Genomic DNA, 72,089 nt, shown 5'->3' on the forward strand with positions numbered 1-72,089 from the left:
TGTTTTTGGGGTATTTGTTCCCAACTCCATCAACCTTCATTTTTTTGGTCATTAGAGCTTAGAAGACAACTTTTTTGGCTTGCTCATGGATGATCCGGAGTCGGGAGCTTATTGGATCGTGTTTGACACCGTGAGAAATTGGGTTTTCTTCGCCTCCTCTTCTCGTTGTAACCATTTATATCGGGGTTTTGTTGTAAGTATACTTTATTTATATGTATATTTATTGCTCATGGTGTTGTTTAATGCTTTCATTACAAATCTTCATTAGTGATTGCTTTCTCTATGTGGATTTGAATTGTTTCAGACATGGATGATTCGAATCCGGGTTTAGGAAGAACATTTATTGGGTTTTAATTCTAGATATAGATTAAGGCTTAGTATTTACTTGTGCATCAAAGTTTAATGCTTCCATGTTGTTCGTGTTGTGCTGAGAAATCATTGACGCGAGCAAAACGGTTGATTTCTCACTTTGCGTTAGACATAACCTCTGTGTGAGTGGTACGTGATGATGTTGATGAGTAGTTTATGTTGATTTCAATTGAGTAGTAAGTTTAAGTATTTAACAGGTATATGAGTTCTAAATCTCGAGAGTCTCTATTGTCCGAATAATGAAATTATTTTTATGTTCATAAGATAATTCCCCCATTTACTTTAAACCCATTTTAACTCGAGCTCGAAACCATAGAAACTGTTGAACGACAGTTCGGTAGCACTAATCTTTGTGGACACGATAATTTTCTGGATGAATATTTCCAAATCTTTTGTTTCTTGTCGCTTTACCGCTTCAACAAAATGGCGTGGTAGAGTTGCTTGCCGCTTTACCGCTTTTCCGCAATACTTTCCATTTCTGGTTCCGCAATGGAACATCATGTATGGTTTCTTTTCACGAAGTTTCACCCAAGCAAGACAAATATTTTTGGATGTTTGCAAGATCCTCATATAAAGTATAAATCATGTAGTTTGGACCTCCAGTCTTTAAAAACTCTTTCTCCCTTACCTCTAGGAGGATTTATTTAATCTATTTCAATATTTTTCACTTCTTTTGATGGCGAGGATGTGATTACTTGTGGGGGGAGCCTTATTTCCCAAATTGAAAGGGAACTTATTATCAAAAAAGTAAACATGATTTGATGATATGACTACTTTATCATATAGGCCATTGAACATATATGCTTTGTTGTAAATATCATATCCCGTGAATACATATTCACAACCTTAACTAATGAGTTTAACTCTCTTAAAATTTATTGTTTGGATTCTAGATAACCCAAAAGTTAGAAAATAAGACAAGTTAAATTGTCTTTACTTCAATATTTCATAAGAAAATATTGTATTCTTAGATATGAGAACTCTATTAAGCACATAACGAACAATCAATTAAGTTTCTCCCGCCATTGAGATGCAACACCAATATCAGGCACATTAGCAATGACTAATTAATTAAAGGTTATATTCTTTATTTCATCTTTACCATATTTTTTTGAAAAAAATGTACATTTGTTTCGTTAATGATTCCATGCTTTTTATAAAAATTATTAAATATGTGGGGATCTAAATTTGTGTCTCTTTTACTAAAAAATATCTTAATATTCATATTGAGTTGATTTTCATTTTCTGTTACAAGCATCTTCATTTCTTCGTAAGACAAACATGAGTATAATTATTATGATTCAATAAATAATAAATATATTGTCTAGTTCAGGGCCAGCCTTGGGTCCGGGCAACCAGGCCCACAGTTCATACCTTCAAAAAATAGGGATCTCAAAAATATATTTTATAAATTATAAACCAGAAATAAATATATAAATATTAACTGTTCAACTTAATATTCAATGTAAACTAGTTAGCTTAGTGGTAAAGGAGCTTATTTTAGACTCAAAGGTCAATGGCTCAATCCATTGTACATATACTTTTACTATTTAAATGTATTATTTTACAAACAAAAAAAAAAGTCAAAATATGATATTATTTCTCTACCTTCATTTTTAATGTGTCAATTTTTAAAATTGGAACAGGGCCTCCAATTTTTTGGGGACGACCCTGGTCTAGTTTTGGTCAAGGTGTCATCAAGTTTTCATAAATTAGAATGTATTAAATATAGAGCATCAAATTCATTAATTAAAATTTTACATGAAATTTTTGTTATGTTAATTTAACTTTGAAAATCATATTTTTCAAAATCATTTTAAAATAATAGTTAAATTAACCTAAACTACTCAAGTTTGAAGTCCCCTGCTTTTTTCATGATAAAATCTCGAACGCCAAATATTAAAATCACACAACAAATAAATTGAATGAGATATTCTATTCACTTTAGTGTTTATTTGAGCATGTCATATGTGGTGTACCATTTCCCAACAAAATTACCAATATTAGTAACAACGTACAATCTGCCACTATGGTGTGACTTCCTAATTTAATTTAGTATTTAATAAAGTTTATTTATTTTCCTAACATATTCCGATTAGAGGATAAGAGTAATTTGGACATTTCCCTTTGGTGTATGGCATATTAGTCATTTACGTATGAGTGTCAAAAGGCTAATGTCAAGGAAGAAATCAAAAATTTCTCCCTCGTTATTCATCCTTTCACACGTGAGTGGAGAGGAAAAAGAAGGGGTGGTATTCCGTTCGGGAACCATAAATGAATGCGGTTGGAAAACTGATGATCTTGAATGGTGTCTCTGATCTCCTTTACAATGGCGTGGGGTGGTCCTGCGTGGTTAGCACTCCAATGTCCAAGTTAGCTCAAGATTCAATATAAGAGTAATGAAAAGTGGAGATCAAAGATTGTACCTTACGCTTAGCGTGTGAACTGATTTTTATACCTTGGGTCAATTGGAATGGGTTTGAGGTGGATTGAACCTTGGTCATTTGGACCTTTGGTCGACCTAAAACAGATTGAACCTTGGTCATTTGGGCCTTTGGTAGAAGCTATAGGTTAGAGTTACAAGAAATTAGATGAAGGAAATCTACACCAAACCATCATCATTAAAGAGAATAAAGGAGCATTTATCACAATATTTCAAGAGTGGATCACCTCAAGTCTTGAAGAGGTGGGTTTTTTCTCAGTTCTCTATCTTTAGGTAGGTTTAGATATTTTATTAGCTTGCATGTATGGAATAAGAGAATATATTTAGATTATGTCTTGAAATGTCATGTTAGTGATAAATTGAAACTGTAAGTTTTATGATCATAACGATTCACTTTATTTCATCTTTTATTTTGTGCATCATAATAATTAGGTGATTGATATGGTTTATAATAAATCACATGTGTTAGATTTCCTAATTGGAATTTTTTAGAATGCTAAAAGTATAGAAAATTGGACATGTATGTGATATTTAGATCATAATGTTTCATCTATAACTCCTATTAAAATATTTATGTATTTTCTTAAAACAAGATTCGATTGCCTTCTATTTGAGTACATATTTCATAGGTTTTGGCTTAGAATTATTGTTTTAACACATGTTTAACGTTGGGACAAAAATGCAGAAATTTGTTCGATTGCAAAATTTTGAAAAAAATACATACATGATTCGATTCAAATATATTTTTGAATTAATTCTCTCAAGTTGTGTTTGAAAGTATACATGAAGAGATTAATTTCTTGCATGGTTTTTGAAAAAAGGAATCATAAGATGGCACCAATTAGACTAGAAGATATTATAAAATGATGCTAATTTGAATCTCCAGCCATCAATTTTGTAATAATTATCCCTTGACTACTAACTTTTTACATTAAATTTAAAATAACTAAAAAATCAAATTGTTGTTTCTTTCTATGAAAAAAATTTAAGTAAAATAAAATTTATCATACACCTTTTTGAAACAAATTTTTCTAATGTAAGATACAAATATAAATGTATTTTTTTCTTTGATTTTAAGTGCTACTAATTAATACTCTAGACACCTTTCTTTCAAAAAAAAGATTACGATCTTAAATAATTTATGGTGTATTAATTTTAACATTTTAGATACCATTATATTCAATTTTGAAATTGGATCTTTACATTTTACTCTATAATTTTTTTTTTAAATAAAAAATATCGAAGTTGAAAATAGGAGTTAAAAACTATGAATTCCAGTATGGTGATAAATGTTCATACCACTTTGTTGTGATACAAGTGTGAGTTAGAAGTCTTAACATTGCTTTAAAAGGTGAATGTTGATTACTTTATAAGTGAAATGACATATAAACACAATATCTTAAAATTTTGGATAAATATATAGTCTCTCTCATTTTTGTGGTTGATTTTCATATCTTACTTAAGATAAATGAATATGTTTCTTTTAAAAAAATTAAAAACTTAAAATTTGAAGAAAAACAGAATTTGACAAATCAAGAAGAAAAAATAGAAAAAATTATCATTTAAATTAATATTAGTTAAAAAATAGCATCTTGATAAAATGAATAAGTCTCATCAACTTAAACGTATGTCAAATCAAACTATCCTTAAAATTTATTGAAGGAGCGATTACTTTGCAAGAAGTTATAGTTCATTCAATCACAAGAAAATAAAATCTCATATATTAAACTTCCAATCTTTGAGGGATTTAATTTTTTAGTCTAACAATATACAAATGTTGAAAGACATAATATATATGCTTGCTATCTAATTACAACAACCAATAGCACGTACAGGCCATAAGACCCAATTCTCTGCTGTTGATTCAACATCTTCTAAAGTAGGCATTTGAATCTTACCATTCTTCATATTTGTTCCTCCATTGCCTTTAGTTTTTATACCACTATTTTTGGTTGCACACTCCAACTTGTTCATAATTTCTTCCATACGTTTCATTGAATTCTCCATTGCTACTAATCTTGCATCTATATTAGTTTGTTGTTCCTTTATTTGATCTTGTTGCTCCTTTTGATTATCTTGTTGCTCCTTGATCTCTTTGAGGTCATCTTTTAAATTCAATAACGATGTTTTTTCTTCTGTCATTGATGAAATAATCTAATTATTAATTGATAAGTTGAACTTAATTATCACAGGATTTCAAGGTTTCACCAAAGAAGAATTTATTATTTCTCTCTATTTTTTAAAATCTTTCCCTCTCAGGATACTTATCATAAAACTTAGGCAATTGTTCTTTCTATATTCCTTATTATATATTGTGAGTGTTTTGAACTACTTTTCCTTTTAGCCGACTATTGTGCTAATTCATAGTTATTTGTCGGTGTAACAACCTAAATTATTGTTCTGTAACTAATTCTATATACTTGTATTCCTTTTTTAGACAGCTCTCAATCGAATAAGTTTACATTTTTTTGATACAAGATATGTTATATAAAACAAAATGTTACTATGCAAGCTTACTATTTTTATGTTAGTTTTATGCATTCTCGTAAATTAACTTTTATAACAAACCAATTAAATCATATTTTAAATATTTTGGCATCAAAATAAATTAATTATTAATCATAAAAGTTATGCTTTCCATAAAACTTAAAACGTTAGTTATACTTTAATACATAAGACAAATAAATAAATGAGCATGCTAAATTAGTAACTACGCCATATTAATCTATAAGAACAATAAGAGTATGAATATGAATATTTGAATCTACTGCTAATAGACTTTCTCGACAACGTTCATGGTGATGGATTCACCTTGAATGAAAGCAAGGATAATAATATAGAGATGACTAACAAATGGTTTTTGAATTTCTGTTCATGGTGGTGGATTGATCTTGCATGCATGTAATGGTAACTTGTATACGAGACAATTTCAATCTTTCATCTTTATTCCAAGTATGAAATAAAGTACAATTGAAATTTAAAAAAATATGACTTTTCTAATTTTCCCACTTATAGACCACATTTCCTAAAAGACCAAAATACCCTTCATTAAAAATACAAAGTTACATAAACGTCCCAACATCTTTGTTCTAATAAGTGTATTACAATTACTCTTAATTATGGTTTTAGCAATTTATGACTCTCCTTAACTCCAACTAGCCTTAATTTGTCTTTAGATATCATATAATATTGTGAAATGACAAAATATCCTTTAGTAGATGTGCCAATTTTCAAAATTCCCCTTACTCGATGTTAAAGTTTTCAAGTGTCCTTACTAATATAATTATCTTTTTGCGACATAACTATCCCGACTTGGTGAGTCGACTCATGGACTTCTCTGAATCAATTGATTTATCTTAGCTTTTCCTAAAAAAAAAATTATTAGAAGTCCTAAATTTTGATGTTTTGATTTAGCGTAGGAGTATTCGATATTTATAATATATTGTGATTTAGCTTAGAAGTATTCGATATTTATAAATAGCTATATATATATATATATATATATATATATATATATATATATATATATATATATATATATATTGAAAAGTTGTAGGAAAATTGTAGAAAAATAATATTTTATGTATTTTGCTGCAGGTTCGGGTTTGGGTGAAAAAAACCCGAACCCAACGGGTGTGGGCGTGAGTGTTATTTTGCCACACGAATAGCCTTTGTGTTTGGATTCAGGTAATGATTTTGCGTGCGGGTTAGGGTAATGTGAAACCTGCACCCAACCCTACCCGTTGTCATCCCTAGTATTAATGACCTTCATCTTATCTAGTGCCAACAACCTTAGTAGTGTTAGAATCTACGAACAAAACTTTCTTTTCTTCAATCACTTTGCATATTTTTAACATAGCACGATCAAAGTGGTGTCAATCCAAAACCAATGTTGATATAAGTAATTGTAACAATGGATTACTTTTTAGTCATGCTAACTTATCCAATATAGTTTGGTATATTTCTACACTTTCATACCATATGAACTAGTTTATCATAATTGTAGCTAGTAAATTGTGACCTAGCGTAATTTCTTAGTGGTTGCTTCTGGTTCACATTTTAGGCCCTTGGGGAGTACCCGTTATTCTCGCAGTGTGAATTCTTATTCAAAGCGTGGTTTTGATTCTTTAAATATTTGTTGGTTGACTTTAAGCCATTGTTATGAATTTCGTTTTAATTAGTTTTGTTGTTCAAAATAACTAACACTTCATCTTTTTTTATCTTGGTTGTGATCTTCTTTTTCAATAAGCCAAAGGATCATCAAAATATCCAACTTTACTTGGTCTTGTATTTTTGAAGGTTTTTTTTAAAATTCCTTCCATTAAGTAGTCAATTTTCCTATATTAATAGCTACTTAAAACTTCTCTTTTAAAGTACTTTTGGTGATGATCTTGCGAAACAAAATTATAGATTTTATGGGATTTGGACTTCACCATTATGTCGTTAGTCATATAATATTTGGGGGAGCGACTCACATCATACTTTTTATCGCCGACTTCCTAATTGACATTGCACCGTCAGTATAAGTGAATTTCATTTGCTTTTTGATGTTATGTAATATTTTATTTAGTTGTAATTTGATATTTGATTCTACCAATTTATTTGTAATTTTGATTACTTGTAGTATTGAACATTAATTCACCCTTTACATTCAACTTTGAACTGAATCTATTACAATTTGTTTTTAGCTTGAGAAATTTGTTCAAAATCAAATATATGTGTTCCTTGGATCACAAGTTAGAAACTTAAAATAAGGATATTTTGAAGTTTTATTTGAATCAAAGATGTAGCTGATTCAAATCAGTAATTTAATTGGAAATGTGGAATTTGGCATTGTCACGGTGAATCGAATCAAGGATGTTACTACGTTGAATCAAAGATCACCTCGATATGAATCACAACATTGTATGACTCGAGTCATGATCAAACAAACTTTTGAAAATCAACTACGATTTGAATCGTGTAATTGAATGATTTGAATCACATGAATCAAATCATGTTCCAAATTAAACAAGTCATTTTTCATGGGTTAAATATGTTTTTCGTCCCTATAAATAACCCATACTTAAATTTTAGTCCATATGGAAATTTCCTTCAAAGAATGGTCCTCCTAAAGTTTTTATCCATAATTTTGGCCCCTGTCGTCTGTTTGGTCTAAAGGAAGCTGACGTGGCATGCCACGGTTGCATGCCACATCAGTAAAAGTCAACATTATAAAAAGTGTTAGATTGAGGGGGTTATAAACCTCCCTAAATAGAAAAATACAATTTAAATCAAAAGTTGTACTGGATCAAATTTTACAAAGAAGAAGAAGGGCACCGCACCATACCGAACCCTGCCGCTCTTTTGCATGCCCGCCGGAGTGTCCAAGCACATAGTTCATAATTACCCACCTGTCATACCCAAAGTTTTAACCCTAAGATCCCTCAGTCATCTTACATTCACGCAATACATCAAGATCACTATTTTAAGGATGCCTCTTGTCTTTTGCTAAGTTTGCCTTTGAGGAATCATTAAGCACCCATTTTGTGTATCTTGTACATATATGTTTTATGTCATACTAATATCTAACCAAAATACAAAAAATATGTTTTTGCTTCCCTTTATACTTTGTACATTGTAGGTGTTGAGGCAAGTACTACCAAATACTCTAAGTCTGTCAAGATTTGGTGGATTACCTGACCATACTTCTTTAGTTATCTTTATCCCTAAGGCAGTCAAGGGACACCTGTTTATCAGGTAGGCTGCAATCACAACAGCCTAAGCCCAAAACACATTTTTCAATCCAGCACTAACCAACATGCATCTCACCCTTTCTATGATTGTACGATTGAACCTCTCAGCCAAGCCATTTTGTTGGGGAGTACTTGTAGCAGTCTCGTGCCTTGCAATACCAGACATATGACAATAGCTATATGCTTTATTATTGTAGAACTCAAGGTCATTATATGTCCTTAATATTTTGACCTTCCCGCCCATCTGATTCTCCATCAGTGTTTTCCAAATATTGAATTTTTCAAAAGCGACATCCTTACTTTTCTGAATGAATATCCATATCTTTCTATAATAATCATTAACTATGGAAGGTCCTCAAATATCATCATGGATGTAATCAAGAGATCCATTTGTTCTTTGTTCACCTTCACTCTGCAGACTTTATTAGATACACATATTTCACAAAACTCCAACTTTTAGACCTTATCACCACCTACTAGATTTTGTTTTCCTAATTTGGTTAGGCTTTTTTCACTGACATGGCCAAGTCTCGTGTGCCATAACTCAATCTATGTCAAGGGTTTTGATGATGTAATGTCAGATGAACCAGTTACTACCCCAGCTTCAAGGGCATACAAGCCATGCTTCTTGATGCCTCTCAAGACTTCCTTCAATCCCTTCATGATTCTCAGGATACATTGATCTCATTTGAAGGCATATCCTTTCTTGTCAAATTCACCAAGAGAAATTAAATTTCTCTTCAGGTTAGGTACATACCTGAAACCTTACAATTTAGTTAACCCTATAAAAGAGGATTGAGGAGTTTTTAGAAAGGGTGACTTCACAGGAGGGAAGGACAAATTTCGAAAAGCTTGACATTTTACTTGATTTCACTCTTACAATTTAGTTGTCATTTTATCAATCAAAAACATGATTCTAATTTCCTCTATTTAAATTCATAATCGAGTAGCATTTAAGGCTTTCACTATTTCTCCCAGTATACAATATTTCTCAGGACGCTCACTCCATGGAAGACTCCTTTCATATTTGAGTAAGTAACTCTCTGGAAAAAAGAGAGAAATAGTCATTGAGATTGGTACTTTAAGTTTTCATAAAGGAGCCTCTAAGATATCTATAAATCCCAACAAAAAGTCAAGAGAACCTCTTCTCGTAGACGGAAATTAGGCTGAAGGCCGATCTGTTTTATGAGTCAAATTTCACTGGGAGAGAAATTGCTCGACGAGTGAATTATAGACAGTAGAAAAGTTTTTGGTTTGCATCATTATGTGTTTCAGAGTGTTTGAAAAACTAAAAACTAAATGAAAGCTAAAAACTAAAAATGCTTCAATCCTAACGAATATCTCCTATAATAGATTAATCAAAGAATTTTCTATATTAAAAAATTTACTAGAAAATCAAATAATGTTTAGAGCAAAATGTTTCAAGCAAGAACAACTTTATCGTTCATGAGAAGTGAAGAAAATAAAATAATTTTTACGAATATTAAAAGAATCAAGTGATCAAAAAGTTTATAAACTTTCTAATAAAAGTATAAAAATTTTATTGAGAAAAACATTGTTTATATTTTTTTATGGGAATTTAAATTGTAAACACAAATACTTTTCATTTCATTGATTGTATTTTCTCTAAAGGGGTATGTTGTAGTAGATTCTTTGAGAAGACAAAGAGACCAATTTGTTGCTATTTCTTTTTGCCGAGAAATTTAAGTCATAAATCAGTTAAACTAGAAGAAACCTTAGTGATTTTTTTAAAAAAATTGTTAATTTATAAATATAAATAAATATTGTCGTCAAGAATTAAACCATAAGCCAACATTTAACACTAATTTAATCACCTTACCCTCCCCACCTTTATGATTCCTAATCATTTATATTATAACAAAAATATCTTAAGTGTTAGAAAAATGTATGCAACTCTACATTTTGGGATGAAGGAGGATATACTTTATGTGTCTTCTTTCTTCCATATCTTTTTACATACATCAATTTAATTAAGCAATTTTATTTTTAATCCAAAAAAAAAATTCTCAAGACAATTATAACCCTAATTATTTTGTTTGTTTTTTACACCTTTGATATTTATTTAACCAAACTTAAAATATTTCTTCAAAAAAAATTCGATAAATATTGCCATTAGAGGATAAGAGTAATTTGGATATTTCCCCTTGGTGTATGGCATATTAGTCATTTACGTATGAGTTTCATAAGGCTAATGTCAAGGAAGAAATCAAAATTTCTCCCTCGTTATTCCTCCTTTCACACGTGAGTGGATAGGAAAAAGAAAGGGTGGTATTCCATTCGGGAACCATAAATGAATGCGGTTGGAAAACGAATGATCTTGAATGATGTCTCTGATCTCCTTTACAATGGCGTGGGGTGGTCCTGCATGGTTAGAACTCCAACGCCAGAATCAGCTCAAATTCAAGATAAGAGTAATGAAAAGTGGAAACCAGAGATCGTACCTTACGCTTAGCGTATGAACTGATTTTTATACCTTGGGTCAATTGGAGTGGGTTTGAGGTGGATTGAACTTTGGTCATTTGGGCCTTTGGTCGACCCCAAACAGATGGACTTGTCTTGCAGGTCCTCTTCACTTGCCTGCAATCTTACTCCTCTACCTCATTATTAGTTCAACTTTACTTCAAGAGAAATATTATAAGTTGAAAAAAATAAAAGAAAAGACTAAAGTAAAGGAGGAAGAAGCTAGAGGTTAGAGTTACAAGAAGTTAGATGAAGGAAATCTACACCAAACCATCATCATTAAAGAGAATAAAGGATCATAATATGGCACCAATTAGATTAGAAGCTATTATAAAGTGATACTGACTTGAATCTCCTGCCATCAATTTTGTAATAATTACCCCTTGACTACTAACTTTATATATTAAAATTTTTTAAAAAAACCAAACCAAACTATTGTTTCTTTCTACTAAAAAAATTTAAGTAAAATAAAATTTATCATACACCTTTTTCAAACAAAGTTCCCTAGTATAAGATACAAATATAAATGTATTTTTTCTTTGATTCTGAGTGCTATTAATTAATACTCTAGACACGGGATGTGTTGTTGTGCATAAGGTATATCCTTATGCACGGTACATAAATACTCAAATATTGTTTATATTACTCAAAGTATTATATTTATTACTCAAAATAATATACAGATTACTCAAAATAGTATAAATATTACTCAGAACAATGAATATATTACTCAAAATAGTTAAAATTCAATATTACTCAGAATGGTGTAAATATTACTCAGAATAGTGTAATCATTACTCATAATTAATAATTACTCATAATTAATAAATGTGTACAAATAATGCATATATTATTCATGGATTATGATATTATTACTCGTTTCTAACTAAAATGTTACTCGGAACAATTTAAATATTACTCGTACGAGACTTATGCACCGTGCATAAGGATATACCTTACGCACATCAACCTGACCCTCTAGACACCTTTCTTTCAAATAAAAATTTACGATCTTAAATAATTTATTGTGTATTAATTTTAACATTTTAAACACGATTACATTCAATTTTGAAATTGGATCTTAACTTTGTACTCCATAATTTTTTTTTAATAAAAAATATCAAAGTTGAAAATAGGAGTTAAAAACTATTAATTTCAGTATGGTGATAAATGTTCATACCATTTTGTTGTGATACAATTGTGAGTTAGAGGTCTTACATTGCTTTAAAAGGTGAATGTTGATTACTTTATAAGTGGAATGACATATAAACACAATATCTTAAGATTTTGGATAAATACACGGTCTCTCTCATTTCTGTGGTTGATCTTAATCTAATATGGATGCACCCTTGTGACTTATCTTACTTAAGATAAATGAATGTGTTTCTTAAAAAAAAATGTAATCTTAAAATTTGAAGAAAAAAAGAATTTGACAAATCAAGAAGGAAAAATGGAGAAATTTATCATTTAAATTAATATTAGTTAAAAAATAGCATCTTGATAAAATTAATAAGTCTCATCAACTTAAACGTATGTCAAATCAAACTATCCTTAAAATTTATTGAAGGAGCGATTACTTTGCAAGAAATTATAGTTCATTCAATCATAAGAAAATAAAATCTCATATAGTAAACATCAAATCTTTGAGGGATTTAATTTTTTTTAGTCTAACAATATACAAATATTGAAAGACATAATATATATGCTATCTATCTAATTACAACAACCAATAGCACGTACAGGCCATAAGATCCAATTCTCTGCTGTTGATTCAACATCTTCTAAAGTAGGCATTTGAATCTTACCATTATTCATATTTGTTCCTCCATTGCCTTTAGTTTTTATGCCACCATTTTTGGTTGCACGCTCCAACTTGTTCATAATTTCTTCCATACGTTTCATTGAATTCTCCATTGCTACTAATCTTGCTTCCATATTAGTTTGTTGTTCCTTTATTTGATCTTGTTGCTCCTTTTGATTATCTTGTTGCTCCTTGATCTCTTTAAGGTCATCTTTTAAATTCAATAAAGATGTTCTTTCTTCTGTCATTGATGAAATAATCTAATTATTAATTGATAAGTTGAACTTAATTATCACAAGATTTCACCAAAGAAGAATTTATTGTTTCTCTCTATTTTTTAAAATCTTTCCCTCTCAGGATACTTATCATAAAACTTAGCCAATTGTTCTTTCTAGATTCCTTATTATATAAGTGTTTTGAACTACTTTTCCTTTTAGCCGACTATTGTGCTAATTCATAGTTATTTGTCGGTGTAACAATCTAAATTATTGTTCTGTAACTAATTCTATATACTTGTATTCCTTTTTTAGACAACTCTTAATCGAATACGTTTACATTTTTTTGATACGAGATATGTTATATAAAACAAAATGTTACTATGCAAGCTTACTATTTTTATGTTAGTTTTAAGCATTCTCGTAAATTAAATTTTATAACAAACCAAATAAATCATATTTTGAATATTTTGGCAATGAAATAAATTAATTATTAATCATAGAAGTCATGCTTTTCATAAAAATTAAAACTTTAATTATTCTTTAGTACATAAGACAAATAAATAAATGAGCATGCTAAATTAGTAACTACGCCATATTAATCTATAAGAATAATAATAGTATGAATATGAATATTTGAATCTACTGCTAATAGACTTTCTCGACAACGTGTATGGTGATGGATTCACCTTGAATGAAAGCAAGAGCAATAAATATAGAGATGACTAACAGATGGTTCTTGAATTTGTGTTCATGGTGGTGGATTGATCTTGAATGCATGTAATAATAACTTGTATACGAGACAATTTCAATCTTTCCTCTTCATTCCAAGGATGGAATGAAGTACAAATGAAATTAAAAAAAAATGATGACTTCTCTAATTTTCCCACTTATATACCACATTTACTAAAAGACCAAAATACCCCGAATTAAAAATACAAAGTTATAGAAACATCCCTACATCTTTGTTCTAATAACTGTATTACAATTACTCTTAGTTATGGTTTTAGCAATTTATGACTCTCCTTAACTCCAACTAGCCTTAATTTGTCTTTAGATATCATATAATATTGTGAAATGATTAAAATATCCTTTAGTAGATGTGACAATTTTCAAAATTTCCCTTACTCGATGTTAAACTTTTCAAGTGTGCTTACTAATATAATTATCTTTTTGTGATATTACTATCCCGAATTGGTGAGTCGACTCATGGACTTCATTGAATCGATTGATTTATTTTAGCTTTTCCTTAAAAATTTTATTAGAAATCCTAAATTTTGATGTTTCGATTTAGCTTAGGAGTATTCGATATTCATAACATTTTGTGATTTAGCTAACGAGTATTCGATATATATTGGAAAGTTTTTGAAAAATTATAGGAAAAATATATTTTATGTATTTTGTTGCAGGTTCGGGTTTGGATGAAAAAACCCGAACTCAACGAATGTGGGCGTGGGTGTTATTTTACCACCCGAATAGCCTTTGGATTCGGGTGCTGATTTTAGGTGTGGGTTTGGGTAGTGTGAAACCCGCACCCGACCCTACCCATTGCCAACCCTAGTCTTAATGACTTTCATCTCATATAGTGCCAAGAACTTTAGTAGTGTTAGAATCTACCAACAACACTTTCTTATCTTCAGTCACTTTGCATATTTTTAACATAGCACGATCAAAGTGGTGTCAATCCATAACCAATATTGATATAAGTAATTGTAACAATGGATTACTTTTTAGTCACGCTAACTTATCAAATATAGTGTGGTATATTTCTACACTTTCATATCATATGAACTAATTTATCATAATTGTAGTTAGTAAATTGTGACCAAGAGTAATTTCTTAGTGGTTACTTTTGGTTCATATTTTAGGCCCTTGGGGAGTACCCGTTATTCTCGCGGTTTGAATTCTTATTCAAAGCGTGGTTTTGCTTCTTTAAATATTCGTTGGTTGACTTTAAGCCACTGTTAAGAATTTTATTTTAATTTTTTTTTGTTCAAAACAACTAACACTTCATCTTTTTTTATATCTTGGTTGTGATCTTCTTTTGCAATGCGCCAAAGGATCACCAAAATATCAAGTTTTATTTGGTCTTGTATTTTTGAAGGTTTTTTAAAATTCCTTCCATTCAATAGTCAATTTTTCTATATTAATAGCTACTTAAAACTACTCTTCTAAAGTACTTTTAATGATGATCCTGCGAAAAAAAATTATAGATTTTATGGGTTTGGACTTCACCATTATGTCGTCAGTCATATAATATTTGAGGGAACGACTCACATCATACTTTTTATCGTCGACTTCCTCTTTGACATTGCTCCGTCGGTAAAAGTGAATTTCATTTTCTTTTTGATGTTCTATAATATTTTATTTATTTGTAATTTGATATTTAATTCTATCAATTTATTTGTAATTCTGATTACTTGTTGCAGTATTGAACATTGATTCACCCCTTACATTCAACTTTGAACGGAATCTATTGTTATTTGTTCTTAGCTTGAGAAAGTTGTTCAAAATCAAATATGTGTTCCTTGGATCACAAGTTAGAAAACTTAAAATAAGGATATTTTGAAGTTTTATTTGAATCAAAGATGAAGCTGATTCAAATCAATAATTTAATTTGAAATGTGGAATTTGGCATTGTCATGGTGAATAGAGTCAATGATGTTACTACGTTGAATCAAAGGTCACCTCGATATGAATCACAACATTGTATGACTCTAGTCATGATCAAACAAACTTTTGAAAATTAACTATGATTTGAATCGTGTAATTTCATGATTTGAATCACATGAATCAAATCATGTTCCAAATTAAACAAGTCATTTTTCATGGGTTAAATATGTTTTTCGTCCCTATAAATAACCCATACTTCAATTTTAGTCCCTATAGAAATTTCCTTCAAAGAATGGTCCTCCTAAAATTTTCCGTCCATAATTTTGGTCCATGTCGTCTATTTGGTCTAAGAGAAGCTGACATGGCATGCCAAAGTTGCATGCCACATTACTAAAAGTCAACATTATAAAAAGTGTTAGATTAAGGGGGTTATAAACATCCCTAAATAGAAAAGTACAATTTAAATCAAAACTTGTACTAGATCAAATTTAACGAAGAAGAAGAAGAAGGGCATCGCACCAAACCGAACTTTATCGCTCCTTTGCGTGCTCGCTGGCGTGTCCAAGCACATAACTCATAATTAACCATTTGTCATACCTTAATTTTTAACCCTAAGGTCTCTCAGTCATCTTGCATTCATACAATACATCAAGATCACTATTTTAAGGATGCCTCTTGTCTTTTGCTAAGCTCGCGTTTGAGGGATCATTAATCTCTAACCGAAATACAAAAAAGATGTTTTGCTTCCCTTTATACTTTGTACATTGTAGGTGTTGAGCCAAATACATCCAAATACTCTAAGTTTGTCAAGATTTGGTGGATTACCTGACCATACTTCTTTAGGTGTCATCATCCCTAAGGCAGTCGAGGGACACCTATTTATCAGGTAGGCTACAATCACAACAGCCTCATCCCAAAATACCTTTCTCAATTCATCACTAACCAACATGCATCTCACCCTTTCCATGATTTTACAATTGAACCTCTCAACCAAGCCATTTCGTTAGGGAGTACCTTTAGTAGTCGTGTGCCTTGCAATACCAGACATTGGACAATAACTATAGAATTTATTATAGTAGAACTCAAGGCCATTATATGTCCTTATTCTTTTGACCTTCCTGCTCGTCTGGTTCTCCACCAGAGTTTTCCAATTTTTGAAGTTTTCAAAAGTGTCATCCTTAGTTTTTTGAATGAATATCCATATCTTTCTAGAGTAACAATTAATTATGGATAAAAATTATTTTGCACCTAAGTGTGAAGGATTCCTGGAAGGTCCCCAAAGATCATCATGGATGTCATCAAGCGATCCATTTGTTCTTTGTTCGCTTTCATTCTGCAGACTTTATTAGATACACATGTTTCACAAAACTCCAGCTTTTTGACCTTATAACCACCTACCATATTTTGTTTTCATAATTCGGTTAGGCCCTTTTCACTTACATGGCCAAGTCTCATGTGCCATAACTCAATCTATGTCAAGATTTTTGATTATGCAATGTTAGTTGAACCAGTTATTACCCCAGCTTCAAGGGAATACAAGCCTTGCTTCTTGATGCATCTCAAGACTTCCTTTAATCCCTTCATGATTCTCAGGATACATTGCTCTCCTTTGAATACATATCATTTATTGTCAAATTCAGCAAGAGAAATTAAATTTCTCTTCAGGTCATGTACATACCTGAAACCTTACAATAGCTTTATGGTTTCATCATGAAACTTGAACCTCATAGATCCAATTCATGCAATCTTGCAGGATTTATTTTTTCCCATCAGCACTGATCCACCATCTTGATATCATAATTCCTCAAACACATCTTTGTTTTGAGTCATGTGTCAAGTGCAACCTGAAATTATAGTCCATTCCTTGTTAGAATTGTTGCTCGAAACCACCAAGACATCAGATGATTCATAATCATCTTGAACAATGGTTGCATTGCCATTGTCCTTGCTATCACCATAATTCTTCAACCTATCAGGACACATTTTTCTAGTATAACCTTCTTTTTTACAAAGGTAACACTTAATAGTAGGAGCATTACCATCATAAGACTTTTCTAGAACTTTACCCTTCTTCTTCTCAAACTTACCATCCTTCTTCAAGAATTTTCTTCTTTTTTTTTTGTGCCAAACCTTTACCAATAGATGGCGGCTTGTGCTCCTTCCTTTCGTTCAAGTTTTTAAAGTACAATGCATATTAAACTTCTTCAAAGGTCAGGGCCTCTTTTCCATACAAGCGAGTTTCTTTGAAATGAACATGAGATCTTGGTAAAGCATAAAGCAACAACAATGTTTGATCTTCATCGTCGATGCTAACATCAATATTTTCTAGATCAAGAATCCACTTATTGAACATATCCAGTTGCTCAATCAAGGATTTTTCTTTACTCATCTTGTATGAATACAACGCCTGTTTCAAATAGAGACGATTGACCAAGAAATTGTTCATGTATAAACCTTCAAGTTTGACCCACACACCTACTGTGGTCTTCTCTTTTGATACCTGCTTGAGAACTTTATCACCAAGGTTTAATATGATGGTATTGTGAACTTTCTCGATCATCCTCATCTTTTAGTTCATTGAGAAAGCAGTGCCACGAACAAAGTAATTTTATGAGAAAGAAATTTTTTTCTTGAAAACCAAGAAACGTTTCGATTCAAGAAGAGAGAAAGGAGAGAGAAGAGATAAGAAAGATTGGTAAAAAAACAAGTTTTTTATTCACTTTCACAAAAAACATTAATTGTTTACAAGTGAATCACGACCTCCTCTCTAATAAGTGAGAGAATAACATATTTATAGACTACTATCATATATGATGCTTAATCTATTACATGACATACATAACTACTACATAAAGACATACATTTTTGCATACTGTAACATACATGAACATACTTCGACTACTGCATATATGATCCGACTTCAACTGCAACATGGAAGTTCGACTCTGTCGAATCTTAAAGCTATCCCTTTGAGTTTTGAATTCGATCAAATACTAACTTATAACAACAAAGCTACAATTCCAAATAATTTTTTTGATGCTACAGAATTTAATTCAAGTAATATTCTTGTAATTTAAGGAGAATAATATTCAAAGGAATGGCAAACACAAACTTACAAAATAAACATACACATAGAATCCCTGCTTTACACTTTATGCTGCATAAAATTTTAATTTCTGAAATTAATTAATTGTATAACAAGCACATTAATTTATTCACAAAATTACAGTTTTTTTTCTCTAGGTAGGGCGGTGAACCAACTTACAACCTATAATTTGCATTAAAAATGGTTGCATGAACAAGTAGGAAAATGTGATTGTCACGCAAAATACCATAAACCATTAAAACTGAAAAGACACTGAAAGTGCTATCTTAACTTTAACACCGTTGCTGGTGTACAACTCGTTGATCATACAAGCGCCACCTTTAATTAGGCCAACAATTTTGGACTGAGAAAGATATTCTTAGACATCAAAAGTTTCATGTCAAAATAAGTATCTTTGTTTGTCTAAGAGTGATTTTGAATTGACCGTGAATAGAATTAATTCTAGTAGAATTGAGTTTGGTAGAATTGATTTAATATAATTGAATTTAGTATAGTTAATTTATATTTGAATACATTTATGTAAAAGTGAGTTGAAAATAAATTTTAGTATAAAAATCACCCAAAATAAATTCTGAAGGTAGAAGCTACAAATTCTAATTTCAAGTAGAATTAATTTTAGAGACAGAATCAATTCTACTTTTCATAAAACAAACATCTCAAAATCATCCAAAATTAATTCTACACCTTTAGAATTGATTCTAAGTTTTCTAAAAACCAATCCAAACATACCATAAATATTTTGGATAAAAGAGTTTATTTAGAATTTATACAATAAAGTGCTTATCGGAATGGATAATGTTAACTCGTATTCTAAGTACAAATTAAAAATTAGACTTAAATGTAATTTTTTTTATAGAAATAGTGTATTAATTTTATTGAAATTTTATAATTATTTTTTTAACACAAATTTTCTATTTGTGTGTTCTTAATATGTCCGTTTAAAGCATTAATTAATATAACCCTATTAAAATAAGTATTTATGAATAATATTTTTATGATAAAAAATCAATTTGAATTACTTTTATATGTGCTCTAAATTATTTCATGTTATTTTAAAGAATTTATAAAAATAAACTAAATTTTATTTTTAAAATATCATAAACTGTTTTAATAAGAATTACCAAATGGTGTCACATTACTAATACATTACTAATGTCAATGTCACTAGATAAACTCTAATAAATTAATTAACCCAAATCCTAAGTAGTGGAGAATTTTTTAAGGAATAAATATATTGTGAATTTTGTTTTTAGTTTCTGGGAAAAAAAAATTGTTTGCAGTCTTCTTCTTGTAATTTTCAGATTCTTTCAAATATCTCACTGACTGTCACATTGCAGTAAAAATTTCCTCTTACTGCCTACCTAGGTGGCAGTCCATGTGGACTTTTCTTTTAATTTTTAATTAATTTATAATTCCACGTCTCATAGCCAAGTCTCATGTACCATAACTCAATCTATCATAAGAATTTTGATGATACAATGTCAGCTGTCACATAAGCAGCAAGAGATAATCTTTGCTACAATGTGACTGTCAATGAGATCCTTGAAAAAATCTGAAAATTGTAAGGGAGAGATTGAAAAAAAAACTTTATCAAAGACTAAAAACAAAACTTGCTAACATTGCGGGGTTTTTATATATTTAACTTTTTTTATTAAAATGTGGTAAAGAAAAATACATACTACTATCATTTAAATTGTTAAATCAGTTTGAACACAAGTCTTCATGATGAGCAGTGGGGGAGCCAAATTTTTTTGATGATGGGACAAAAAGTAGTATAACTGTTTTGACTAAAAAATATTTACAAAATTTAAATAATTATAACAAATTTTTTATATAAAAATTTCATACGGCTTTCTGGATTCTAATATTAATTAATGATATTTTTATTACCAATGCTATCAAATATGACACTATAAATATATTCATAAATTTTAAAATCTATTATAACTTTGATGAATTCTCAAAGTCCAACTCACTTAAATATTTTATAATTAAAAAATAAAACATATTATACATTAAAATTATATAATTGTTCTATCGCTCATCCTTCACACTAATCTATTATCTTCAATATTTATGATAGAGAAAAACTTTATTTTGCTAACAAAATTAATTACATATATTTAACACATCCTTTTAATAAAATATCAAACTAAAGAAAAACTATTTCTTTAAATTCACAAATTTACAGTTTTAATTAAAGAGAGAGAATTTATAATAAGAATTTTAAAAAACAGAACAATTGATAAGTTTAAACTAGTGGGACTACTTAAATTTGATGATGGGAGCTATATAAAATATATATGGTAATAGTTATAGAACAAAAGTTGTGTTCTTGTGGGGGCTAAAGCTCCCAAAGCCATTGTCTTGCATCTGCCCTTACATGTGAGTCGATGTGCAAACTTTTCAAATTAAAATAAATCAGTCTGTTAATTATCCGAATTCATTTAGATATATTCAACTTAATTCACAAAATTATAATTTGAATATTGAATTTGAGTTTTTGAACTTATTGATGTGACAATAGTATATTTTAATTAAAAATTTATATTTTAATTATTATTATTATTATTATTATTATTATTATTATTTTAAATGAAAAATAAAAATTAAGATATGGTTACTTGCAACTTTTTTGTATTTATTTTTCATTCGCCACAATAGCACTACTAGATCATTAATGTAATTTTAAGATCAGATGTTATTGTTTATTTTTTTATTATCTCCATTATAGATTTATAAAAATGATATATTTTGTAAAATTTGCTACTATTATTACATGTTATGAAATATGGATGAATTATGCTTTAATATTTTACTAGTTGAAAAAATTATCAATAAATTATTATTTTTTATGCACAATCCACAAACTCAATTCAACTCAACATATAAATGACTCCGTTGGTTCGGCTCGATTCAATTTTGATAGTAAAATGATCTGTTAGACAAGAAATTTAACTCTTTAAAATTTAAACAAATTGAATAACAAATTTGATCCAATCAAACCTCATATTCATCTCTAACATTAATTTCATCTTAAAAATAATTAGTAAGAAAAATCATATGATTTTAACTCAAGATTTTCATTAAAATATAGAATAACCTTAAGTTGTATTAGCATAAAAAAAATATTATTGAATATTTTAATGAAAATAAATTCTCCTTTGTGCATATGGTTTAATATATAAACCTCCTAATGTTTGCAAGTTTTGCTTTTAACTTCTGCTAAATTTTTTTTGCAATCTCTCCCTTACAATTTTCAGTTTCTTTCAAGGATCTCCTGTCTAATACATTGCAGCAAAGATTTTCTTTCACGTGATTTTTTTTTAATTTTTAATTATTTTTATTAAAAAAACATTTTTACTCTTTGTTAAAAAAATTTATTTATTTCTTTTTGAAATTTTTTTTTAATAATTTTATTACTGCTTTTTATTATGAACATGACCCTCATGATAAAAGCAATATCAAAATTATTAATTTTTTAAAATTAATAAAAAAACATTTATTCCACGTAAAATTATAAAATAATTAAAAATTAAAAGAAAAATCCACGTGGACTATCACGTTGGCATAAAGAGAGAATCTTTGCTGCAATGTGACAATCAGGGAGTATTTGAAGGAATATGGAAATTGCAATGGAGGATTGCAAAAAAAAAACTTTACCAAAAGCTAAAAACAAAACTCGATAACATTACAGGGTGAGATATATCGATTTATTGAATAACCAATGTATTTGAACTATATAATAGATTAGATATATTGATTATACAATAAATCTAAAAAGTCAATTTTCTTATATAAATAGAATTAGAAGGAGTAGTTAATAGATTAAGCCTATGTTTGGTTTCACGTTTTACATAATCAATTCACTCAAAATCAATTTTTTTTTCACCGCAGAACCAAACACACGCTAAAATGAGGTAAAAAGTAACTCTCATATATATATATATATATATATATATATATATATATATATATATATATATATATATATATATATATATATATATATATATATATATATATATATATATATATATATATATATATTCACTGAATTAATTTTTTTTGGATGAAAAAATATGTATTAGCTTATTCAGTAATCTTAATTATTACTCAATGTTGCTCCATAGTCTCCACACCCCTCAAATCAGTATGAATAATATGTTAGAAACTTCATCACACAAACCAATTCTCTCATCTTGAAGGACAAAAGCCTCTCCCTCAAACACATAATGTACTAAATTTAACTTAAAGAACAAGTTTTCTGTATTCCAAATATTTAAATTAATGACTATTGCTTTGTCTTGCAGCATAGATATAATATATGGTAGTAAATCAATCCACACACAATCACTTTTTAGCCTCAAACTCATTTTATTTTTCCTTGATATTAACTATTTCCATTTTGACTTGAGGGCAAAAGTCACCATTTCACCAATCAAACACACTCACATGGAATGTTCTAACTTGTTATAATTTTCTATTACATTTTTTATATCTAATCTTTGATGTATAATAATAGTATAAGTTTATTGTCTACGGCAGCAGCATAGCTTCCAATGGTTCCACACTATAGTTGAGTTTTGAGTTGAGTCTTTAATAATGTGAAAGGTTCTTCTTTGATTTGATTCTTTCATTAGTCAAGAATATTATTGACTGTTCTACCTAATATGATCCTTTCCACTTTAACATTATTAATTTTTTTTATAAGACGTGTATTGATCCTCCTATGACCCACCATCATGATCAAGAAAGAAATGGCCCTTTTTTACTAAATCATTGAGTTCTTTTGATTTTTGTTATGTGCAAATGTTAGATCCATTTGATAGATCAGTTCAATCACTTGCATGTTTTTAGCACTAACAAATTAATTAAGCATAATTAATATATGTTGAAGGGAAAAACAACATTAAAAAAAATTAAGTAACAAAATCAACACAAAGATATAACGTACAAAACCCTTAAACCAGAAAAAAAAAAAAACATGTAAAAATCTAATGAATGAAAAACACAATTTTTAGAAAATAATATTATGTAAACATTGTTATCAGATATAAATTTCTCTCAACTATTTCACGATTATAAGAGATTAAGAGTCTTCAAAATAAATATTTAACCTATACATCACAATGAATGGTATATTTAGGAGCTTAATCTAAAGATGCAAACAAAATAAATTCGGGATGTCTTAGCTTAGTGGTGAGAAAAATATTTAAAATACAAAATATATAATGATATGTATGTATATTTTTTAAATTTTAAAAATTTAGTTGAACCAGTTTAAAAGGGTTTGTTTCAGCTCCCCATTATTCATAACACTTTAAAGTTAGAGTATAAGTACGGGTGAAAAACAGCATGCTCGACTTATTTATATTCCCTTTGCAAAAATTTGTCGAAACAGACAAACATAATAGAAGAGGTGGATCGAAAATTTTGACTCGTCCTGCCAAAGAATAGGGTGTGGCCGGTCTGACAGGTCCTACACCCTTAAAGTTTAAAAATGGCAATAAAAAATATATACCTCGCCTACTAAAAATGGGCGGAACTAGAATGATAGAGGGTGTCGATTAAAAACTTTGACTTAATCTGTCAAAATTTACGTGTTTGACTTAATCTGCCAAAATTTACGAGATAAACGGTAATGTTCGACGGATCAATCCGTTTTGTAAAACTATAGGAGAATAGAAAGAATCGGTTATATAAAACTCCATAACATATTGATAAAGCACGGTCATGGCCCAAAAGAAGCTTTTGAAATATACAACCGTTTACTAAGTCACAGATGTACTAGCATAATAACATAATTATAAACTTTTACCAAGTCACAGACCACAGATGTACTATAGTAAAACTTAATTATGAAGAACTTTCCATTCAACAATGAATTTGGTTGAATTCTCTCATAAGCTATCATTACCATTTTGTTTATTTTCCAAAATGGAAACATAAATAATGATTGTTTCTTACATAAAAACAAGCAAAAACAAATAAAGAGAAAACGTTAAAAGAAAACATAATGAAAGCAGCCTTTTGAGAACAAAATCAAAAACCACACCTAATTCTTTCTTTTTACTATCTACTAATCTACTATAGTACAAAATGTAGACCCTTTTCATACTATGAATCAAAAGCCAAAAAATAGTCCAAAGTCCAATTGATCAATGAAAATACTTATACCTAATTCCAACTAGTCTACTACTTTATACAAACAATCAATCACATTCACATGTTTTTTTTAATGACTTGAGAATCTATGACTAATGTGTTTTATTATTTTATCTCACTCATTTAATTAATTAACCTCTTTCAATTGTGCCAAATTAAGGTAACTTTGTCAAACAAATTACATAGAGAATGGTGCCAAAACAAGTTTACTTGAACCTTTGTTGTTTAATGTGTTTTTAATATTTTTGTTATTGGTCAAAAGACTGCACAAGTTTTAGATAATGTGTATGTTTGACTAGCACTATGTGTTTTTGTCATTTTCTCTTTGTTTGGTGGCTGACTTGATGCTTGTTCAATCAAAATGAAACCACTAAAAAAAGATGAAACAATAACTTAATTATAGAGTTTGTGTAGATTTATAAAATAGTTGTGGAAGAATAATGTAGTTGCTCAAAAGTATGTATGGGACTAAGGGATAGATAGACAAGTCAAAAGGTTTGAGTTTTTGGATTGTTTAAAATTTGTCAAAGATGTCAGGCTTTTCAGATAAATTGTTTAGGTCACAATTCAAACTCATTTACTCTGTCAACCTTTTGGTAATTAATATTGTTTGCAGTAGTCAATCTCATGCATTTTTACCCTTGTGTTGAGATAGAACAATTTTAATTTTAAATTTATTACTTAAAATTAAAAAATATTAAAATTAAAACAGTTTAACTTCAATCTAACATGATCACCCCTTATTTGTAAAGCAGTTAATTATTATTCATTCCCCTAAAGGCTGTATGTCAGGGAGGAATATGAAATGAATCTGTGTCTTCTATTTGTGCCCTACTCCTACCTAGCTTATTTCACGTGGAAAATCTCCCCTTGTCAGCCCAATAATGCATGTTGCCACGTTGTATAGAGTTGGACTGGATTATGGAGACTCACTTGTAAGAGAGATCGCTGAAGGCAAGTATGAGTGGTTAAATTTCCGATAACATAAATAATTGATATTAAAGTTATGGTTCACTTAAATTTTATTTTTTTTAATCACGGTTTGATTCATATATATATATATATATATATATATATATATATATATATATATATATATATATATATATTTTTTTGTAAAATTTATCCGAGTCGTGTTAGTGCTTCTTTTAATATTTTTTTCAAATCAATTTTTTTCCTACTTTTGAATTGTGATTGGTGTATTATTTTTACTTACGTGGACTTATTATTTTTGTACTACGCAAAAGTTGACCAAAGACTATAGTATCATTACATTGAAATTAGACAGCAGAAATTATACATTATCGTTATATACGTTATAGATGTACCATCAAATTCAAAATATTATAGTATCATCTATAACGTATATGATGATAATGTAGAATTTTTTATGCTTGGTTTCAAAATATTGAGTGTATGAGACTAACATGGCCGAAATAAATTTTGTAAGAGATAAAAATACATGGATATTGATATAGTTGTATAGCATATTGTTCATTTACTAGGGGGCTCTTGGTTCAGCCCTTGTTTAGTGTAAAATTTTAATTTTTTTCATCTTTCTTTAATAATTAAATAATAAGTCCACTACAGATAGACAGTCCAATCACGTTTTTTTCATAAATTTTAACATTTTCTTTAATAAATACTCTTTATTTTTTTTAGATTAATTTGGCCTTTTCAAATTTTGTGAGGGACTGAAATTGCTCCCCTAATAGAAAAGACGTTTATGTTTCCCAATTATCATATATTTTATGATTACTTAAAAAAATTATTTTATAACATTAGCTACAGTATTTGTTTATTTAATATTTCTTTTGAAAAAATAGAATATATTTACTACAATTATAAATATTATTATCTATTAAAATATAATTAACAATATTAAATTAAAGATTTATAATAAAACGTAACTAATTTTACACCATTTATACTATAAAGCTATAATTACAATTTTGTGTATTTGCTGTAAACACATACAAAAATAGGCAAAGACAAAACATTTCAGAAAATATGTAATGGAGAGGTTTTAATATTATAGCCCATTTATTTGGAAATTTCTTTAATACATCTCAAATATATATACTTTGTAAAATTTTGAAAATATCTCTAGATTTTAGAAATGTATTTTTAAAAATATATATCCCATATACATCTAATTCATTCGTTTTAGTGTTATGTTCCATTTCTACAACTAAATTTATTTAAAAATGTATTTTATTTTAAAATGTTTTCAAAAATATATTTTTGAAATGTCTAAAATCATCACCATACATGATTTCCTGATTAATTTTAGAACAAAAATATTATTTTTTTTAGTAGTTTTTTTTCTTTATTCTACTATTTATTTAAATTCACATGAATTTAAGCAGCTTAGTGCCACTCAAACACATCGGTACAAATTTTGCATGAATTTAAGCAAACCATCTGTAAAGTGAAAAGTAATTAGCATTACCCATTTAGCACCACCAGACTGAAAAATAAACAAAAGAAAAATTCTTCTTTTAATAAAAGACAAACATATAAACGCATTACTCATTTAGCTAATATCATTGAAATTTCAATAGATTTCAAAAAAATTATTTCTGGAGACATTTTAAAAATATATTTTTAAAATAAATTTAGTCGTAAAATTGGAGTGTAACTCAAAATTGGAGCGTAATTCAGAGATGCATTTTTAAAAATTGAAAGCCATTTTTGAAATTTTGTAGAATCTTTTCCAACTACATAAGGTGTATTAAGAAATTTTCTTTTGTTTATTTAGTACCTAATTTTGTTGGGGATTTCTTATATGTTGTTCATTGTTACTATTTCCTGATAAGGTGGACTTTTTTTTTTTTTTTAATTAAAATTTATATGCTGTGTTGTTACTCTTTTATTTTTATGTTATGGTTGTTTGTTGATTTTTCTTTTTTCTAATTTTTTTTTATCAAAATTTATATGTCGAAGTTGCTATTATTCAATTGAATTGTTGATTTTCTTTCTTTTGGTTTTTGTCCAAATTTATATGTTGTATGTTGTTACTGCTTCTTGTTAGGGTGAATTTTTTTTATTTATTTATGTGTTGTTATTCTTTTATGTTATGGTGATTTGTTGATTTTCCCTTTTCTTATATTTTTTTGGTCAAAGTGTATATGTCGAGATTGCTATTATTTAATTGGTAATATGTTGTATCATTTTGTATCAATTCTATACTAAAGGTTGATTGAGAATTTAATTGGTTAATCTTTTGTATCATTTTCATCCTATATTAAAGGTTGCACGCATATATGAGATTCTAATAACCGGTTCGGTTTAGACGACATTCGATCTAAACACGATACTTCCGACTACCATAATTTTTAAAGTTTTAAAACCTTTAAAAACTGAAATTTAATTTTGGGGATCTATTCACCCCCTAGATAAGTTGTCGTCGTCTCACAACTATTTCTGTTATGGTGAATTTTTTATTCGTGCCAGAATTTATATGTTGATGTTGTTATTATTCCGTTGGATTATTAATCTAAAATGTTTTTTATTGGGTTAGATGGATCAACAAGATCAAAAAATTGTTATTAATAGAAGGTTTGATTTGCATCGAAGAGCTATAATTTAATTGATATGTGCTATTGTTTACAGTTATGTCAGAATGTCTTGTAAGAGAAAATTGAGTTATAGAATGAGCACTGAGAAGAAAGGGTGTATGAAGAATTAATGTATCAAATTACTAATTATGAAACTAGTAGAAATATAGTAACAATGGATCTTCAAACTTTTTTGACCTTATGTGGTATGTTAGAAAGAGAGTAAGGATTGTTGGGGTTATCGATTCGGGAGATTCAACATGAGGGAGCATTTACCTTGGGGCTTGTTCTTTTATGAACAACATACCTTTGTGAGAGACAGACCTCATACTCACACAAAACCTTAAAGTAATAGGTGTGTGAGTTCTCTCTCTTACAAATGATTAAGTCTCTATTTTTTCTAATCAATGTGGGACTTCTCCACACTTTGTTTGTCAAAGTTATTGACTCACACTTGCTTTTTCTCAACACTCTCCCTCAAGTGTGAGTCTATTCACATTGCTCCCCCTCAAGAGGAAGCTATTTCATCACATACACTTGTATTGTCGTTGACACTCTTCAACATGACACTTTTACCCGCGACCGTATGGGGATACTTTCGATACAAGTGAGTTTGTCCTTTCACTCGAACCAAAGGCTCATGATACTACTGTTGGAGCTATCGATTCGGGGAGTTCAACGTGAAGGAGCATTTACGTTGTGGATTTTTCTTTTATGAGCAACACACCTTTGTGAGAGACACACCACATACTCAGTCAAAATCTTAAGGTAATTGGTATGTAGGTTCTCCCACTTATAAATGCTCAAGTCTCCACTTTTTTAATCAATGTGAAACTTCCTCACACTTTGTTTCTTAAAGTTCTTAACTCACACTTTCTTTTTCTCAACAGAAATTACAAGCAACTCGATGATCAAGTGTGGAAGAACAAGTTGAAAAATCAATTTATATTAACTCAAGTGTCGTTTACTTATGTGCTCGCGGGATAAGAAGGGTCTATCTCTGACTCGAGAATAATAAAAAAATGAATTAACACACGAAGATAATCTTAAAATTCCTCAAGGTAAGATAAGAATAACTGAAACTTATAATTACCAATTAATTGTGGTAATTTTGAAACTCTGAATTAGAGATGATGCACTTGTTAATGTTTTTATGCATGAATATGAAAATTGTAACAAAGTCAATGGTACATTTAGCAAAACAGCATATGAAAATATTGCAGGTAAATTTCGTGGGAGAAAAAACATGGAATTTAATAAAGGAGAGTGGATATGATGTAAAATTATTGCTTAGATATATTGCACTATACGTTGAGTAGGGATAATTTCAATAATCATTAGTTCATCTGATTGATCTTATAATAGTCTTATGATTTTCATGAATATTTTGTTTATATTTAAATATGTTCTTTAATATTTAGAATATTTTATATTTGAACAAATTTTTATTTTAAAAAATTTATGTAAAATTATTTTTACTAAATGCGAGTGATAATATTTGTAAGTATAGAAAGATAATTTAGTTTTAAAATTTCTCTACTCTCCTTTTGAATCAAACAGCAGTTAAAAATATATCCTTAAACCAAATATATATTTAGTTAAAGTACCTCTTAGACATATATGAATGCAAATATGAAGTATCTTTATTCAACTGAGTAGGACTGTGCAAGTACTCAACTACAACCTTGGCTAATAGAAGCATCTTGGCCAAAACAATACCAAGATGTTCCACATTAATTTACACGATTAAGAGAATCTAAGAACCAATACAATATTTATTCATTTTCAGAAAAGATTTTATATATAAATTAACTATTTAACCAGCCAAAATTGTCCCTTGCATCACCACCCGGAATTTCATCAAGATCAGTTGCAAAATGCCAGCAAATGAACCCAGAATTTCAAGTTGCCTCGTCGAGTTGTCTATCGTGACAGACAAAAGGGTATGAGAGGGAAATCACTTGTATGTAACATGATAATCTTATAATCCCAGCCCGAAAACGAAAAAAAGTTCCTGTGCAACTTGAGAATCTGGCACTCCCTTCTTTATGTGACAAAACTGGATAAAGAGTCCACCTTGATCATTAGAGGCAGCTCAGTTGGTGAATCGAGAGACACCGAACCGAAGAAGTACTAACCATGAGGTTCATGATTCAAACTCTAGAAACTAACATAACTCACTAGCATCTATCTATCCAAAAAAAAATCTTGATCATTGGATAGCCACGGTGATCGAGCTCATCCATTATGACCCTCCATGAGATCACCAAGTGTTATTTTTCCAATGTTGCCGGTGTCTAGTCTATCAAATTTCTGATTGATCTGCATGATGTCCTTCTCTGTCACTTTTCCCATCTCCTTCAGCTTGTATATAACATATTCTGATTTACTGCATACCCGAAATCTTAAGAAGTTCAGTGAAAGCACAAGATTTCAAGGATGAAAATTATAGAACATGATACAGACACCAGAAGAGAAACAATAATATTGTTGTTAAGGACATGAAACAAAGCAAAACACAAATTGGCAAAGCTGATATACAAACATTATCAAATGTAAAAGACAATCAGTAGGCATCATCAATGCCGTTTACTGCAAATCTAGAAATTACAGTCTTGTCTGAAAGTTGTTTAAAGGTTTCGAGACATGCATTTGTGACACAAATTTTTTTTGAATGAATTGATTCTGTTGATTCTGACTAAAAGTGAGTTGAAGATTGAGTGGTATGTTTGGATACATTCATGTAAAAGCAAGTTGAACATCGAGTGGTTTATATTCGGATACAATTCTCTAAAAGCCAGTTTTCATAAATTAGATACTATTGTATTTTATGTAGGCTATGCGGAATTATAAACGTTCTAATTAAATAGTCCAGAATTTTAGGAGAGGTAAAAAGCATGTGCAATGCAACAGCGAAACACTACATACATAATTTATTTATATGCAATTTACTATGCATAATATTAAATGCATTTCATGTTCTACTTTCACAGACAGAAACCTCTATTGATCCATACCTCACAAATCCATTGTTGTCTATGCCAGCAGCAAGAAACGCAGCAACAGTCATGTCCTGATCAAGAATCCTCTTTGCCTCCGCCAAATAAAGGAACGCCCGGGCCACCGCATACGTAGACACGAGCAACCAAATTGCAGCGAAGATACGACAGTGCATAGTCTTGAAAGCATGATCACCATAACCTACAGTTGTTACAGACATAACCGAAAGATAAAAGGAATCTACCCACCCTAGCCTTTCCACAAAATGCATAACCCCGACACCAACTCCAATACAAAGTACCACAACCCCAAATGCCAATGCCACATTCATCCAAATCCTCATCCTACCTTTCTTCACAGCCCTGAACAAATGATTTTCTAGCAACTCAAGAACATAACTAACCATTCCACTGAGTAATATGTCAACCAAACCATAACCAATCAACACATACAATATAGAGAAAATCTTGGTTGCAGTACTATTAGGAGTAATATCACCGTATCCAATTGTGCACATTGAGACTATACAAAAATACAATGCATCTACAATAGGATGAGTCTCAGTTGCTGTAAAACTATGACGATTGAGCCAATAGATAACAACCCCTAAAGCCAAATAAAGAACAAGAAAAATAAAAGCTTCGAGAATAATAAATTGGCTACCGAATTGAGTTCTTTTCACAGTTGTTTGACTGAAATCACTGATAACCGCCATAGGTGTTTGACTGAAATCACTGATAACCGCCATAGCAGGTGCAGATTTGGAGCGATAAAAATAGGTTTTTCGCCATGGATAATTAGGGTCAATGAGCCAAGAAGATTGTTGTTGTTGTTGAGAGTGTTGTGATGAATCACAAAGTGTGGATGTTGCTGATGCAAACTCGTGTGAAGAGGAGGAACAAGTCGAAGAAGATCTTGGAGAATTGCGTGAAAGTGTTGAGGCATCCAATAGAGGTGAAGGATCTTTTGGTGAAGCATATGAAGATCCAAAGATGAAACGATCTTTGAACTCAGAAGGGGTAACAGGAAGAACCATTTCATCACTCTATGGTAAGGGAAAAAGTTACGGAAGCAATGGCTCTTTATCCATGTGGGGTTGTAGAAAATCCATTGAATAAAAAGAAAAACTGTGACTTTTAAAGATCAAACAGTTTTTTCTGTTACAAACTATCATGGTAAACTTTAAAAAAGTTATTATCAAGCCCAAAAACCCAAAAGGAAAATCAAAGTTTCATCTTACTTGCTTTGTAAGGCATGTGCACTATCTAAAACATTCAGAAACAAATTACAACTGAAAGTGTTATTTTCATTGCTTAACTCTCAGAAATATATGAATGCAAGTATGAAGTATATCTTTATTCAACTCAGAATAGGACAATGCAAGTACTTAATTGAGAACTACAACCTTGGCTAATAGAAACATTGATTTGCACAATTAACCAAGAAATAATCTGAAGAAAAGAATCAATACATTATTTATTCATTTTCAAAATTGTCCCTTCCACCACCACAAGCCATGTCATCAACCTAACAATACAATTATTGGTAATACCCGGAATTTCTTCAAGATCAGTTGCAAAATGCCGGCAAAAGAACCCAGAATTTCGAGCCGCCCCATCAAGTTGTCCCATTCGTGACAGACAAAAGGGTATGAGGGAAAATCACTTGTATGTAACTTGATAATCTAATAATCTAATATCTCCTTCCCAGCCCGCAAACGGAAAAAAGTTCCCATGCAACTTGGGAATCTGGCACTCCCTTCTTTATGTGACAAAACTGGATATGGAATCACCTTGATCATCTGAGGCAGCTCAGTTGGTGAGTCGAGAGATACCGAACCGAAGGAGTACTAACCATGAGGTTCATGGTTCAAACTCTAGAAACTAACATAACTCACTAACATATCTGTCTATCCAAAAAACAAAAAACCTTGATCATTGGATAGCCACGGTGATCGAGCTCATCCATTATGACCCTCCATGAGATCACCGAGTGTTATTTTTCCAATGTTGCCAGTATCTAGTCTATCAAATTTCTGACTGATCTGCATGATGTCCTTCTCTGTCACTTTTCCCATCTCCTTCAGCTTGTATATAACATATTCTGATTTACTGCATACCCGAAATCTTAATATGTTCAGTGAAAGCACAAGATATATGTGTTGTGAATTTCAATCAAAATAAATCAACAAGTCTTTCAAGGATGAAAATTATAGAACATGATACAAACATCAGAAGAAACAGAATGATAATATTGTAGTTAAGAACATGAAACAAAGCAAAACAGAATTCGGCAAAGTACTAATTCGGCAAAGCACACATAATAAACCTAGATATCCAGGGAGTAACCTCTATTTTATTTTTTTTCTATGTAAAAGGTTTTACTGGATGATATGCATAGAAGAAAGCACCTAAACAACTAAATTCTTCGATACGACCTGATCATAAAATTCGACACCTTGAGCAATTTTAACCTTGAACTTAAACGGACCATGTTTTAATACCCTGCAGGCTTTTTTCTTCCTCTCTTACAATATGTAGTGATTCACACATAAACATTTGTTATTTTCAAGTCATACACGAAAGACTTAACTCCTGTTCCTTTGCTATCACACTATTTGCTTCTTACAATATGTAGTGATTGTCACATAAACATTTGTTCTTTTCAAGTCATACACGAAAGACTTAACTCCTGTTCCTTTGCCAGATCTTGGATCTGTAGCTCTTCCCAAAATGTCTGCATCTCTACTGTTTTGTAGATTTTGTTGTAGTGGATCCATATGGTTAAGAATCATTTTTGTTCTATTGTTTTTTCTCCTTATTTGACAAGCATGTGCAACTTAGCAAGAGGAAATTCTTGTTTATTCAAGGACATTATGAAGCTTTAATATTGACCATTGAAGAATCATCTTCCTCGTCTCTAATACTGTAGACGAATATGATTACAAACTAGAAATGCATTTTAGAATTTCAACTCTATCGGATTCATAAGAAATATTTATACTATTTTGGGCACTGCACCCTTTAACTTTTGAGTCTGGTCTCAGTGTATTTACCCATTTTGTCATGATGATTCGTTTATATTTACAATTTGCATGTAAGATAGTAACATTTATGAAAACTTATATAGAGCATTAGAGACAGAGAGATGCGTGATAAAAGATATAAAAATCGCCAAAGTTAAAGGGTTTCTATGTTTCAGATATATTTTTATATATTCTAACATTCCACCTTCAAGCTAAAGCTTATTAAATTTTAAACTTGTTACAATTAAATCCATGAAAATGAATATATTATTTGGGCTCCAAACATGGCTAGAAAAAGCAACTTAGGGACATTGGAGACGCTAGAGAGATCGATAAGGATTACTGGAAATAAAAAAACAACTTAGCAAGGTGATGGTTGGAGAGATCATCAACATCAAGAACTGGTTGGTATGAAGCCTAAGATGTAACCTTAATGATAAAACTTCTCTGCCTATCAAATTCCTCCTCTTCCCTCAACCCTTGTGGTGCCAAAACTTTGCCTAATCATCAGAACTAACTACTCCCTGGGTTGTTCTCCATGTGTCATTTCCGTTAGGCTCCTAGAGAATATTGTTAACCCCTCAACTTTACGGTTAATCATTTAGGAGCCAAATCAACCAAGAATAACATTTAAAAGCCTTACAGCATAAGAAAATTTAGTATACCGATAATAATAACAGAAATTGAGACCATGGCTCATCTGTATCACAGCCATGGATAATTCATCAGGGCATGCCATAGGAAAAATCACCATTGGTATAACTCACAATGAGACATCGATATGAACATAGCCAAGGCCATACTACGTGACTGTTTGGAACAGCGTTTAGAGTAAAAATATCGCGTCCCAAGGTTTTTTTAATGTGAAAATGTGAAAGCTGCATATTGGAGTGTCATGGTAAATGCACGTCTTTTGGATTGTAAACGTACAAGCAAACACACACTACATCTAAAATAATTCAGGCCAGACTCAATATGGAATAATTGGGACTTGATGTCAAACTTCCCTTAGGATAGTCAGGGACAGCCAGATTGTATTTGAGAGAGTCAGATTCACATTTTAACCAAGATAGTGGGAGGATGCCGAAAGAACATGACAGTGAGATTTTATCTAAGGGTTTATAGACATGCAGAAGCAGAAAGAAAAATAATAAGCTAACAAAAGAAGCACGACGACAACAACAACAACAACCAAGCTTTATCCCAATAAGTGGGGTCATCTACATGGATCAACTTCAACAATAATATTCTACCAAGGACCATGCTTCTATCCAAATCGTTAATCTCGAGATCTTTCTTAATAAGTTCTCTTGTTTTTCTAGGTCTTCCTCTACCTCTAGTTGTTTAACTCTTCTCCATCTAATCTACTCTCCTTGCCACCTTGCCACAAAATCTACAAGTTTTCTCTCTACATACCCAAACCACCTAAGTCGATTTTTCACCATCTTTTTAACTATAGGTGCTACCCCAACACTCTAATATTGTCATTTCTAATCTCATCATGTCTAGTCTTATCATGCATTCAGCGCATCATCGTCATCTCTGCTACACTTACTTTATTCTCGAGACAAAAGAAGAACTTGTGACAAAAATTGATTTAGAATGAATTAATTCTGGAAAATTGATTCGAACTAAAAGTGAGTTGAGGATCAAGTGGTTTATGTTTGGATACATTCATGTAAAAGTGAGTTGTACAATTAAATTGAGTGTGAAAATCAATTCTAGAATCAAAAGTTCAAATTCTAGCTTCAAGTTAGAGTCAATTATGAAGAAAAAATCTACAGTCGAGAGTAAATTGAGTGTGAAAATCAATTCTAGAATCAAAAGTTCAAATTCTAGCTTCAAGTTAGAGTCAATTATGAAGAAAAAATCTACAGTCGAGAGCAATCAAACATGTAAAAATCAAATAAACACCTCCAAAATCAATTTTGGCTCCTCTAAAAGTGGAACCAACATACACAATGTATGTACAAAATTTGGGCTCAACTAACAAGCAAAATTTGGGCTCAACTAACAAGAAAAACAAATAATGAAATATAAAGAAACATGGAAACTAATCCTAAGAGAAAACATAAAATATTCTAAAATACTCCACCCAATTTTTTCATTTTTACTTTTCTATCTACTCTAACAAACATATTGTTTTTCTCCTTCTCCAATGACCGTATAGTTTAACAGATTGAACCTTCTAACGTTGGACCTCCAAATGTGATAATCCTACCAACCAAAACCAAAAATATACAACCAACCACTAACTAGTAACCAAATCTACTACTCTTAGGAGGTAAAGTGAAAATAGAAAGTTTCATCAACCTCCAAGTACTACTACATACTAATTACTTGATGCCAACCTTAAAACATAGAAGTTGAACTAATCCCATCAATGACAAACTATGAACCAATTCCCTTTCTATTTTCCTGTCAAATTTTCAACTCCATCCTCAACATACTTTTTCTCTGTCAAAATACAAATCTCTAAAGCCAGTTTTCATAAACTATTGATACTATCACATTTTCCTTAGGCTATGCAAAAATTACAAACAATCTAGTTCTTAAGTCTAGAAGAGGTAGAAAGCGTGGGCAACAGAGAAACACTGCATAAGTTATTTCATATGTAAAGTTATTTCAAGTTCTACTTTCACAGACAGAAACTTCTATTGGTATAGAAAATAACCTAAATTTATGCAATGGAATAAACATACTGATCCATACCTCACAAATCCATTGTTGTCTATGTCAGCAGCAAGAAACTCAGCAACAGTCATGTCCTGACCAAGAATCCACTTTGCCATCCTCCTATGTCGCTTATCCACTCTCGCCTCAGCCAAATAAAGGAAAGCTCGAGCAACTGCAAGTGTTGACACGAGCAACCAAATTGCAGCAAAGATACGACCGTGCATAGTCTTGAAAGCATGATCGCCATACCCAACCGTCGTAACAGACATAACCGAAAGATAAAAGGAATCTACCCACCCAAGACTTTCCACAAAATGCATAACCACGACACCAACTCCAATACAAAGTACCACAACCCCCAATGCCAATGCCACCTTCATCCTAATCCTCATCCTACCTTTCTTCACATCAACTATGTACGACCTCCCATCCTTCGCAGTCGCACCCCTTCCCTTCACTGCCCTCAACAAATGATTCTCTTGCAAATCAAGAACATAACTAACCATTCCACTAAGCAATATATCAATAAAACCAAAACCGATTAACACAAACAATATAGAGAAAATCTTGGTTGCAGTACTATTAGGAGTAATGTCACCGTATCCAATTGTGCACATTGTGACTATACAAAAATACAATGCATCTACAATAGGATGAGTCTCGGTCGCTGTAAAACTATGACGATTGAACCAGTAAATAACAACCCCTAAAGCCAAATAAAGAACAAGAAGAATAAAAGCTTGATGAACAATAGATTGGCTACCAAATTGTGGTCTTTTCACAGTCGGATGATTGAAATCACTAATAACCGCCATAGCCGGTGCAGTTTTGGAGCGATGCAAATTGGTTTTCCGCCATGGATAATTAGGGTCAATGAGCCAAGAAGATAATTGCTGTTGTTGAGATGATGAATCACAAAGCGTGGATGTTGCTGATGCAAACTCGTGTGAAGAGGAACAAGTGGAAGGAGTTCTCGGAGAATTTCGTGAAAGTGTTAAGGCATCCGCCAAAGGTGAAGAGTCTCTTGGTGAAGCACATGAAGGTCCAAAGATGAGACGATCTTTGAACTCAGAAGGGGTAACAGGAAGAACAACTTCATCGTTCTCTGGTAAAGGGAAAAGATGAGGAGGCAATGGGGTGAGCCTTTTTCTGGGGCTGAAATATGGAAGAAGTGGCTCTTTCTCCATGTGGGGTTGTGGAAAATCGATTGAATAGAAAGAAAGTTTGTGACTTTTAAGGATCAAACAGTTTTTTCTGATGTGGGTCGGTTCCAGAACATACGGAGATTATTAGATTATTATACATAGGATTAGAAATCAAAAAGTTTTGATTTTTAACGATGATGAAGATGTAAAGTGGTAATGGAAGTTAGAATGATTTGATTTGATTGCAGAATGATGATTTCGTTTCCTAGGTAGAGAGAAAAAAAACAGGGACGGTGTTGTTGACGTTGTTGGGTTGAGGACGATAATGTTTTTGTTTAACTTATGTTTTTTTGGTGCCGTTCGTTTTATTGTTAAGGTCACGCGCTTATGAGTGGCGAGTGGGATAAAAGTGAACCGTTGATGAGGGTTTGGAGAGTGAGATTTGAAGAAATAGCGTTGGTTGTTGGTCGTGTGAATCGTGAATGGTGCAAAGAAAGTCTCAAATTATTGTAACACGAGGAGAAGAGAAGATGGATATGGATTATGAATTTGAATCAATTTGAGTTGATAAAAATAAAAGAGATGGTCATAACTCGTAGGCATGTTGTGACAGGATTAGTGGTGATGTCTACATGTAATTGGAGTATTAAATAGGGTGGAATATGACCTAGTCCAATCTAAAGAAAGATTGGGAACAAATATTAATCAATTTGTATTCAATGAAAATACATATGAAATTATAAACAAATTCAGTTTCTTTTTGACACAAATCTTATTTACTTATAGTTATTCACTTAATTTTTTAAAAAATAATATATTATTTTTTCCAATTTTCATAATAATTGTTTATAATCATTTATGTGAAAATAAGTTGTTTTTTCTTCATTTGTTTTAATGTTCTGTATTTGTTTATAGTTTTTTTTACTGCATTAAATATCTGTTGTATTATTGTTTAAAAATATTATTTAGTAAAATATATATTTTATTCATTTTTATTTCACTATACTATTCAAATAACCAAAATTATACTACTTGTTTTTTTTAATTATAATGAACACCTCTATTTATTTATTGGACAATATAATCCAATACAACTTCAAAAAATATTAATAAACTTAATTCATAAATTTTTTGAAAAAGCAACAATTGAATAAACTAATAATTTGTTTATCTTAACTTACTTATAAGATGAATTGTTTTTATTTTCTTTAAATCGTCTTAAATGAAGTTTATATACCTTTTATCAATTTCATTATAAGACGGTTATGTTTGAATTGATGGAATACGATGAAATAAATTAAAATAAATTTATCTTACATTCTATCAGTTTACTTCATTTTTTGTTCTATTTGATTTGTACAAAATGACAAAATTATTCTATTTTATCATAAAATACCTAATAATAGTTTGACATCTTTATTATGCTTCGATCTATTTCACTACATTCTACTTCGTTCTATTTTGCGCTACTATGTTTGTTTTATTATATCTAAATATACTCGAAGAGGAATAATGACATGTTGCAGTACTTTCCATTGGAATTGGTAAAAGACGGCTTAAAGACCATCTTTTCCACTAGCTTTAAAAGATCACTTACTATTAATCACCAAGGTGGTCTCCTCCTTAGAAACATTCTTAAAAACGATACAAAGTCTTTAGTCTCCACAATTGAGAACATGAAAACTTCCATTTATGTAATTTTAACTCATTTCTCATTCATTTGAAAAATACTTTTTGAAAAACTATGCTACCATACTTTTTTTTGGAAGATTTGGTTTCATCGCCCATTTTATGACAAAGTTCCCGAAAAATATCTATTCTAAACGGGACCTTTGCGTTGACCACACAAGGTGTACACTTTGGGGGCCAGCACTATGAAACTACCATAATCGGAACTGGTTCTACAAAAAGTCCTCAGAGTCATGGACCTTAATCGGATTTTTGCCATGTAACGAGCTATCCGCTTTATGACAAACTTCGATAAAAAGATCTACTCTAAGCGGGATCTTTGCATTGACCAACACTACCCAGCCAACTAATGTCTCCTCTTTTTTTTAAAGCTCGGGTATAGAGCTTCGCTCAAAGAGAATTTCCCAATTCCATAGATGGATGTATACAAAAAGGAAAAAAGTAATAAAGCAAGATATTAAGGAAACAATAGGAAAATAAAACAAATCTAACATTCATCGCAAAGCTAACTAAAATAGGCTTGACTCTCTTATTGAATCCCCAACAGAGTTGCCAACTGTCGTGCTGTGAAAGATACCTGAGCATAACGAACGCCCGAAATACAATAGAGTCGTCACCGAAGTTTATTTTATAAGGGAAAACATTGATAAAACCCTAGTTTTTAAATTATGATCGTCGCAACCAAATTTGGGTTCGGGGGTCGGTTATGCAAAGGGGAGGTATTAGCACCCCTCACATCCTTTGTACTCCGAAGGAACCATTTAGTTAGTTCTGCAAATAAGACTGTTAGCTTACGTTAGATGCTTTTTATTATATTTACAAAAGAAAGAAAGGGAATTTTTAGGATTTTTTATTAGGGTGTCTGACGAGACGTTGAATTCTGCTCCTACATATCCCCAAGTACGTTGAGGAGCTCAAAGCTACGTAGTTTTGGGTAGCAAATGTTTGTGGATTGGTCGATTTTAGCGAAAGATTCTCAAATCGCATTCAAGCGGAAAATATTGCTTACTATCAAACCATGGGAGTAAGGAACATTGTGTATCCATCACATTCAAAATGGATAAAACACAATTCATATTCTCGTAGATCATGCCTTAAACACATTCAAGCGGACAATATCGCTTGCTACTCTCACACATGAAGGAATAAAGCGTTAATTCGAGCTTCACATCAAAATTGATAAAGCATCATTCGTTTGTGAAATGGTTTTCGATCGTGCTAGGGCGAAAAGAGTTTGATTGGTTGATATTGTTTTTTATATGGAAGACGAGTAATTGGTGTAAGCAAAGTGTACGCTAAGCCTTCTGATACTCGAGATTTTAAAAGGATGTGCATCTAATTGTCCTTTTTCATCCATGTTGGATTTATGACAATTATCTTTGCGGGATACGAGTAACTGTTTGGAACAAAGTATACACTCTGCGCTCATTATCCCGGGGTTTCAAAAGGATGTGCATCCAACTGTCCTTTTTATTCCAAGTTTTATTAAAATAGATTTGAATATTTCTTAAGTTGAGAAAATGGACTTGATGTTGATCAAGCGTTTGATTTTTGAATCGATAAAAATTTTATTGCGAAACGGTTAGGAAAATGGCTTGATGTTGATCAAGCTTCTTTGATATTTTTAAAAGGTTTATTTTACTTACGAAGGTGAATAGATGTTAAGCGACTGATTTTAGTTTAGTAAGGTGTTGGTTTGGTTTTAAAAATAGATTTGATGTTGATCAAACATCTTTTATTATTTGTGAAAGGTTAATTTTAGTTGTCATTTTATCTTTTTGAATTAACAATTATGCATCAACTAAAAGAGATCAATAAACTTAAAAAATAAAGCAATAAAAAATAATTAAAAAAAAAAAAGAAATACAAAAATGAATGGGAGCACACTATCAATACAAGAGGTGAAAGAATAAAAAACTAAAGGGGCTTAAGACCCTTAAAATTAAAAGTAAAAACAATAAATAAAAATAAAGCAATAATAATAAAGAAATAAAAATAATAATAAAAGCGAGGGGGATGCACTATCAATACAATAGGAGATAGAGTAAAAAAATAAACGAGCTTAAGTTCTTTATTCTAAAAATAAAAGCAAAAAACAATAAGTAAATAAATAAAAATAAATAAAAGATGAAAGAAAGAAAAAGCATAAAAAAATGGGGGTGCAAAAAGAATTGCACCCTGAGCCCATAAGGAATAGGTCCATGTGCTAGCCAACAAAAAAAAAGGAGTCATTCACGCGTCACGTGCGCGATCCCAGCGACACACTTGATCAAACAATCAACGTGGGATGGTGGATTGTGATTAAATCTGAATATGCACTATTCATTCATCTCTTTCCTTAAACCAAATTACATTCTCCCACCATTTTCACCATAACTTTTTAAAAAATGCATGAATTTTAACTAACAAATAATGAAAATTCAACTACTCAAACTCACGAACACAATGGCATGTTCAAAAAATCAACAAACAACAACAATTTTTTACAAAAAATCATCAAAAACTATTGGGCAAATATTTGCTCGATTCGATCATTCTAGCCACTCTCATGACAAATAAACCATGGATTCGTGCTAAGGGTGATGTTGTGAAGCTACTGAATATATTATTTATGTAAAACAAGCATCAATTCACATTTTACCATTTTTGCTCATGGAGGTTCAAGAACACTCAAACTCTTGACTTTCCAAAATATTAATTAATGGAGTTTTTGTGCAATTCAGTGATGATTATGATGTTAATTAAATGCAAAAACATAACGATGCAAAGAAACTCAATAAACAACAAACATTAAAGGCAACCTAGGTGAATTTTCTCAAGAACGCGATAAAATTTTTTCGACCGAATTTTAATGGGATGATTTGTATGGTGCAGGGACAATACTATTAGTATTGGATTTGGAATTTCTTCGTCAACAAGAAAGATTTACAAATCTACTTAGAATTTCAAGTTTTTTTTTAAAGTTTCTTAAAGATGAAAAAACTTGAAATTTGGAGAGTGATTTGTGCAAGGTTGTGGCTCATTTTTTTGTGTGTTTGTTAATGTGGTTTGTGAATGAAATGATGTTGATTTATAGGCTTTAGAATTAGGTTAAAGGATGGTTTAGGAATTATGAAAAAAATATAAAAATGTGAGTAAATTTGAATGCATTTGAATGTGAATTTGAATTTAGCATGAAAATATCTCAATTTTAATTTCAAATTATGGTATATTTTGTAATTAAATGAAGTGTGAGGCAAAACAAATGTATTCATTTTTTTGTCTTTTATGCCTAAAATCTTGACTTTTATTGACTTTTTGAAAAGAACAATATATGATTAAATGAAAAATGAAATGAATTAAAATGATGATGAAATGATAATTTGACTTTAATTTTATTCCCATTGAAATTACTATTTTTGGTTTTTTATGCATATGATGCAAAATAACTTGAATATTTTAGTCAACTTTAACATTATTTTATACTGACTTTTGATTTTGAATGATGCAAGATGCATATAATGACTAATAGGAATTTGTTTGGAATGATACAAACCATGGAATTATTCAAATGATCAAATGTTACATTTTGGTATTTTGGTTGACTTTTGATGGAATTATCTTGAAATGAATGAATTTTAAATGATGCATGACAATGATGCATGAAATGTACTTAAATTATTTTCGCAATTTCAAATGAGGTAACATTTGACCTAATGCAAATGGTAGAGCTGTCAAAATGGGCTAGCCCATATGGGCCGGCCCGTCAGGCCCAAAAAATCATAGGGCTTGGGCCTTAAAATTAGAGCCCATATTTTTCAGGGCCTTTTTAACCCAGCCCTGAAAAGCCCGCTCGCTACCCATTAGGGCTAGCCCATATGGGCCGTGGGTAGCCCATCAGGCCCGCATAATTATAAATTTAAAAAAAATATATTAATATTTATATTATCTTACTCCAAAATAACATATTGATTTTTCTCACGTCACTAAATTTTATCTCTATTTTATTCCATCTTTCTCTTTTAAATATTATACATTAATATAGTCAACATTTTTTCATCATATTATATTAGTTTTTCTCTTATAATAAATATTCAAGTATTATTTTATACAATTTATACATATATTGTATTTAGAAACACATTATAGTATTTATTAGAGATAATATAGTACTTAAAAATGTATTATGTTTAAAATAACATAATTTTTAATTTTATTTATAATAAATATTATAGAGTTTTTATTTTAATTTTTTTAAATAAAAAAACCCATTTAGGACCGGGTAGCCCGAAGCCCATCTAGGGTCGGGCTCGGGTAGTAAATCTCGAGCCCATATTATACAGGGCCCGCTAGGGCCGGCCCGTTTAGGGCCGGGTAGCCCATATTGACAGCTCTAGCAAATGGTATGCAAAAATGATTTAAAAACCTTGGTACAAAATTAGGGTACGACAGCTGCCCCTATTTAATTACCTTTGACCCGAGAGTATGAATGACGATAGTCTTCATATAATCGTGGTGAAAGATAATTAAATACAAAGGACCCGAATTTTCTCCATCGAATGCAAATGCAATGGAATGAAATGAAGTGTCATGGGTCAGGGTGAAATGCCTTATTTAGGGGATGGAATATGCTATATAAATTCAGTAAGTTCCAAGAAAACTTACTGGGAGAACATTCCTCGAGGATGCTTCAAAAGAAGGGTGAGCTCTGGATTCTCGCAGAAAGGACCAATTGGCATTCGACAATCTTTATAACTAAATGCAAGAATGATTTAGAAACCTTGAGACAAAATTAGGGTACGACAGTTAGTCTTCACACCAAACAGAGATTTTGCAATGCTTAATATCGATCAACGATGGAGTTTGAGTTGGTTGTCATCCAAATCGAACCCGAGTTTTATACGAGCTTAACACGAACTGAACTAAGATTTATATCAGGATGATCTTGAACCTACTGGACTTTTACAGTGTTTTGAACTTAGACACTAAGTACTTCAATCACTCTAATAGTGTATTTTTATCATTGAACTCAAGACTTAATGTTAATCAAGTGTGAGTTGAGTTTTCACTATTGATGATTAATTAGATATGGGCTTATTTTACATCCCTAATGATGTCTTCTTTGTATGCAATTATATCAAAATACATCATATCTTTGTCAATCCTTTCGTCAATGAATTACAAGATTTTTCAAACTTAATAAACTTTAAATATCTAATCTCTCAATTAGTCATATGATTATTTTATGTACTCTTGATAGTATTTATCAACTATCATCAACACATGACATTTTTGTCACTTTAGTACAATTATCATATACAAAATAAATTTATATTCTTTATAGTTTTGACAAACTATCACATGACACTTTTGTCATACAAAAATTTTATGTCATTCTTCATTTGCAAACCTTTTTAATTTTGAAGTTTTATTTCCACTAAAATATATCCAAAACATATTTAGTGTATTAAACATTTATAGAAATTGACAACCATGATCATACAAATTTGTCATGGCTAACTTTATTTCATGAAGTGAGTTTAAACATGTAATTCAGAAACTCCATATAAATACAACACCATATAATTTATTTCTATTCTTTTAAAATAAACATTTTTATTGCATAACAAACATATGCATAAAAAATTTAATGTGATCAATTCATGTCTCATATTTAGCAATGTTTTAAGGTATATCCAAATAAAAATCACAATACAAAATAAACAATGAATTTTCATCACTAATATCTTCTATAACTTTTCTCCATAAATATTTGTCAACTTACAATAATCTAAAACATACCCAAATTAATTTTAATATCAAGATGAATTCTAGTATACACCATATATCAAATATATTCTTAATTAATCAATTCACATACTTGAATAATTTATAAATTATGATATATAATTTATTTATTTTTTGCACATATGTTAAACTTAACAAAAAAAAATATTTTTAATATATTTTACATGGATTTTAAAAATCATATAAATTACATATTTATTTAATATAAATATGTATTTTTCACCATAGTAAGGAATAAGGAAGCATGAATGTTCATTTCTCCATGAAAGTTGCACTCATGAATTAACCGGAACAAAAAAAACCATAAATTCAAAATCACATCAATCATAAAAATTAATTACGTATCTTTCACCATCATAGAAAATTATTATTATCTCCTTTAAAATTGCAATCTTTAATACCAATCACATTAAAGTATAAATCAAATAGAAAATCGAACCTAAAGATTGTTAAATCTTGTGTTGGGGGTCTGTTGTAAAACATGGACAAAAAGAAGATAAAAATGGTACAATAAAAGTTGCACAAAATATATTTTAAAGCATGTGTTTACACTAAACTTTAGGTTTGACTCGCCCCATCATTTAGGCAAATTGGATACAAATGGGATAACCGGCGAATCTCCTTCATAATACTTTAGAAACCTTAACATGAATGACATATTCAGATTAAGCATATCGATCAATGATGTTTTACTGAATAAAGTTCTCTTCTTTTTTGTGCACTATAAAAATAGGTTTTTTCTTTGGCCACCTCCCTATGGGGGTCACCCCCAGCGAAAATCCCAAAATACCCCTGCTTCGGAAATGAACTTCCGAAGCGCTTTTTATTTTAAAAAATTTCCTTAATTCGGAAGTGCATCTCCGAAAACACCCCATGGGGGGTGCCTTCGGAGATGAACTTCCGAAAACACCTCATGGGGGGTGTCTTCGGAAATGAACTTCCGAATTATGCAGAAACTGTGCTTTTTTTTAAAGGTTTTTTCATAACAGTCTCGCATTTTAATTAAACGCAAACGCCAAATAAAATAAGCAATAGATAAACTGAAAATACTAATATGATAAATAAACAAAAAAAAAATACTAATCCGTTGAAAATAATATATACAATCCGAAAATAATAATAATACTGTGCGGAATATACAATCCGAAATCAAAAAATAAATAAACTCGACCACTACTGGGTATGCCTAACCCTCTCACCCTGGGCCCTCCTCTGCCGCCTGTACCCCGCCGCACGGCCCGCATCAGTGACGATCATCTCCATCACGGCGACTGCCTCTGGACCGCCCTGATCAACGATACCTCGATCCAACGGGTCCCGCCCAAGCATCGATATCCGCTGGCAGATCGGCATGAGATCAATGGCGTGATCATCCTCGGCCTGCTGGTTCTCCAGGATCTCCTCGTGTGCTGGCCTAGGAGCGCCGGGAATGTCGGGTCTCAGAAGAGGATGTGACACCCGGTAGAACCATGTGACGTATCCCTCCTCACTGTGCCAGTCCTGGGTGACCCGAGTGAGACGGTACTCCAGCGGTACCACATGATCCTCCCAATGCTCCCATATGGCAGTGAGCTGCACTCGGGTCACAGTGTCGGGAGCAGCCTCAAAGGGTGACCTGGGTATCCGCTGCACGAATCCGAATTGACGCATGCACCGCTCAGGGAGATATCGAACCATGATGTCGGTCCCGCATGCCAACCAGCCTGAATATAGAGCAATGCCGTCAAAGGGGACAATCTGAGCGTAGTCGACGAACGGCCTCCAGGTGACGTCGTCGTGCATCGTGCGGTCCAAGTACAGACGGTATGGTCCCACCGCATCGTTCCCCCTCTGGAGAGCGTATCTGGCGGCCCTGGGCATGGCGTCCACGTACGCAGGATCTATGTGAAAGTCGTGGATGCGGGAGAAGTAGGAGATGATCCAGCTCTGAAACAGAAACAAGATAATGTATTAAAATTAAATACGAAACATATATAAATAAATAAATATGATAATGTATTAAAATAAAACGTACCGTAAGCAGTGTGCAGGATCCGACCAACTGCCTCGTCCTCCAGTTGGAGGCCTCATTCAGCTTCTGGTAGAGATATGCCAGAGTAGCTGACCCCCAGTTCCACTGGTGAACGGTATCCAGGTCCATGAAATAGCGGAGGTAGGCCATGTCGACGTACCTGGCACTCTTGTCCACAAAGCATGCAGCGCCTACCACATGCATGTACCAGCACCGGAGAGCGCAGCCGCGGTGGTACTCCCTGAATAGGTCGTTATCCTCCTGCTCGGCCTCGGCGCCGCGTCCAGGTGGAACTCAAAATAGATGCTCAGTGTAGTGAACCGGACATGAGGCCCACAAGTCGTGACGCACTCAAAGTGAGCAACCTCGTGCGGCTGGCCCAAATAGTGCATCATCCACTCAATGGCCTCGACCCTCTGGATCCTGGAGTGGTCCAACAGCGGCCCCCTAATAGGCAGGTGGAGAAGACACTGGACGTCATGCAAGGTGATCGTCAACTCCCCCACCGGCAAGTGGAAAGAAGACGTCTCCTTGTGCTAGCGCTCCACAAATGCCCCCTGCATGCCGGTGCTGATGGTGGTGTACCCGGTCATGCAGAGCCCGCAAAGCCCTGAACCTCGCACATGGTCGTTAAACCACTGAGCTGCTGGTTTAAACAGACCGAAAATCTTCCTGGAGTGGTTCACCATTTTCAATGGCTCTCTCTCCTGTTACAAAAAAAAACAAATAAGCGAGAAATAAACGGTAAAATTATAAAAAATGGTGACAAATAAACGGCTAAGTTAAAAAAAATACCTCTCCCTCCCAGATCCGCCGAGCGACGTGATCCTGGTAGTGAATCAGCAGGGAAGTGTCAAAAGGCCCTCCCGGATAGCTATCCACCTCCTGCTCCTCCTCCTCCCCGACTGGAGGGTCAACATCCGGTATGACTTCCTCCTCCTCCTCATCCTCATCCTCATCCTCCTCCTCTCGCTGGCGGGAAGAAGATACCCGAGCCAGCCTACTCCTAGAGCCTGAAGCAGATGAACTCTCCACCAAGTCCTGTGGAACGTGCACACGGCGTCCCCGGCCCCGCCCGCGTGTCGACGCCAGCTGCGCCGCCGCCCGCTCGCGTCTAGCCGACGCAGTCTGGGACTCCCTGCCCTGTCTGATGCGTGCTGGTTGGTTGTCTGACATGTTCCTGTAAACAATCGAAATCGATTAATATGCGAGAAAAATGAAAAAACAAAAAAAAATGCACTTCTGATACAGTTCGGAAGTTCATTTCCGAAACTGGGATGGAGGTGTTTTTGAAAATGAACTTCCGAAACACCCCTGCGCAGAGCTTTTCTGCAACCTACAATGGCAGACCCCAAAATCAAACTTTAAACCTATGTCTACACATTCTAAACATCCTAAATACCAGTACCAACCTAACCTAATACATATTTTCCTATTTGTAAACACCCTAATATCAATTTTAAGCATAGATCTAAAACTCATAATGCTTACCGATTGAAGAGGTTGGAGTGCTTTTTAATGTAGTATAGGAAGCTTGTTGGAGCCTTTGATGTTGCCTTGGAAGTCTTTTAACAAAATTTCGCCTTTGGTGTTGTTTGATGTTGGATTAGGGTAAATGAATGGGGGATGGGGAGTGTTCTGCTTAATCTGCAGAACGCGCATTGTTTCAGAAGTTCATTTCCGAAATGCTGTTTTCGGAAATGAACTTCCGAAATGAGACAATTTTTTTTTAAAAAAAAGGCGCTTTCAGATATGAACTTCCGAAAACACCTTTTTTATGCAGTTCAGAAGTTCATGTCCGAAGTCAGGGGTAGTTTGGGTTTTTCACCAGAGGTTAACTAGAAGGTTGGGAGGTTGGCAAAGAAATTTTCTAAAAATAAAAGAATGACTTAGATATAATTTTTTGCACTTGAAATATGATGATTTTTTTGTATGTTTTGAAGTCTACAAATTATCTCTATTTATAGAGAAATCCATGTCACTTGGTGAAGAAAAACAACTCTTTGAAAGATTTTGTTTATGAATAGTTACATTGCTTCAATAGTAAAGTATTACACATTTTTTCTAAAAAATCTTTTTTAACTATTACAACTTTCTAAATATATTTTAGAAATTTCTCTAACAGTTTTGATCCTTCCTGAAACTACTATCTGTTATAGAACCATCTTTCACTCCAAGAAAAAAATTGTGGCGGTTCACCAATTGCAATTAATATTAGTATAGTTTGAATGTTTTGCGACTGTTCACCAAGTGCAAATAATATTAGTGTTGTAGGCATGTTTTGTGACGTTTCTCATAACTATCATCCCAACCATCACAAACTACATTTAAACGCATGCTGCGACTATTTTAATCTGCCAAAATGCTTAATTGCGACAAATCAAATTGTCAATTTCTTTTATTAGTTCAGTGGTAATTGGCGTTGAATTTGGTAGGGAGAACCACGGTTCGATCCCCCGCAACTGCGATCGGGAGGGGATTGGAACCACTGGATGCCAGAACTGTTACAAATTCTATGTTTTTACTATAAATTAATATGTTACAATAATTTTAACCATCAACAAAAAAAATTTAGATAGTTATTTTTTAGTCAAATAGTCTAGTGGTTAAAATTCATCCTTAAAAATAAATAAGTGGGATAGTGCAGTTTCGAACTCGTTCGTACATTGAATGCCCCTATTCAATTATCAATTAAGCTGAATTAAGCTGTCTTAACAGGATATATATATATATATATATATATATATATATATATATATATATATATATATATATATATATATATATATATATATATATATATATATATATATATATTTTATTTTCTTTCTTTTTTGGTTTATTTATTTAATAACGATTAATTTCTCATTAAAGAAAAATATTAATAAATAACATGAATATAAAAACCAATAAATAATTATATAAAATTATTCTCATTCATATAATTATCTATTTAAAATATTAATATTCTTACATGAACTTAAATAAAATTGTTTAAGCATTCAAAAACTAAAACAATAGTTGTGTTTGAACATACAAAATTGACAAAACAAAAATTTTCAGTAATGATGTTGCAATATCATTAAGTTGGTAGCTTGAATTAAAAGAAGGTTTATATATATATATATATATATATATATATATATATATATATATATATATATATATATATATATATATATATATATATATATATATATATATATATATATATATATATATATATATATATATATATATATATATATATATATATATATATATATATATATATATATATATATATATATATATATATATATATATATATATATATATATATATATATATATATATATATATATGGCAGGATCCATTGACACTAAGGGTCAGTTTGTTTCAGCTTTAAAAAAATAGATTTTTTCTTTGTATTTTTGAAAATATATTTTTCAAAACCATTTTTCAAAATATTACAAGTTTTTTTATATTCGTTTTTTCTAAAATGAAACACCAATTTTGACATCCTATAACATAAATATATATTATTAAAGACCAAAACTTAGTCAAAATCGTATTTTTTTAAAAAAGTTGTATTTCGAAAATGATTTTTATGAAAATCTATTTGAAATAGCTTCAAAATTAAGTAATTTTTTGAAATTTTGATATCTAATTTTTTTCCATAAATAGATGAAATATCTAAAATCACATTTTAAGAATAAATATTCAAACAAAAATTTTATTTGAAGCTTTTATAAAAATTTCTTTGTAATTTTTTTTTACAAAATTTTGTAACATTATAAAAATCATTTTTAAAAACTATAAGTCTAAAAGACTTATCCTAAATCTCAATCATTAATAATATTGGATTAAACCGTCTTTAAAATAGTCTAATTTTTTTAAGAGAAAAAATAGGTCCTTTTTTTTTTTTTCATTTAATATGGTCTACTTATCTTTCCTAGAATTTTATCTTTAATTTCTAAAATTTTGTATTTCTTCAACACTTCAATTTGTGAATTCTTCTCCTTAAACTAATCAATTTCAACTCGCATTCTTCATTTTTGCATTAACCTTGAAGAAAGACACTGATCTTATAGAGTGAGTAGATTTAATAATTTGAGATAGTATTACTCTAAGTCTCGTTCAACAAACATATCTGAATATTCTTTTTCAAATATTTTATTTTTAGTAGGAGTATTTTAAACTTCAACTTGTAACTCAGCAAATAATACACCTTATATAGTATGCAAAATATAGGTTGGTTCATCAAAAGTTGGTGGTAGAGGCACTAAACCCAAATTAATTGAATTGCACATTAACATTAATTGTATTGGGTCAATGTCTTCTCACTTTGTTGTATATCTACTCATATTTTAGAGGACAACCAGAAAACAGGATTGGGTCAATGTCTTCTCCCTTTCTTGTATATCCACTCATATTTTAGAGGACAACCAAAACACAGTTTTCTAGTGAAGGGCTATACATATAATTAGTCGTGAAGTTCCATCTTAGGATAATATTGGGTAAGGTGAGTTGAACCGAAACCCTCTCATGTGTGATTCCTATCTTTGATGCACATATTGGTATCATTATATACCAAATTTACACCCGTTTTTCTTGTAGCTAGGGACACTTATTATTGGGTTGGCAACTCTTTGTATGTATCCACTATCCAGAATCTTGTATACTAACACTATTGATATAATTTAGTTTTAGCAATAGAGAAAACTCTTCAAACTTTTCTTTTAAATTTTTATGTAATTAATTAGTATTAAATATTGAAAATTGGACTTGGGTAGATCTAAATGAACCTTAAGTTCAAAACAATGATGAAATCAATCTTTATCACTCCAGGTGGGTAAGAGGCACAGAGAGGAAGACCTAACTATAAGATCCAATTCGAAATATCTATGTAACAGACAGACAAGAAAATAGATAAACCTTTTCAAAAGTCAGATATTTGATCCAAACTAATAGTACATTATTATCTGTTTGAACGACTCTCTACATCTCACATTAGGTTAGACGAAAGTAATTTTAACCGTCTACCATATATAAGTTCAACAATGATCCATTTCAAACATTATCTCACTCTCACTCTCAAATTATTTCTTTGAATTGGTCCACATCAAAAAAGTGGTGCCGTCTATGGGAATTGACATTTGATTCCCAAGAAATCCCGTGAAGACCATCGTCTCCTTACCACAGCTCCACCGATCTTCGTCATACTATAGCTCCGAGTCAATTATGTTCAAACTATGGCAATGTCAAAATCCACTTGACTGGCTGCTCAACGTAACATCGTCGATAATGTTGAGACAATTAACGTTCCTGGTCTTGTCAGGGAGGCTCCACCTCCTTCAATTAAAAAAACTCATCAAATCCTTGTAACTTCTCTTCCTATTACGACTCCTTCAATTCCTGCTTCCTTGACCATCTGCCAGAGTACTTTCCAAGTTTTACTGATCTTTCAACCTCCTCAACATCTACTTCTAGGCCAAACATCCAAACAATGTCCACCACAACCACAAATCCATGGACAAGAAATACTTCAAAGTCTCTAGCAACTCCAACTCGACCTAAGCATGTAAGGAGTGGGTGAACTACTTAATGGCATCTACAACTTGGTGTACCAATAGAGCTAACACTTCGTTTCCAAAATACTCATAAAAATTAGGGAAATTTTGTGTTACTCTTTTCATAGAGACCACTCCATGCACAAGGCAATGTCATGTGACAACTGTGGTTTTATGTGTTGTGCAGGTAATATTTCCAAATGGTTTTAATGATGAGAATTCTCAAACAATTGTATTGATGACAATTGTCAAATGGTCTTGATTACGACAACTCTTCTAAACATTCTTGATGATGATATATGAATAGGAAAGATATACCATGTGCCCCGTCATTCAAATGTATCAAGTTCCAATTGAAGGTACTAGACATTTTTTAACCAAGAAAAGGAAGTTGAAAGTCTTGAAGTTGAAGTTGTGAACTCAAAGATGAGACGTGTGAAAGTTCGCTTCGTCGTGCGCTTAGCCTCCTATCTAGTTTTGATCAATTTATTATAAAAGAAATAAGAGTGAGTCTTGAGGTACTAAGGCAATCCACAAACACACAAAAACTCATTGCAAACCTCTTCTATTTTGATAAAAAAAACTTCTTAAAACCAATTTAGGCATGTCCTTGATTGACTAGAAGTTTATTTAATCAATTAGGAAGGCAAAATACTTTGGTCAAGTGATTAAGCCTTTCTACTAATCGAACTTGAATGTATCTTAATCGATTAAAGAGCTGGTTGTTAATCAATTAAATAATATCAAAACTCAAACTTTCCTATTTTGGATTCAAATAATCAATTAAAATATGTTTTAATCGATTAAAAGCTAAAAAGGATACTTTGAAAAGGCTCATTGATTGTTTTCTTTTTGAGCCAAATTTTTTTTATATATAAAGGAGGCTTCTCCTAATTTTAAAACACATCAGTTTTTTGAATAGAAAAGTTTTACTATTATTTTTTCTCTCATTCTTTTATAAAGTTCTTTTTCAGTAGATTTGCCTTAGTTCCAATAGAGTCAAAAGTTTCAACTGAGAGTAGTGTTGTACTAGTGTTGTGCTGAAAGTGTTTATCCAAGAGCATAATTATCTTGTGATCTCTTTATAATTGGATTTGAAGGTTGCCAGATACACCTTAAAAAAACTTTGGGTAAAGGTTATTAAGTTGTAATTATCCTTTGCAAAAGCTCAAGTGGTTGTGAAAGGTTATTTGGGTTGATCCTATGAAAAGCTCAAGATTTTTTTTCGTGGAAAAATAACTTATAAGCAGATTTTTCACTGGTTATCTTCAAGAATCCAAAAAAAAAGATTTTCCTCAAGTGGCTGAGCTCACGAACCAAACGGAGACTTAACACTAAATCCCCCAAACAAAGTTTTTAACGAGCTTAGCTTCAAACCCAAACAAATACTTCCTAAAGAAGAATAATTCACTCAAGAACCTTTATGGATAAATTTATGTGAGAGGAATTGAAAATATTTTAGAGAAAGGATGTGGAGATATCTCACGTTTCTAGATGTGAAAAATGAAAGGGAATGCCTCTATTTATAGGCTAAAGGATGGTTCAAAAGAGGAAATTATCCATGGAAAAATTTAATTACCTAATTAAGTAGGTCTTTATTCTAATCGATTAGATGACACAAATAATCAATTGCTTATGCCCATTTTGGAAGGTTTAGATAGAGAGTCATACCCTTAATTAAGACACTATCGCAATCGATTATAGACTCATTTTCTCCTCATCTAATCGATTAAGTATATGGTCTAACTAATTAAAATGTTCTAAAACATGTCTTACTCATTCTTACAGTTTCCAACTCATCTACCTAGGCTAAAAACAATTTTAGGTGATTTTCTTTTAGAAATAGAGGATTCAAAAAGAGTTGTAGTGATTTTTTGATTTATCCATATTACTTTATCAAAACGTCCTTGTGTTTTTACAAAACAATAATCACTCATACACGATCAAGTGAGCTTTCAAATTTCCTCTCTTTCACACTTTGAAGCTTCAAGTCTTTTGTTGAATACACGAATCATATAAGTATTTCACTTTATTCTTATTGGAGATTAGGCTTGAGATATATTCAAGTCGGACATTATCATTATAGAATATCACAGTGATCATTAAACCCTAGCTCTTCAATTTTATTCGGAGGAGTAGCTTGATCAAGCATCATATGCATCTTAGGCTGATTGAAACAATTTTAGTACTTGATTATCTTTATATATTATTGTCATCAAAGTCATGTTACGTATCCATGAGTTTTTATCAAATTCATGTTACATCTTCATTAGTTATCTTCATAAAAACCATGATGTTGATAGGTCTAGGCATAACTTTCTTAACATTGATCACTTCCTGATTAAACCTGCAAGTATATAGTTCCACATTATCCCCCTTTTTGATGATGACAATGCACCTCTTAGAGAGGTGGTAAAATAAAAGACAAGAATAAATTTGGAGTGTTTAAACCCTCCCTCACGTGAGTAGAGATTATGCTCTACTCAACATGAGAGTATACTTCTCCTCTTTTGTCATAATCTAAAAGACAGGTAAAGATGTAAGACAAAAATTTGAATATGAAAACACATATTCACATAAGCAACTAGAAAGGGAAAATAAACATTTTATTTAATTCAAAGCATATTAGAGTACTGTCATACCCCAAATTTGTCCTACCCTTTAATTTCTAACTGGCTTTAGCTTTGCATTCATGTACATCTCTCCATTAGGCCATTTAACATAACTCATGCATTCATTAACCAATAAACTTGGCATTAGGATCAAGGATCTTGAAGAGTGAGGTTTCTCTGTCGCTTTAAGGCCCCTATCTTCATTAAAGGTTAATTTAAAGTGTTCTCCATTAATCATGGTTTCTTTCTCCGCAAGTTACAAGGTCGTTCTCCCTCAAGATTCACCAAAAATCAAGAAAATAATAAAGAGTTTCTTATATGTGGCATGCGCAATCATTAATTCACCGAGATTTATTGGATTTCTTGTTGTGCTTCAATTCTTATATTCTTAAAGGATCCCATAAGGTGGTTATGATGCAAGAACCGTGGTCTATGGAGTAGTGGATCCATCTGTCTTTTAATACATGAAGCCCATATCCCGTATGACATGACTTTTCAAAGACTAAGGCATTGTTCTTCCTAATATTGGTTGCTTGACTCACATTTAGATTAAAGGATCAGAATTGAGTCAGAGTTTATTGAAGGGGCGAAGTGATTTGGTTTTCTGTCCATTAAGGGTCGAAGTGGATTTGAGTCAGAAAGATAAATAAAAAGGAACCAAAGTTCTTAAATTGGGTGCAAGTTCTCGAGAAAAAAGAAGAATGATTTGTGTATTAGAAAATGTGTCTTTGAAATAAAAAATTACAAGATTATAATAGTGTTTTGGAGTTCCATTCAACATCATCAAATTCATTCAAAAATACAAAAGAAATATAGTTCAAGTTCAATGTCATTCAACTTTGGTCTCGAATTGGGCTATCATTCAGAGTTCTTTACAAGAAGAGAAGTATCAAATTGCAATGAAAAACTAAAACTTCATGGAGCTTCTACAATATTCAGTCCAAGCCATATACACAAGTGTCCATTACAAATCAGATGGAATTACAAAAGAAAGAGGACCTATTCCTAAAAGCTTTATCCTTGCTCCAAAACCGACCAGTATACAAAAATGAAGCGGTTGCCCAACTAAAGAAAAACTGACTTTTGTGGTGAACCGATACGGACCTGCAATTCGAATAAAAGCTCTGGTTCAGAATTCAGAAAGAAAAAGGCATTCAGCTTTGATACATGTTCAAAATGATGCAAGGCTTGCGTTCATTTCGGGTCGGTTCGCGAATTCAGAAACAAGTTCACAACAGGGCCTACCAATTCAAATGCATATTACAGAAAGGCTACAAGTCGCTACCATACCAAGCATCATCATGATATACAAAGAAAATAATTTGCCTACTGCACCGGATAATCATCCGTTCGAATGCTACACTCGGCATCAGCAATAAGTGGATTTCAAGTCTACTTCAGATCAAACCGAAACGGAATAGCGACAGGGCATTGAATTACCTTGCACATCAGTGCGCTGTAGGTTCAAACTCTTAACCAATCCGAACTGCAGCCCCGCATTCGACACGGAATCAGTTCAGCCAGAAAACGTTTCCAGTCAAGGTAAGCAGCCTGCATTCAGAAACAAATTGCTATTAAAGCCCAGAAAAACAACCAACAGACTCAACAGAAATCCAAAAAACCGTTATAACCATTAACCACCTTAACTCTCATAACAGGAAACAGATTCATAACTACCTTACACTCCCAACAGATTCAACTAACAGCCTAACTTTCTAAGTCTTCTAACTACAAACCTATTTCACTAACAGCATATCATATAACTAACTTTTTTAACTTCCAAAACAGAAAACTAACTGCCTCTAACCAACTTCCCAACCACCAAAACAGAATTGTAACCAACTTCTAACCCTCATAACCAACTCTCAATCTCACCCTCCATTGCTCAGAACCGAATCTCTAATCCAATGGCTCAGCTCACTCCACCTCTAACTATATAAGTCAATCTCCCTCCACAATTCAAACACACACCATTTCACACACGCTCATTCATCACCACTACACACCACTCTCCATCTTCACTTCTTCATTCTCTGCAACACACACCATAACCACCATTTTCAACCTTACACACCTTCATAATCTTCACCATCACCATCTCCTTCTCTCTCACAATTCTCTGCAACCTCTCTTTCTTCTCCTTTAATCTTTCTCCATAACCTTCACTCTCTGAACATTCATCATCACGCTGCCACACCTTCTTCACCACCAACCTTCAATTTCATCTTTCATCCTCACACCATACGAACAACAACTCTCAACATCCCTCAGTTCTCATACCACACAGAAGAACACAGCAAGACGAAAACAGAGAAGAAGAAGAGAAAACTCGAAAATCAGAAGAGAAGAAGAAGGATTCTCAGAACAGAAAACAAAAGAGAGAATTGGAAAAGAAACTCACCGGAAAAGATGTAACGGATTCTCTGAATTTTCTCTCTCAAGTCACGCTCAATCTTCATCATCTCAGAGCCATCGTTCAGCTTTCAACGCAACCTCCAACCGAAGCCTCCATCATCATCCTCATCAACGTGGCCGTCATAAGATCTCCGAGTCCTTTTCATCTTCATCTTCACGCTTCAATCAACAACGTTCATCAATAACGCACAACGACGACGAAGCACACATAGGAGATTTCCAGAATAATCAAAAGAAGAGGAGAAGAGTTGATATGGAGAAGACGAAGAGTGAATCGGACACATACCTGAGTCTCGATTGAAGAGGCACCGTGAGTTCTTCGGCTGGAACACGATCACGAAATCGAGAGAGAGGAGGATTCGAGTTGGAGCTGAGGTTAAGGCGAGAGGACGACATCTGTTGTGATGAACAGAGCACCGTTACGATGGTGCTTGCGGCGAACCTGAAGGGAGAAGAAGGAAGGGAGGATCCGGCCGCCGTTCGACGTCGTCGTTCCAACTGAGCGTGAGAGAGGGAGGAGAACGTCTGAGAATCTGAAAACAATCAAGCTTGGGCCTGTACACGAAGCACTCTTCTCACCCCCATTTTTGGCCCATAACCTTTTTTCGTATAAGAAAAACCTGAACAAAAACAAAATGCCTGGGCCACGACCACTTCTTACACCCCCTTCGAGCCCATAGTCACTTTTTGAAGAAGACCTGAAACAAAACATTCCTCGGGCCAACTCTGGCTGGGCCTTGCGCCCATGTTGCTAATTGCACCATAAAATCAACATACACCCCCCTCTGACTCACGAAATTACTAGAGTATTAGGTCTTTGTTACTTAGATTTTTTACTCTCTTTAGGTAATAAAATTTCTAATTTTCTTTTAGACATTAGTACTAATTTTTGATATAAAAATGTGCATAAAAAAAATATTTGTTTTTAGGCTATTTGTTTTTAGTCTTTTTACTTGATCAGAACTCTTTTTCTCTCACAAAAATCAATATAAAAAAATAATAGTACTTTTAATTCACTTTTGTGCTATATTTTCTACTTGTTCTTTTTCATGCTCTTAGGCTATTTTCATATACTCCACTTTTTGCTTAAATTTTCATGTTTCTTTTAATCCTAACCTTAGGTAGAAACCATGATAACATTAGGTAAAAATTCCCTTCATATTAGGCTAGTTTGCTTAGGCTAGTTTCTTTTTCTTTTGCACCATAAAACATCTAAAAATACTTGAATAAACTCCCATAAAAAATACCAAGAAAACTCATAAAAAATGACTAATAAATACTTTGACTAATAAAAAGGGAATGGAAGCTTGTAACTTCCCTTGCTTAAGGGATGTTCGAGTGCTTGGAGCTCCCTTGCTTAAGGGTTCCATCCAGGCGTAAGTTCCCGACCTCTAAAAAACACAAACCAAAGAGTAACTCGAGTTTCCCTTGCTTAAGGGATTTCCTCGAAACGCTCAAACTCTCTCTCTTCTCTCCTTTCTTAAGGGCATTGTTATCTCCGCTCCATTGCATCCTAGGTCGATCCCTTATGCAAGAGCGCGAGCGTTAACTCCGCCCAACTAAAAAACACAAAAACAAACAAAACTATGGAGCCGAACTACGGCGCTCTGATTCCTGAAAAGGATACGTAGGCATCAAGTCGCGGGGCTTGAACGAGCACATTTGTAAATATTTCCTTCTTTTCCCCGTATTCCTTTTGCATTCATTCGCATGTAGACATAGACATAGTACACACCCTTTAAATAGAAACAAACATAGGTGGATACCATCGAGTACGATGGGCGTGAGGGGTGCTAATACCTTCCCCTCGCGTAACCGACTCCCGTACCTTGATTCTCTGGTCGCAAGACCCTGTTCCTTCCTTTGTTAGGTTTTCTGATATTCCTTTCCCTTATGGGATAAATATTGGTGGCGACTCTGTTCATTTTTCGCGAGCGTGCGACAGCTGGCGACTCTGCTGGGGATACCTAAGCAAGTCGATCCTAGCCTTTGTTTGTTTTATTTTATTGGGTGTTTATTTGTTTTATGTCTATATCTTGTATATATGTTTGCATGTTTATTTTCTGCTTGCATATCATGTTTATTTCTGCTTGCACATCATGCATATGGATTATATTTTATGTTCCTTGGGGTCTTCTGTTCTGTTTTGCAGGTGGGGGGTTTTTGTGAGGTAAAAGGCCCACTACCCAGGCCAAGTGACACATAGGATTAGCGTGGATGCTCATGTTGACTCCCGTAGCGCTTTCTATGGCTGAGATTGACATGGGGTACCACAACTGGGCGAGGTTCTTTCATGGAACACTGTGTCTGGCACGCTTGCTGCCTCAAACACTTTGTACCCCATGGGAACTGTAGACCCTAGTGACCATTAGGAACCACTTGTCCGCGTCTAGAATTCATACCCGTGAGATTGGGGTGGGACGGGAAACCTTGACTCCTACATACCTTTGGCTCTTCATATTTGAGGTCGGACCTTTATTTGGTCCGTTCTCATGGTGCTTGATATTCTGGTATTCAAAAAGGCGTCGAACCTTTGATCCCGTGATACTTGGCCTGTACAGAAGCTTCACATCAGTAATTCAGAGGATTGTGTGGTGGTTACTCAGATCATATAGACCTTGATCCCATGCTTGCATTGCATAACATCATTGTTTTATCCACTTCATTTGCGAGGAATTCTAAAGTCTATTTCCAAAAAAAGAAATGAAAGGAAAAAGGAAATAGAAAAGAAGGAAAAAAGAAAAGAAAAGATATTCTATAAAAAAGAAAGCTTTGGTTTCAAAAAAGGATAAAAGAAAGAATGTGTGAAAAGACTTTAGGATTCCTCGGAAATGGAACATTGCATTCATATCATCATACATTTCATGGTTCCGCATCAGAAGCTAATTGGGGTCCCTTTCAAACACAGATTTCTGCTTCATCAACAAATTTGACTTCCCTACATCTGTAGCATACGAGGATTAATCAGAAGAGAATCATGGACCGTCTTGAACAGAATCAGGTTGAACTTCGTAAGGACTTGGATACTATGGGGGAAAGGATGACCCAACTCTTTGAGACTCTCCATGTTGTTGTTCAAGGGCAAGAAGAGCTAAGACAAAGTGTTGCTAAATTGGCTAATAGTACTCCGACTACTGTTGCTAATGGAGGATCAAAACCTGTGCCCGTGGAAGTTCCAAATAAGGAGGATTCACATCATGAGAACGATTCTGAACTCGAAGCTTTCAAGTTCCCGATCGAAGAAAATGAGAGAAAATTCCATCTCTTGGAAGAAAGATTGAAGGCTTTAGAAGGTCGAGGCTCCTCTGGTTTGAATGCTATTGATTTGTGCCTAGTGCCTGATATCAAGATTCCTGCTAAGTTCAAAGTCCCCAGTTTTGAGAAATACAAGGGTACCACTTGTCCGATGAGTCACATCAAGGCATTCTGCAACAAGATGGCACCGTATGCAGAAAATGATAAGCTTCTAATGCACTTCTTTCAGGATAGCCTAAGTGGGGCATCCCTTGAGTGGTATACACGACTTGGACGAACCCATGTCCGCACATGGGATGAATTAGCAGAGGCTTTTCTCAAGCATTACAAGTATAATAGTGACATGGCTCCTACTAGACTACAACTCCAAAGTTTAACTCAGAAGGTTGGTGAGTCTTTTAAAGAGTATGCACAAAGATGGAGAGAATTAGCTTCCAGAGTTCAACCTCCTCTTTTAGAACGAGAGCTTGTAGACATGTTCATGAATACTTTGAAAGATCCATATCTGAATATGATGGTTGGATGTGCTTCCTCCGAATTCTCAAGTTTGGTGGTCGTAGGGGAACGAATTGAAAACGCCTTAAAGATGGGTAAAATCCAAGATATGGCCAACGTTCCCGAATTCACTGAAGAAGAGAAAAGTGAAACAAATGCAGTTTCTGAGATTGAAGAAGAGGAGGTTCCAGTTTATCCTCAGGTTCAGGTTCCTAACTATCAGATGGTCCTAGTTTCTCCTAGCCAATATATTCCACAAGCCTTTGCCACCACTATCAATCAACAACCCCAGATGGTCCAACAACAACCGGTTCAGTATCTGCCACAAAAGCAATGTGCTCCACATCAACAAGGTCATCCGAATCAACGCCAACCTAGAAGTAATTTGGAACGAAGAAATGCTCCTTTGGACCAGATTCCTATGAAATACACTAAAATTCTTCCATATCTAGTTCAAAGCTCATTGGTGGTTCCCAAATCTCTAAAGCCTCCACCACAACCGTTTCCACCTGGGTATGACCCTAATGTGCAATGTGGATATCACGCTGGATCGGCAGGGCACTCAACTGAGGACTGCAACGCTTTCAAAGCCAAAGTACAACAGTTGATTGATGGGAGGCATATAACCCTTCGGGAAGGAAACATGTGGGTGAATGGAATTCCTTTGCTCGAATGAGTGCCTAGATTTCAGAAAGTCTCCAGAATCAACAAATTCTTTCCTCACAACATATAGCTTTTCTAAGTTTGACGGCCATGCAAGGTTCCTCCATGTTTGATGGTGATTACCACTCTAGCAACTATGCTTGGGGCTCCCGCACGAGGGATAAGCAAGACGTACTCTTATCTTGAGCATTGCATCACTCGCATTGCTCGAATCCCTAAAGTAGCACAAAAATTACAACTCTTGGGTGACTTTGATGAAGTTTTTCTTTTGAAGTAATCTGAAGTGTTTGGAAAGAACTGCCAAAAAGTATTCAAGATCAACGAGTCCAGACGGAGTCAAGACTCCTCCACTATGGCAATCATCAATTCATTTCTGCATTTTCATTTGTAATTTTCCTTGTTTTTGTTAAATGTTTCTTCCATGTAAAACTTGTTTGTTTTTTAATGAAAATAAAAAATGCACTGCATATGCTAGTTTCGAATCAACCCATTCGTGTTCACTCATATCTTTCTGTCTATCGATATCAAACTCTGGTTTAAGCAAAAAAAACATCGAAAGGAGAATGATGAAAATATAATAAATGCAAAAATCTCTAATTATGTGCTTTTGAATAAAACCCCGCTGAGGATGTACAGGCATTGTTTCTAATCCCCAAACACTGAAGATATAAGGGAGATAGACCCTCGTTAACCCCTTTGAGCCTTGAAGTAGGAGTTTCTTTTCTATACAAAAAAAAAACCCTCACATTTAACCCAGGGGCAGGGTAGCATTCAATTAATCTGATCGAGCAATCAAAATTCATCAGGAGTATGCATCTAAAGATACAACAATGGTTATCTTTCAAAAGGTTGAGGAAAGTCAACACTACAATGGTAATCCCTCATGAGGCAGTCACAATCATCTCCCTTAAATCAAAGATTCAGGATCACACGACTTGTTCAAAAAAAAGGTGAATTAAAAAAAAAAAAAGAAAGAAAAGCCCGCTAAGTCAATAACTTGAAAGCAAGTGACTTAGGCAAAAATTAGGGCATCCCGCTGGACTCCAAAATAAAATTCAAGAGAATTTGTCCAGGAAAAAGTTAGGGAAACAAAAAAGGAAAGGCAAAGCAGAAGCGAAAAACAAGGATTATAAGAACGAAGTCGTGTGATCAGACACCAAAAAGAAAGTGAGTGACTGCCATGTCCGAGAAGACTTCATTGATTCCTCAATCATCTCAAACTCCTCTTGAAGGATGAACGCTCGTATCAAGTTAAGTTGAACTTAGGACTGGAGAACATCACGAATAATGGGTGGGTTAGGTTAGACTTTGAGCCTTAAATCCTTTCTTTCTAAAACCGTGAACCAGACCACGTTACAACCCTTAAAAGACCTAATTGAAGCAGAGTTTATTTCAAAAGCAAGTTGTGTAAAACTGACTCCTAGATGTTTGCTTACCATTTATGTTGATATCGATATGACAAATAATTTAAACACTGAATGTCACAGCTTTGTTTTAATAACTTTGATTTCGAAGCTAGCATAAGCATTGCATTAAGATTAGCATCTTCAAAACAAATATCTTTTACTTGTGAATAAATACTTGACATCAAGGAAGATCAAACAATGAACAACTGCAGAAAAAGTTGATCGATTCCATGAGCCATTCACTTCAAAAGCTGATTACTCCAAGGGGCAAGTTGTGTGAAGATTCTGTCAACTGAGGCATCCATTCAAGCTTCCATCAATCTGGGGCAATCAAGTCGAGGAATCTCTCTTGGGTTCAACCAATCTGGGGCAGTTACGTCGAGACTCGACAAATCTCTCCAAAGATCCTATGGGGCAAAGTCCTTCGTAGTTCACAAAGCTTGGGGCACAACCTTCTGAATTTTATTGCCTTCTCCCTGATCATAGGAGTTTATTTCTCCTGGAACTTTGGCCTCTCCACATGAGTTTATTTCTCATGGGAGTTGTTCCGCTCCCCTAACCTGGTCTCCTTGTTTGAATCTCTCATCCTCAACATGGTGAATCGAGGGAATCTCCTCGAACTCACCATCCCCAAGCAGTTCAAGGTGTAGGGAAAGTCAAATGAAGTCACTTCCTCCCCAACAGAATGGTCATGCTTCTCTATCACTAATGCCTTTATTTGGCACTCTGCATATAGTTTCCATTGCATATAACATTGCATCCTCAAAAGCGTAGCATATCCATCAAAATGGAGCATTACGCCATAAAAAAATCCAAACATGCATACAAAGCATGAGTCAGATAATACAAATCAACACTCAATCAAGACAATGTTACGTCCCCACAGAGAAGTTGTCCATACAAACTCCGATTGATATCTGCTACTACATTACAAATCTCCTCAAACCATGGTGCCAATACCTGGTATCCTCAATCCCCAAAAGAAATCTTATCTTCTCTCTCCTGTCCTTTTTCGTCAGAATCGTGTCTCCGAGGTTATTTCCCGTGTGCTGCGTGCAAATTAGAGTGCGAATGAGGATGGGCATTCAACACATCTCATTTTTCAATCGTTTGAATAACCATACTTGGTGTGTGGCAATTCGAACGATTGCCACTCTTGAAGAGTTACACCCCGCTTTTGGCCTGAGGGATTAATGTAGTGCTTATGCTTCGCAAGCATCAACATCTTTGTGATTATGTCTTTTGATCGAGTCTAGTCGTCACTAGTCTCCGTGGCCCCTTCCCTCGTACGGAAAACTTTTGGATCTAACCCCCGTGTTGTGAATCCTTTACCTTCCAACATTCAAACAATTCCAAAGCCCAGTTCTCGCCTTGGCAAATCAAGTCAAAGCCTGGTTCCCGTCCTGGCAAACTATCAAAATCCAGTTCACGTCCTGGTAATCATCTTCCTAAATCCAGTTCCCGTCCTGGTAATCATTTTCAAGTCCAGTGCCCGTCTTGGTAATCATTCTTCAAAGTCCAATTCCCGCCTTGGCAAACCTTTTTTCAAAGTCCAATTCCCGCCTTGGCAAACCTTTTTTCAAAGCCCAATTCCCGCCTTGGCAAACTTTTTCAAAGTCCAATTCCCGCTTTGGCAAACTTTTTCAAAGTCCAGTTCTCGCCCTGGCAAACCTTTTTCAAAGTCCAGTCCTCGCCCTGGCAAATCATTTCCATCATTTTCAGTCCTCGTCTGATATCTTATGGTGAAGTCAGTTCTCGCCTGACAACCACCATTCATCCATAATTTCTTACTATAAAACCAATTCCCAATCCCCAGCAAGTCATTATTCTCTTTCCCCATTCAACCAAAGCATCTGTAAATATTTCCATCAGAAAAAACAAAAATCTCTTTCCCCAGCAGATATCAAAACAAAAAGAAAAATAAGGATAACACTTACACCATCTTTTCAGGACAAATTTCAGGTCTTGATATTTAATCTTCTTCTACCTCGAATGTTCGAAAGGCTAACGCCAATCTCACCTTCAAGTATAAGACGATTAAATAGGGGCAGCTGTCATACCCCAAATTTGTCCTACCCTTTAATTTCTAACTGGCTTTAGCTTTGCATTCATGTACATCTCTCCATTAGGCCATTTAACATAACTCATGCATTCATTAACCAATAAACTTGGCATTAGGATCAAGGATCTTGAAGAGTGAGGTTTCTCTGTCGCTTTAAGGCCCCTATATTCATTAAAGGTTAATTTAAAGTGTTCTCCATTAATCATGGTTTCTTTCTCCGCAAGTTACAAGGTCGTTCTCCCTCAAGATTCACCAAAAATCAAGAAAATAATAAAGAGTTTCTTATATGTGGCATGCGCAATCATTAATTCACCGAGATTTATTGGATTTCTTGTTGTGCTTCAATTCTTATATTCTTAAAGGATCCCATAAGGTGGTTATGATGCAAGAACCGTGGTCTATGGAGTAGTGGATCCATCTGTCTTTTAATACATGAAGCCCATATCCCGTATGACATGACTTTTCAAAGACTAAGGCATTGTTCTTCCTAATATTGGTTGCTTGACTCACATTTAGATTAAAGGATCAGAATTGAGTCAGAGTTTATTGAAGGGGCGAAGTGATTTGGTTTTCTGTCCATTAAGGGTCGAAGTGGATTTGAGTCAGAAAGATAAATAAAAAGGAACCAAAGTTCTTAAATTGGGTGCAAGTTCTCGAGAAAAAAGAAGAATGATTTGTGTATTAGAAAATGTGTCTTTGAAATAAAAAATTACAAGATTATAATAGTGTTTTGGAGTTCCATTCAACATCATCAAATTCATTCAAAAATACAAAAGAAATATAGTTCAAGTTCAATGTCATTCAACTTTGGTCTCGAATTGGGCTATCATTCAGAGTTCTTTACAAGAAGAGAAGTATCAAATTGCAATGAAAAACTAAAACTTCATGGAGCTTCTACAATATTCAGTCCAAGCCATATACACAAGTGTCCATTACAAATCAGATGGAATTACAAAAGAAAGAGGACCTATTCCTAAAAGCTTTATCCTTGCTCCAAAACCGACCAGTATACAAAAATGAAGCGGTTGCCCAACTAAAGAAAAACTGACTTTTGTGGTGAACCGATACGGACCTGCAATTCGAATAAAAGCTCTGGTTCAGAATTCAGAAAGAAAAAGGCATTCAGCTTTGATACATGTTCAAAATGATGCAAGGCTTGCGTTCATTTCGGGTCGGTTCGCGAATTCAGAAACAAGTTCACAACAGGGCCTACCAATTCAAATGCATATTACAGAAAGGCTACAAGTCGCTACCATACCAAGCATCATCATGATATACAAAGAAAATAATTTGCCTACTGCACCGGATAATCATCCGTTCGAATGCTACACTCGGCATCAGCAATAAGTGGATTTCAAGTCTACTTCAGATCAAACCGAAACGGAATAGCGACAGGGCATTGAATTACCTTGCACATCAGTGCGCTGTAGGTTCAAACTCTTAACCAATCCGAACTGCAGCCCCGCATTCGACACGGAATCAGTTCAGCCAGAAAACGTTTCCAGTCAAGGTAAGCAGCCTGCATTCAGAAACAAATTGCTATTAAAGCCCAGAAAAACAACCAACAGACTCAACAGAAATCCAAAAAACCGTTATAACCATTAACCACCTTAACTCTCATAACAGGAAACAGATTCATAACTACCTTACACTCCCAACAGATTCAACTAACAGCCTAACTTTCTAAGTCTTCTAACTACAAACCTATTTCACTAACAGCATATCATATAACTAACTTTTTTAACTTCCAAAACAGAAAACTAACTGCCTCTAACCAACTTCCCAACCACCAAAACAGAATTGTAACCAACTTCTAACCCTCATAACCAACTCTCAATCTCACCCTCCATTGCTCAGAACCGAATCTCTAATCCAATGGCTCAGCTCACTCCACCTCTAACTATATAAGTCAATCTCCCTCCACAATTCAAACACACACCATTTCACACACGCTCATTCATCACCACTACACACCACTCTCCATCTTCACTTCTTCATTCTCTGCAACACACACCATAACCACCATTTTCAACCTTACACACCTTCATAATCTTCACCATCACCATCTCCTTCTCTCTCACAATTCTCTGCAACCTCTCTTTCTTCTCCTTTAATCTTTCTCCATAACCTTCACTCTCTGAACATTCATCATCACGCTGCCACACCTTCTTCACCACCAACCTTCAATTTCATCTTTCATCCTCACACCATACGAACAACAACTCTCAACATCCCTCAGTTCTCATACCACACAGAAGAACACAGCAAGACGAAAACAGAGAAGAAGAAGAGAAAACTCGAAAATCAGAAGAGAAGAAGAAGGATTCTCAGAACAGAAAACAAAAGAGAGAATTGGAAAAGAAACTCACCGGAAAAGATGTAACGGATTCTCTGAATTTTCTCTCTCAAGTCACGCTCAATCTTCATCATCTCAGAGCCATCGTTCAGCTTTCAACGCAACCTCCAACCGAAGCCTCCATCATCATCCTCATCAACGTGGCCGTCATAAGATCTCCGAGTCCTTTTCATCTTCATCTTCACGCTTCAATCAACAACGTTCATCAATAACGCACAACGACGACGAAGCACACATAGGAGATTTCCAGAATAATCAAAAGAAGAGGAGAAGAGTTGATATGGAGAAGACGAAGAGTGAATCGGACACATACCTGAGTCTCGATTGAAGAGGCACCGTGAGTTCTTCGGCTGGAACACGATCACGAAATCGAGAGAGAGGAGGATTCGAGTTGGAGCTGAGGTTAAGGCGAGAGGACGACATCTGTTGTGATGAACAGAGCACCGTTACGATGGTGCTTGCGGCGAACCTGAAGGGAGAAGAAGGAAGGGAGGATTCGGCCGCCGTTCGACGTCGTCGTTCCAACTGAGCGTGAGAGAGGGAGGAGAATGTCTGAGAATCTCAAAGGTCATAACTCAACCCTAAATTCCCTCTTTGTTTTTTTTTAGTTTAATTCCTTTTTCAATTTAATTTTTTAATTAAATTCTGTTAATAAAATCTGAAAACAATCAAGCTTGGGCCTGTACACGAAGCACTCTTCTCACCCCCATTTTTGGCCCATAACCTTTTTTCGTATAAGAAAAACCTGAACAAAAACAAAATGCCTGGGCCACGACCACTTCTTACACCCCCTTCGGGCCCATAGTCACTTTTTGAAGAAGACCTGAAACAAAACATTCCTCGGGCCAACTCTGGCTGGGCCTTGCGCCCATGTTGCTAATTGCACCATAAAATCAACATACACCCCCCTCTGACTCACGAAATTACTAGAGTATTAGGTCTTTGTTACTTAGATTTTTTACTCTCTTTAGGTAATAAAATATCTAATTTTCTTTTAGACATTAGTACTAATTTTTGATATAAAAATGTGCATAAAAAAAATATTTGTTTTTAGGCTATTTGTTTTTAGTCTTTTTACTTGATCAGAACTCTTTTTCTCTCACAAAAATCAATATAAAAAAATAATAGTACTTTTAATTCACTTTTGTGCTATATTTTCTACTTGTTCTTTTTCATGCTCTTAGGCTATTTTCATATACTCCACTTTTTGCTTTAATTTTCATGTTTCTTTTAATCCTAACCTTAGGTAGAAACCATGATAACATTAGGTAAAAATTCCCTTCATATTAGGCTAGTTTGCTTAGGCTAGTTTCTTTTTCTTTTGCACCATAAAACATCTAAAAATACTTGAATAAACTCCCATAAAAAATACCAAGAAAACTCATAAAAAATGACTAATAAATACTTTGACTAATAAAAAGGGAATGGAAGCTTGTAACTTCCCTTGCTTAAGGGATGTTCGAGTGCTTGGAGCTCCCTTGCTTAAGGGTTCCATCCAGGCGTAAGTTCCCGACCTCTAAAAAACACAAACCAAAGAGTAACTCGAGTTTCCCTTGCTTAAGGGATTTCCTCGAAACGCTCAAACTCTCTCTCTTCTCTCCTTTCTTAAGGGCATTGTTATCTCCGCTCCATTGCATCCTAGGTCGATCCCTTATGCAAGAGCGCGAGCGTTAACTCCGCCCAACTAAAAAACACAAAAACAAACAAAACTATGGAGCCGAACTACGGCGCTCTGATTCCTGAAAAGGATACGTAGGCATCAAGTCGCGGGGCTTGAACGAGCACATTTGTAAATATTTCCTTCTTTTCCCCGTATTCCTTTTGCATTCATTCGCATGTAGACATAGACATAGTACACACCCTTTAAATAGAAACAAACATAGGTGGATACCATCGAGTACGATGGGCGTGAGGGGTGCTAATACCTTCCCCTCGCGTAACCGACTCCCGTACCTTGATTCTCTGGTCGCAAGACCCTGTTCCTTCCTTTGTTAGGTTTTCTTATATTCCTTTCCCTTATGGGATAAATATTGGTGGCGACTCTGTTCATTTTTCGCGAGCGTGCGACAAGTACAACATGGAAATTACAACGAAGAGGGAAAGAACGCATAAAAACGACGAAACAAGAACAACAAGAAAGATTGGAGATATAAGGTTGGATTTTTCTAACTTCTTGATGAGGTGATGAATATTTTACTTTTTCCTTCTATGCAATCATATCTTCATCTTCTAGTCTTCATGAATTTTGTCAAGGATGTTTGAGGAATATGAAGGATGGTCCTTGTTTGCTGATTGTTGCCTTACTCTTGCTGGTGCCTTTAGATGTAGTGAATGGACTTCCTTTCGTTTGATTTAGTAACTTATATGACTCATGGTTCTCCTTCCTATTATTGATATTTTTATCTCCAATTCATCCTCCCCCAAATCATAGCCAATATACCTTATGATTTTTTGGATTAAATTATTGTGCAGTAAAATCATGCTTCTCTTTTTACTATTCATCATATGATGGACTAAGACTACAACATCAAACTAATTTTTCTCAACTTTGTTTGACAAAAATAAAACCAAAGGTATGTCTGATCTGTTAATGTGGCTCGAGTTTCCCTTCCTTGTAAAGTTAGCGAGTTTTGTTTTTAATCCCTGGTAATGTTTTTTTTGCAATCACCCTCTTGTAATTTCCAGATTCCTTCAAGGACCCCCCTGACTGTCACATTGCAGCAAAGATTCTCTCTTGCTGCCTACGTGGCAAACCACATGGATTTTTCTTTTTTTTAAAATTATTTTATAATTTCACGTGGAATAAAATTTTTTTAATTTTTTATTTTTTAAAGAAAATTACTTTTTTTTAAATAATTTTGTTACTGCTTTTATTATGAGAGGTAAATAAAAATTCGCTAATATTACTAGGGGGTGTTCATAATAAAAACAGTAATAAAATTATTAATAATAAAATTATTAAAAATAAAATTTTTAAAATAAAATAAAATTTTTAAAAAAAAATAAAATTTATTCCACATGGAATTTTAAAATAATTTAAAATTAAAATGAAAAATCCACGTAGGCAGCAAGAGAGAATCTTTTCTGCTATGTGGCAGTCAGGGGGGTCCTTGAGGGAATCTAGAAATTACAAGGGGGTGATTGCAAAAAAAAAAATTACAGGGGCTAAAATCAAAACTTGCTAACATTACAGGGGGTTTATATATTTAACCCTTTATTGTATAATGACTTAATCGAAGATTCGGACGTACAAAGTCAATGGAGAAGGGAATTTGAATGATGGCGCTTTGACCAATTAAAAAGGAATTTTCTCCAAGATCATAGTTTAATTCATTATCTTCGTCACTTTCATCATACTCTTGGTTGATGCGAGAAAGGTTGCAAATTTCAGTGAATTCCTCAAGGATTAGTTGAATAGGATGCGTCTTGACCTTAGAGCTAAGAATTCC

The 72,089-nt window shown here is 33.1% G+C and overlaps 2 protein-coding genes across 2 annotated transcripts; both read right to left on the minus strand.

Moving 5' to 3' along the window:
* Positions 1 to 29,887: 29,887 nt before the first annotated feature.
* LOC131603073 (two-pore potassium channel 3-like) lies at positions 29,888 to 32,690 on the minus strand. The gene is made up of 2 exons (XM_058875323.1): positions 31,509 to 32,690; positions 29,888 to 30,880 (listed from the first exon to the last, which is right to left on the minus strand). Exons 1-2 carry the CDS (start codon positions 32,525 to 32,527, stop codon positions 30,730 to 30,732), a joined length of 1,170 nt encoding a protein of 389 aa, XP_058731306.1. The 5' UTR covers positions 32,528 to 32,690; the 3' UTR covers positions 29,888 to 30,729.
* Positions 32,691 to 32,822: 132 nt separating this feature from the next.
* On the minus strand, positions 32,823 to 38,958 carry LOC131603072 (two-pore potassium channel 3-like). Its single transcript, XM_058875322.1, has 2 exons — positions 37,229 to 38,958; positions 32,823 to 33,602 (listed from the first exon to the last, which is right to left on the minus strand). The coding sequence occupies exons 1-2, from the start codon at positions 38,377 to 38,379 to the stop codon at positions 33,452 to 33,454; spliced, it is 1,302 nt and encodes a 433-aa protein (XP_058731305.1). The 5' UTR covers positions 38,380 to 38,958; the 3' UTR covers positions 32,823 to 33,451.
* Between the last annotated feature and the right edge of the window lie 33,131 nt (positions 38,959 to 72,089).

This window comes from Vicia villosa, linkage group LG5 (assembly GCF_029867415.1).
Source record: "Vicia villosa cultivar HV-30 ecotype Madison, WI linkage group LG5, Vvil1.0, whole genome shotgun sequence".
Classification (NCBI taxonomy): domain Eukaryota; kingdom Viridiplantae; phylum Streptophyta; class Magnoliopsida; order Fabales; family Fabaceae; genus Vicia; species Vicia villosa.

Excerpts from the sequence above, each read along its gene's own strand:
- LOC131603073 (XM_058875323.1), bottom strand. The coding sequence starts at position 32,527 with ATGGTTCTTCCTGTTACCCCTTCTGAGTTCAAAGATCGTTTCATCTTT. Across the intron at positions 30,881-31,508 it reads GACAACAATGGATTTGTGAG|TAAATCAGAATATGTTATAT; the intron begins GTATGGATCAAT and ends TCGGGTATGCAG.
- LOC131603072 (XM_058875322.1), bottom strand. The coding sequence starts at position 38,379 with ATGGAGAAAGAGCCACTTCTTCCATATTTCAGCCCCAGAAAAAGGCTC. Across the intron at positions 33,603-37,228 it reads GACAACAATGGATTTGTGAG|TAAATCAGAATATGTTATAT; the intron begins GTATGGATCAGT and ends TCGGGTATGCAG.